At 41.7% G+C, this 72,089-nt stretch overlaps 1 pseudogene; it reads left to right on the plus strand.

Annotated features, from left to right (window-relative positions):
- The first annotated feature begins 34,118 nt into the window (after positions 1–34,118).
- On the plus strand, positions 34,119–49,224 carry LOC140711837 (pregnancy-specific beta-1-glycoprotein 7-like; annotated as a pseudogene).
- Positions 49,225–72,089: the final 22,865 nt, after the last annotated feature.

Genomic DNA, 72,089 nt, shown 5'->3' on the forward strand with positions numbered 1-72,089 from the left:
TTAACCAAAAGTATTAGTTCCCAAATGAAACTAATAAGCCTTAACCAAGATTATGGCTCAGTCAAGCATCTATGAGGCATCTCCAAAGAGGTGAAGGAGCACTTCAAAAACTCAAAAATCACACAAATATCAAAACAAATTAGGCTGCTTACTTCATCTGAAATTAAATCCAGGATACAGCAGTAAAAGCATAAAATGTTTAACTGTTCGATGATAAGGTAAAGTGGATTTTATTCTTATTTTCTCATAGGTTCTAAGGCAAGCAGTTTGACTTTACAAAAAAAATTAACTTTGTTTTAGGTCATATTTTTGCTCTGTAATTTCGTTAAAAGAAAATTTAAGGCTAGCCATAACCCTATTAGGTAGGTATCTCTCTTTGAAATTAAAGCCTCTGATCAACCGTTTGGAACGAGAGCTCTAAAATATTTTTTAACTTAGAAGTCCCAATTTAAAGAATCCATCTTCTGGCCATGGACAATTAGAATTTCCAGTGATGTATTGATTCTAAGTGACTCAATCCAAGAGCCTCTTTGGTGAAAAACCAACCCCAATGATCTGTTCCCCCACTCCAACAAAATAAAATATGTACTCTCAGGAACAGGCTTAGGAAAGCAAAAGACTCATGTTGCCACAGCTCTATCCAAGCAAAAAGACTTGGGATGACAAGAGTCCAAGATGGATGGGATTTCTTACGACAAGCCCTCCTGGGAGCTTAACACATATGGAAAACAAAATAAAAAACCTCAGGTTCTCAGCCATGTTAAGGCTGGTCACCTAATGTGACTCAAAAATGATTCCTCCCCCTGATGGTGGAGACCAAGAGTGAGTGCTCCGATTTGGTCACAAATCAAGTCCTCAAGGACATATGACCAGTAGAGCGTAATTGACATTACCGACCTCCCGAGTAGAGAGCAATCATACACCTGCAGATAATCAAATGTTTTCTTAAGATCACCTGAGTAAACTCCTCTACAATCCTTTGTATCTATACCTTTTAAGAGAATTCAGCTGCCTTCAGCCAAATGTTTTACTGAAGCTATGCAACCTCCCCGGCCTTCCAAGAAGATTTGTGACTATTTCCTATAACTATCTTTATAATTTTTCCTCTAAAATAGTTTCCACCACCCTGACTGAACTCCCAAATCTCCCCCTTTTCTGTTTCTTGTGTCTCTCTCAAAACAAAACAAAACAAAACAAAACAAAACAAAAAGATTTCTCTCCACTTGTTCCCAAAGCTCTATGTCTATCTTACCTTCTTTGGGGAACCATGGGTTAAGTGATACAATTTGCATTGGGTCCCTTAATTGAGCCTGCAAAACCGAGGCTCCAGTGACTTGAAGCAGGTGTTTGAATACTTTTAGATCCTGCTCCTGTTGTGCTGATAACTGTTGTCCCATGATAAAAGCCTACCCTGAACAATTCCCTCGAAATTGGAGATCCCAAGCGGGCACCAATGACCTACTACTGACTTACTGATTTATCGACTTACTGGCTTATCAACCGCACAGTCTTCTCCTTAGTTTTCAGGGGTTAGGTCACAATTATTTGCAGGTATACCTCAGACCTGGGCATCAACATGCCAGGACCTCACATGGAGCACCAACTGTCTGGGTCCGACCGGCAGACCCTGACCCAGCAATGGATGAACAAATACACTCAGACACTAATATCCAGTGAAAGAGCAGACTAGGTGGCCAAGTCACTCACGGATACCTAGAAGGGCCAGTTAAAGAGTTAACAGCAGTGGCCCTGATCTGCCAGTGAAATTCGCATTTATTTAGTACAGATTAAATAACAAAGGTCTTGAGTAAACACCACTAGAAGGTAATTGACATTGCCTACCTCCCCAAGAGTAGTTCCCCCAGCATAAGATTAAATGTTGGCTTTAGGACCGCCTGAGTAAACAAGCTATTTAGATAAACTCCTCTACATTCCTGTGTATCTATGCCCTAAGCTTTTAAGATAATTCAGCTGCCTTCAGCCAAACCTTTTACTGAAGCTATGCAAATCCCCAGGGTCCAAGAAGATTTGTGACTATTTCCTATAACTATCTTTATAATTTTTCTTCTAAAATATTTCCCACCACCTTGACTGAAGTCCCAAAGTTGAGAAGACAGGGAAGGGCATCAAACAAGTATGAAAAAATTAGAACAAGTTTGGCCATAAGAAAGTAAAAATGTTGGTCAGGTCTTTCAACAGAGATTTAAAAAAAGGGAGATTAGGGCCATGCTATGAGGACACTGAATGACAGCCTTCGTAATGGGAACTTCATCCCACAGATAAGAGAAGTCACCGGAAAGCTTTGAGAAGGTCACCAATATGACAAACAACATTTCCAGGAAGAATATTGTGACCACTATTAGGCAAGAGAAGTTGAGAAATGATCTTCAACTTTGGACACTTAATAGAAATATCTAAAAGATCTATATTTCTTTACTTTCCTTTTCATGTTTAATTTTGAAATGATTTCAGACTTTCTAAAATGTTCCAAAAATAGGCAAAGTCCTCATATGCTTTTCATTCAACTTCCCCAAATATTAACATTATAGATATGCACCTAATAATCAAAATCAATAAATGATTATTAACACTGTAAAATGAATGCCTGTAAAGACATTATCCAAATCCCCTCTATATTCTGACTAATGTCCTTTTTCTGGACCAGGATCCAATCTAGTATCACATATTGCTCTTCATTGTACTGTTCTTTCAGTCTCCTTTAATCTGGGAAAGTTAGGATTTACCTTTAAAAGCTTCACAATTTTGAAGAGTATTGGTTACTTATTTTGCAGCAGATCCTCATTTTGGACTTTTCTAATATTTTCTCACAATTTAATCCAGGTTGTACAGTTTGTAGAAGAATACCACAGGGATGATGCTGCACCTTCTCCATCCATTATATTAGAATGTCCTAATATGTCGTTATCTTTGACTGCTGGAGACGTTAACTTTGATCACTGGGTTAAAGTTCCTCCACTGCAAAATGACCCTTTTCCTTGAAAGCATTTTAAAACAACCAATCTCTGGGCTACACCACACATCAGCCAAATCAGATAGGCTTGAGGGATGGTACAGGCATTGGTAGGCTTTAAATGCTCTACAAGTGACTCTAATCAATATCTGGAAACACAAACATATGGCTTAGACAGTGAAGATTAGAATCCTGAAAATCAGCTAGGAGACCATTCCTAAGGCTTCTCTTAAAGAAAAAAAAATCTAATTCTAAAAAAAAGCAAATACATGTGGATTTTGGCATGGACATATGGTTGAGACATTGAGGAAAAATAGAAATCACCTGATGGGGAAAGAGATGTGTGAGTAGACTGCAGTCCAATTAAAAAAAGAAAAGGCAGAATCAGGTGTGGTGACACTTGCTTGTAATTCCAGCAATTTGTGAGTGAAAGTGGGCAGATCACTTGGGCCCAGAGGTTTGAGAAAAGCCTAGGATTTCACCAGCCTGGGTGAAACCCCATCTCTACAGAAACAAACACAAAATATTAGCTAAGCATGGGGGCTTGTGCCTGTGAGCTCACAAGGTTGAGGCTGCAGTCAATTATGATCTCGCCACTGCACTTCAGCCTGGGTGTCAGATGAGACACTCACTCTTTAAATTAAAAAAAAAACAAAACAAAACAGTAAAAGTGATGTTCTAAGGTGAGAGCTAGTACAAAAACTGCATCTTATTCTGTGATGATTAGATGCTATAATTAAAATAGAACATGGAGGTGTTTCCATATGAATAGCTGACAGATTCTATACTTTTTATGCAGCTGCTTCATATTCTATTGTGTAGATATAAGGTAATCTGTTGAATTAGCATCGTGCTGGTGAAAGTCTAAGTTGTTCCCAACATTTTGCTGTTAAACAAACAACACAGTGAATAACCCTGATTAGGTGTCATTTTTCATGAGTGGTAGTGTGATACATTTTTCCCAGTAAAGTTTGGGAGGCAAAAATATATATTTTTAAAATTTTGACATGCATTAAGAAATTTTACTCTCCAAGGTTTGTACATATTTTTATGTTCCAAGAAAAGTAGGGGAGGGTAATATCACCTCAGCTGCTCTCACACAAAAGTCCTGCGTGACAGGACCTTTAGAGACGCAGGCACATGGCCATATCTCTGGTGCCCACACAGGGCAGGGGCATCTGGATCCTGGGAAGCTCCAGGAAAGGTGGGGATCCCCTCTAGAGGACACCCTACTAAAGACCAGAAAGGGGGCAAGAAGTCGAGAGATTACAGCGCGTCTTAAGCTATGGGAAAGTTCAAGGGGAGGGCATTAAGGTTCAAGGAGCAAGCTGAGGTTAGAAAGTGGTACAGACTGATGGAAGGAGAAGGTAAAAAGCTCCAGGGAAGTTAGGGAAGGCACATCAGGGCTCTCCACTCCTCCTCAGCATTGAACTCTGTAGTGGTCATGCTGTTGGGGCTCTGTGAGCTCTAGAATGTTCAACACTATCTGGGGACTCTACCCACTCAAGGCCAGCAGGACTCCCTCCCCCAGCTCTGACAACCAGCAATGTCTCCAGACTTCGCCAAATGCTTTTCCCAATGAAAAATTTGCCCTGGTAGAAGCATTAAACTCCACTAATCTATAAAAGCAAATCACCACTAAAATCCATCACCACTTGGTAGAAGAATTACAAGTGTGAGAGGGGTAAAATGGAGGTCTTCAATATCTACTGAAATGACCTTTACTTAATCAGCAATTTGATGTCCCAGAAGGCATGTTTAGAGGTGATGCCACATGGCTGCCTGTACCTCACAGCAGAAAGGGTATGGGTTTTCCAAGGGTTTTAACCGTAAACTGGAAATGTTTGTAACTGTGAAAGGGAATGACACCCACTGGGTTACATTAAAAAATTGATGTAGGGAATTCTGTAGATATTGGGAGGAAAAAATACACAACGTAAACCCAAACCCTATTCTGATTCTCTCACCATCTTAGGGCCATCTTGTCTGTCTATGAATGGTAGCAAAGAGATTTTTGTATATTTTCAAAATGGTATACTGTTGGATCATTTTTAAAATAGGAATAATTCCCAAACTGGATTAGGTAGCTGGACACTGCTGGAGTCTCACTTTTGCCCAGGAGAGTTGACAACATCCTGCCCCCCCTGGCCTGGACGCTGTCTGACTCACTGGCATAAATGCTCTCTTATTATGGAGAAAGAAGATGTTTTGAACATTCTCATCATTCATCCATTCACCTCTCACACCGGTTGACCTCTCAAACCTTTTCCCCACTCCTGAATTTCATTCTCAATTTACTGAGCTCCATTTCTGTCCCTCATCCATTCCAACATGAGGTGGGTCCAGATGGTGGCTTCTGCCCATGGTTTTGTAAAAAACAAAAACACAAAACAACAAACAAACAAACAAAAACAATAAAAAAGACTTTCAAAATTGCTTTGCCTAAATCCTCCTTAATCTGACCTCCAGCTGCAGGACCATGATCATACCAGCAGAATTTGGACACTTTTTCTGGTAATCATATGCTTTCTATCTCTCATTAGGAAATTTGGCTCTGTCCACCCTGCATAAAGATTTCCCAGTAGAAATCAACACAGAGATATTGCCTGTGTGTTCCCAAGGGAAATGGATTCTATAAGAACATGTGAAAGCTGCAATTATAGAAAGACCATGTAAAACACACATTACGTAGATGATTCTCACCATTCCATTAAGAGATACATTGTAAAACATGACATTAATAATTATTCTAGAAGAATAAAGCATGCATACTGTTTTCTTAAATTAATTTTAATAAGGTGGTTCCTCCCATGTGCCCAGGCTGGGACTCTGAACAAATTTCTCCATCTTCAGTGGCAATGCCTGAGAGGATGACATGGACTTAGGCCTGATATGCAGCCATTTCTGTCCACCCTGCCCCTGCTGCAGGACAGTACCAGCCCAGGGCCTAAATCTCCTGCTGAAGAGCTGAGAGAGAAAATGGAATATCCAAAGCCTCTTACCTTTCTCCAGTCCACTTGAATGGGTGCCAGTGCAGTCCATTTTCCCCTGAGGACACCCACCTGCTGGTCTTTGGCTTTTAAGAGTCAGACCTCACTGTCTTCTCTGGGTCCCAGCTGCTTTCACTCTGCTCAGCCCTGCTCTTTCCCGTGGGGGTCACTCCCCTTCCAGGCATGTCCTCCAGCTCCAGCTGACAGGTCAGCCAAACCAGAACCAAGAGAATGATCAAGATTTCAATATCTAGTGTGTCCAGCAGAAATCTAAACTGCACAAAAAAATAAAGAAGTAGAGAGGCACACAGCTCCCCTGACAACATTGTGTCCCAAAGCAATGTCTTCTGTGCCCCTCATTAAGGAGCTCACTGTCTCTCACCACAGAAGCAAGTGCTTCCAGAGTATCTCAATTCCTCAACGGGAGGCAACACACATGTCAACCCAGTACTTCAGCAAAGGAAGTGGAGATAATTTACCTACTTGTGATAAAGTTCCTGAAAAGATCTCTAGACTGCAAAATTCCCCTCCGAAATACGACAGAAAAAGCTTTTCAATTGCAAAACATTGACCTCCTTGCTTTTAAAAAAGTACCCCTGAAAGAGCCAAAACAATTTTGCTAAAATAAATTGCAGAACTTGAACTTTCTTATTTGAAATCTCACATTACAAGTACTAAAAACAGAAGGTGCTGGCATGAGAATACAAATAGGGATCAAAGGGATAGAATTGAGAGTCCACAAATAAACCCTCACCCTTATAGTTCATTTCACTTGAATAAGGGTGTCAAGATAATTTAATGGAGGAACAATCATCCTCTCAAATAATGGTGCATAAACAACTAGATAACCACATGCAAAACAATAAACTTAGAGAACTATACTTCCAACCTTATCAATTATCTTAAAGTGGATGAGTGAGTTAATTATAAGATCTATAACCACAAAAACATCTTAGAAAAAGACATAGGGGTAAAACTTAAAGACCTCAAATGTGCAATGGATTCTCAGGTATGACCCAAATGCATGAGAAAGAAAAAGGAAAAATAGATAAATTGGTCTAAAGATGCAAGCCTTTTGTGCATCAAAGGATATTATCAAGAAAATAAAAAGACCAATCACCGAATGTGTGGGGAAAAGAAAGAGAGATTAGCCTGTTACTGTGTCTATACAGAAAGAAGTAGACATAAGAGACTCCATTTTGTTCTGTATTTGAGATGCTGTTAATCTGTGACCCTACCCCCAACCTTGTCCTTGCAAGAGACATGTGCTGAGGTGACTCAAGATTTAATGGATTTTGGGCTGTGCAGGATGTGTCTTTGTTAAACAAGTGCCTGAAGGCCGCTTGCTGGTTAAAAGTTATCACCATTCTCTTAATTTCAACTACCCAGGGACACGTACATGGCCAAAGGTCGCAGGGACCTCTGCCTAGGAAACCTAGGTATTGTCCAAGGTTTCTCCCCATGTGATAGGCTGAAATAATGCTAAAAGGTTTATGAAGATGTTTGCATATGCATCTCAAGGGACAGCATTTTCCTTTAAACTTATTCATGTCACAGAGGTTTTTGTTCATATGTCTTACTGCCGATTTCCTCCCTACAATGATCCTATTGTCCTGCCACTCCTTTGTCTTTAAGATGGTAAAGATAATTATCAATAAATACTAAGGGAACTCAGAGACCGGTGCCAGCGTGGGTCCTCTGTAAGCTGAGCGCTGGTCCCCTGGGCCCACTTTCTCTTTCTCTATACTTTGTCTCTGTGTCTCATTTCTTTTCTCAAGTCTCTCGTTCCACAGAGAAACACCCACAGGTGTGGAGGGGCAGGCCACCCCTTCAGAATGAGACATAACAGTTGCAAATCACATAGACAATGGTTTCACGCCCAGAATATATGAAGAACTGCTACAACTCAATAACAAAGAGACAAACCTCCCAATTTATATAAATGGGTAAAGGACGCAAATAGACATTTCTTCAAAGAAGATATGCAAATCCTCAAGAGCCACCTGAAAAGAAACTCAACATCATTAGTCATTAGGAAAATACAAAGTCAAAGCCACAATGGAATCCCACACTAAATCTACAAATATGGCTACCATTCTTTTAAAATGTTAAATAACAAGTGAAAGCCTTACATAGAATTTGGAATCCTCATACATTGCTGGTGAGATCATAAAAATGTGCAGCCACTAGGAGAAATAGTTGTGCTGTTCCTCAAGAAGCTAATCATAGAATTCTCATGTGGGCAGCATCCATTCCTAGGTATATACCCAAAGAATTGAATCCAGGCACTGAAACAGGTACTCGCATGGGAATGTTGATTGTAGCATTACTCACAAAAGATAAAATATGAAAACAATCCAAGTGTTCATCAGCACATGAATAAACAAATGTCACACATACAACAGAATGTTAATCTGCCATAAAGAGGAATGAAGCTCTGTCATCCACTGGAAGATGCATGGACTTTGAAAACATTATGCTAAGTGAAATATGTCAGAAACTAAATAACATAGATATATAATTCCATTTATATGAAACATCAAGAATAGGCAAATTCACAGAGAGAGTAGAGATGATCAAGGTCTAGGGTGGACAATACAGGGAGTTATTATAGATTCAAGGATACAAAGTTTCAGTTTAAAATGATAAAAATTTTCTAGGAAAAATAGTGGTGATGGTAACTTAACACTGTGTATGTGGTTAATTGCATTTGATTGCACATTTTAAAGTGGTTAAAATAGCACATTATTCACAGAGTTGTGAAGAATTGATTTCTATTATTTAATTCACCCAGGCTAAGGTGTTTGTTATGGCAGCTGAAGCCCATGAATACGCCATCTGACCCAGTGTTTTCCATGAAACGTATCACTTTTTCAATCAAGTTAGGTGGAAACTCCGGACCCCAGAAGAACTGCAGGTCCCAAAACAAGAGCTCCAGCAGGGGTTCAACCAGCACACGTCCCACAGGGCAGCCTCGATGTCAGGCCCTGGATGGCATGTGAGGCTATAAAGATACAACCACAACGTGAAAGTATAAGTATTTTTACTATTTACAGACACTGGGGAGCACTCGGCACACCTGGAAACCACAGATACAGAGGTCAGTGAGCCCAGGCAGGGAGGAGAGAAGAGACCGGTAAGCCAATGTCTTTAATAAGTCCAGGTGTTATCTGACAGGTTTCCAGCAGGGAGCTTTAATGAATGTGTTTAAAGCAAGCAGCAAACACTGGGACCAGGAGATCATGCTGTGATTGAGAAGTGGTCACTTTAAATGTAAGGGCAAATGTCAGAATATCAGTTTAAAGAAAGCAGATGGAGAGAAGAGGAGCCCAGCACACCAAGCAGGAGAGATGCCTCTTAGATTTTATCACTGGCCACCAACTGCAGTCACTTGAACCAGATACAGTATTGAAAAGTGCCATGGTGAGCAAGGCCTGCCTCTGATGTGAGGCAAATAAATTTACACCTTAAAAAGTGAATGCCAAGGCAACATGACACTACAAGTATTCATGACATCCAGGGACACCAGCAGGGTGTGGTACTGCACCCTGGAGTCAGAATCCTGGGTTCTGGTCCCTGGGAGTGAGAAAATGAAAATGACTTGTCCCTGCTCCCCTGGCATTGATCCTCCCACCCTGCTGCTCCATCTTCTGCTCCCAAGCCCATGTGGAGTTCTCAGCCCCAGACATCACTGCCCCCAGGGTATACACAGTGCCGCCTACTGCACACAAACACAAACTCACCGAAGGTGACAAAAATCTGCGTTTGGGACATCCGATCGTGAAAGAGGGAGCACAGTGAATGTAGAGCCACAGAGACTGGGACTCACAGGACTGGAAGGTGATGGAGCCGTAACATAACATATGTGTGACCTCGTTTGAAACCTGCAGAATCCTCCAGAATAAAACATGCACCCTGGCCTGGGACTTCGGCCACCCACACTTCCCTTCCAGTCCACCAGAGGGCGGCAGAGTCCCTCCAGCCTGGACCCTTCCCAGGGGATGCAGACCTCCCTCAGCAGAACCGGTAGCCAAACAGGGTCCACCCTCACCAGGGTCACCTGGGCCCAAGTTCTCAACTTCCTCCATGCTCCCCACAGGGACTCTGTCAGCTCCTCCCTGACGTGGTGGCCGCCAACCTAACACCACTCCCTCTGCAGGCAGCTCCTGCCCCACACACCTGCTCCTTCCCTGGGCTCAGTTAAAAAGACATCTCGCAGGGCAACTCTGGTGCACTTGACGCCACACTGTGCGCTTTCCCCTCGTGACCTCCCTCCATCCTCATCAACTCTTTCTGTCACTGCTCCATAAATGCCCGCCTCTGCTCCATCTGTCCTGTTCTGTGGGGCATCCTAGGCCAAGCCTAGCGCTGACACAGAACAGCAGCTGCCTGAGGGCCCACAGCCTCCCCGGGAATCAGTCAGGCACCCTGTGACCTGCCTGCCCGCTGCACCCCGTGGGGCTCAGAGCGCGTGTGATGGTCACACACAGGCACAACATAGGATGTGTCCACCTACCCCCGGCTGTCCCTTGGGAAGACAGACCTCTCCTGTGTGCCTGCCGGGAGAAGGGGGTATTATTGCTCTTTGCTCCCAGAATACAACTCACCCCCACCCGCCTTCTCAGGTGTGAGCGACGTCCCTCCAGAGAGGCTCTCTGGTGACTGCCTGTTCCTCCTCTACAGAGAGCATCTTGGCCAGGTCAAAACCCTCAGGACAGACCCCTGGGTATGTCAGCACATGGAGGGCTGAGCCCATCACGACAACGGCGTAAGTCGGGATGAATCTCTCCAGCTCTGAACCCCTGCTCTGTCCCAGGCTCCCCTTCCCGTATCTCAACAAGCCATGTGCCACGGGGTTCCTGGGTAACTCCCCACTTCCTCCTGCACCACCACGGGGAAGGTGTGGTGACCACAAGACAATCAGATGGCCAGGGAAGAGAGGACACCAAAGATGGTCAGGAAGAGATGAGAAACCCATCCACCAGTCCCCAGGGTGCAATAGAGTGACTGAGAACTGTCCCTTTCACCATGGGAGTCACAGTCCCCACTGAGCAACCAGCACATGCCTCTCCTCCCAGGAGGCATGAGAGATTCACCCTGCACACCTCCAGGAAGGACAGTTTCCTCTGGGACACCCAGGTCCTGGATGTCCATCCTTGGAAGTTGCAGCCAAGCTAGACACAATTAGAGAAAGGAAGGGTCCCTGTCACCAGGCAACACACAGCTCACCCAAAGCACAATGTGGTGTCCCTATAACAGGGACCTGATGCAGCTCTAGCCTCCTGCACTGAAGGGGAGAGCCAGATGGGGATGAAAAGAGGGCAAGGGGTGTGAATGTACACCCCGACCCAGAGCCACTGGGACAGCAGGAGGCTGAGGCCCAGAACTGTGCTTGCCCAACCTACAGGGTATGTGTGTGACTCTGTGTGTCTGTGCGCATCTCTTTTGTGTGTATGTTTGTGGTTTTGCACATAGTGTGTAGCGAGGTTTGGTGACAAAACCACTTCTGAAAAAGACAGAGGCCTCCACAATTCCCAGGGACCTGACACACAGACAAAAGCAAAAAGAGAAGGAAGGACAAAGAGGCAGGACTGAGAGGGGAGGGGATAGAGAGGTGTCCTGGGCACAGACCACACCCATAAGCCTGAGAAGTGCTCCTGACCCGGGAAGAGGCTCAGCACAGAAGGAGGATGGACAGCACAGCTGACAGTTGTGCTCGGAAAGATTCTGGATCCCAGGCTCATCTCCACAGAGGAGAACACACAGCAGAACAGGCCATGGGGCCACCCTCAGCACCTCCCTACACACTGTACATCACCTGGAAGGAAGTTCTACTCACAGTTGAGGAGAGAACTTCCTGGGAGAGGTCATGAGGAGGAAGCAGAATGACTGGATAGGGTCTCCTGGAGAGGATGGGGTTCTAAAAAATAAAATAAGCCAACACATTGGAAGGCTGACGTGGATGGATCATGAGTTCAGGAGTTGAAGACCAGTCTGGTCAACACAGTGAAGCCCCGTCTCTACTAAAAACAGAAAAAATTAACCAGGTGTGGTGGTGAGCTCCTGTAATCCTAGCTACTCAGGAGGCTGAGGCAGGAGAATTGCATGAATCTGGGAGGCAGAGGTTGCAGTGAGCCGAGATGGCGCCACTGCATGCCAGCCTGGGAGACAGTATGAGACTCTGTCTCAAAAATAAAAAAATAAAATAAAATAAAGGAAAGAAGGCTCTGTTGGAGCCTGGATTGGGGAAAATATACCAGAGAGGGACAGGGTCACAACAGGAAAACCACACTGAACTGGAATCGGTAATAGGTAGGAAAATCTCAAGGGTTCTGTTCTCCTGGTTAATCATCACTGGCCACCATATTTTGAAAAATGATAATAATAGCTATTATCGGATGACACTTCAAATGAAAATATAAGCAGGACATGAAACACTGTCCTCAGCAAAAAACTTCAATAATTGGGGGGAAAAAATAGCCCTGGCTGGGAGGTCCCTGGGAACCCACACATCTGCAGGAGTCTGCAGCCTGTCGCAGGCACTGGGGTGCAACCAAGATCACAAAAGTCTCTGTCCTCATGGAGCTCATGCTGTCATGCGAAGGAAGACAGACATGCAAAGAGATCTGGAATGTGAGGTCAGGTGTTGACAAGAGCTCCGGAGGGAGCAGAGCAGGGAAAGATCAGAAAGGGAAGATCCAGGGTCTCTGAAGGAGGTGTCAGGAAAGAAGTCTAAGGATGCCCTGATGTGAGCAGGACCTGAGGGTAGTGTGGAGGGAGCCATGCAAACCCCTAGGGAAGAGGATTTGAAAGAGAAAAATGCCGAGGTCAGAAGTGTTCAATGAATGGGGGTCGTGCTGCTGACCTTGACCCAGTAGGACAGTAGGACAAAAACACAACACACACACATACACACAAAGAGGGCTGTGTGTTTGTGTGTGTGTGTCTACAAGGCTGATGATTGAAGAGATCTTCTCAGGACCCAGGGCCCCATCTTTTTACCCCAATACATAGGTCTCAATATTAACTGATGCTCTCTCCACCTCCTAGCATCACTTTTAATCTTCTGGAACCCGCCCACCACTGCACAAGTCATGATTGAAGCCCAGCCAACCAAAGTTTCTAAGGGGAAGGATGTTCTTCTACTTGTCCACAATTTACCCCAGAATCTTACTGGCTACAGCTGGTACAAAGGGCAAATAATGGACCTCCACCATTACATTGCAGCATATACAATAGACACTGAAATGATTATATTTGGGCCTGCACACAGTGGACGAGAAACACTATATTCCAATGCATCCCTGCTGATCCAGAATGTCACATAGAATGACACAGGATCCTACACCATTCAAATCAGAAAGCGAGGTGATGGGACTAAAGGAGTAACTGGACATTTCACCTTATACCGTGAGTGATTCCACATGATCCCTGGGCGTTGGGGAGTGGGGGTCACTTCTACTTTGCACACAAAGGATGGTCAGGCCTGGACTGCCTGTGTCCCTCTCTTCATTATGTCCCATGTTGGGGTTTTGGCATTTAGTGCAGGACACACACAGAGGAGACAAACCTCAACAGATCAGAATTCCTTTCCTGCCTCCAGACCCTGCAGACACTTGTTGCACAGGAAGGACAGTCTGATGGGGGGGGGGGGAGGGGTGCTCAGCAGGAGGAGATCAGTCTCAGCCAAGCACTTCATGCCCTCTTCATAAACTTGACCCTGAGAAAGTCCCTGGAGAAGTGAGTAGGTCTTTACCTAAGAGGCCCCTTGAGATACTCTCAGAAAAGCTCAGCCCTAGAAACCTCAACCCCAGACCCCTGTCCCTAAATCCTTACTACAGATAAAGCTGAGGAGCCTGTGCCAGGCCTGGGTTGTGGCAGGGCTTACTGGGACCAAGGATTTACCAGCTGTCTGAGGACTGTGTCTCCTGGAGCTGCTCACTGCCAGGGCTCTGCCCTCAGAGCCTCATTAGCCAAGGACAGAGGTTTTTTCACCTGAGACTCAGAGTGGAGAGGACAGAAAGACAAGCTTTGTAGGCCATCAGCCAACTGCCTTGTGAGGCTTAGGACACTCCATAGAAAGTCTAATGTCCCCAGAAGCAGAAACAGAAGAGAGAAAATGTACTTGGCAGCAACTTATCCACAGGGATCTGACCTAAAGGTGCTCTCTCATGAGAGTGAATAATAACAAATGCTGTTTGTGTGAACACCTCCACTGTGCCAAGCATTAGGTCAGGTGACTGTGACGAATTTACAATTTATTCACAGATAGCATGAAAAGCCACAGTCCATTTGCCATTTAGCTTATTTGACTGAGAGAAAACTGAGGCACAGGAAGGCACAGTCACTGAACCAGAGTCACACAAACACAAAAGACAGATCAGGGTCACATGAGGTCTGTCTGCAGCCACAGGCCCATCCTCTCCTCCTGCAGAAGTGAGGAATTATCGGATTCCAAGGATCCCATAGTCATTTTTTGGCTCAAATTCTCTCTTCTTAGGCATCCAAACCTCAGAGGAGTGAGAGCAAAGTTCAGCTGATTAGTCTGCACTTCAGAACTAAATCACCTGCCTCAACTGGCAGAGTCAATGCAAAAAATGTCCAGGCCTCCCCCTCTGATCTTAACCCCTATCACTGAACCTGAAATCCTGTTTCCCAAAGTGTCCATGTCACTGGCATGACAGGATAAAGGAGAGGACCTTGTTTTCTTTCCCCACTCACACCCCGCACCAGCACAGGCCCAGTGAGAGACACACACTCAGGTGCTCTCCATAACAAATGAAGGAATTGAATGAAGAGATGAATAACCCATAACCTCTTTAGAGACTGGATCTCAGATGCAGAATCCTAGGAGGTCTAGGCCACACCTTTCCCTTGTCCTTCAGAGGCTGACACCCGTCTTTCATCCCCCCACTACCTCTTGCCCCTAAAGACACCCCACCTCATGTAAGTCGAAACCCTTTGGCCACTGGAAGCTTTTCAGGGCTCCCTGGTCCTGGACTGTGGAAATGGGGACACCTAGTCCCTGGTGTCTCTAAAGTCACTGTAGCCCCCACTATTCACTGCCATGCTGTCTCTGCCTCTCTCTGCTTCTCTGTGTCCCTCATCTACCTCCCACTTCATTCTAACTGGCAAGCCCTGTCCTGCACAGCTTCTTCCTCCACCCCTAGGCCTTCCCCAGATACTGCCTGTAACTAGGCTGACTTGTATTCCCTTCCTGCTAACACTGTGGAATGGTCCACCTCCCAGGCAATAGGAAAGGTATAGAAATGACCTGGAGTTTCCACTCCTGCCAGGCTTCATCTCGAGCCAATGTCCACAAGTCACTAAGAGAATGAGCTTCCACTGTATCCCCATCCAGGGCTCTTTCCTGTTGTGAGGCTGATCTGTGCACAAGACCGTGGGACAGGGATAGGCAGCTCCTCCATCCATTCTTATAATTCCCAGACATGTTTTTCTGGCCTCCTGCACAAACAAAACCAATTTATCCAGATGGTGATTTGCAGTAAAGAAAGATTTTATAGCAGCATGATTTATAATCCTTTGGGTATATACCCAGTAATGGGATGGCTGGGTCATATGGTACATCTAGTTCTAGATCCTTGAGGAATCGCCATACTGTTTTCCATAATGGTTGAACTAGTTTACAATCCCACCAACAGTGTAAAAGTGTTCCTATTTCTCCACATCCTCTCCAGCACCTGTTGTTTCCTTACTTTTTTTTTTTGAGACGGAGTCTCGCTTTGTCGCCCAGGCTGGAGTGCAGTGGCCAGATCTCAGCTCATGTTTCCTTACTTTTTAATGATCGCCATTCTAACTGGGGTGAGATGGTATCTCATTGTAGTTTTGATTTGCATTTCTCTGATGGCCAGTGATGATGAGCATTTGGCACTATTCACAATAGCAAAGACTTGGAATCAACCCAAATGTCCATCAGTGACAGACTGCATTAAGAAAATTTGGCACATATACGCCATGGAATACTATGCAGCCATTAAAAAGGATGAGTTCATGTCCTTTGTAGGAACATGGATGCAGCTGGAAACCATCATTCTCAGCAAACTATCAGAAGAACAGAAAACCAAATACCGTGTGTTCTCACTCATAGGTAGGAAGTGAACAATGAGATCACTTGGACTCGGGAAGGGGAACATCACATACCGGGGCCTATCATGGGGTGGGGGGAGGAGGGAGGGATTGCATTGGAAGTTATACCTGACGTAAATGACGAGTTGATGGGTGCTGACGAGTTGATGATTGCAGCACACCAATATGGCACAAGTATATATATGTAAAAAACCTGCACATTATGCACATGTACCCTAGAACTTAAAGTATAACAATAATAATAATAATAATAATAATAATAATAATAAAAGAGAGACACACTCTTGCTCTGTAACCTATACTAGAGAGCACTCACTGCAGTCTTGAACTCCTGGGCTGAAGCGGTCCTCCCACCTTAGCCTCCCAAGTATCTGAGACTATAAGCATGCACCACTGCACCTGGCTAATTTGATTTATTATGTTTAGTAAAGATGTGGTCTCCCTTTGTTGCTTAGGTTGGTCTTAAACTCCTGGTTTCAAGTGATCTTCCTGCCTTGGACTCTCAAAGAGCTGGGATTACAGGCCTGTGACAGCACACCTGGCACCCCAATTCTTCAAAAGCTCTCAGAGAATGCATTGTAGAAGACTTTTGTGGCTGTATGTTTCTTCTGATCCTACCTGACTAGGAAGGCTCATTCTGGAGACGTCACATCTCATGGAAAAGGGGATGAAGTCAAATCAGAAAAGGCAAAGGGAAATCAGAGCAAAAAGGGGACAGTATAATCCTGGAACCTTATTAAAGTCACACACTGCTGCTTCAGTTAGAGCAATTTGTTTGGCAAAAATCGCTCTAAACCTTTCAGTTGTATGTTGGCTCACCTGTAATGTCTGGAGCAGTCTATAGACTAGTTTTTCTAGAGTTTCTGAAGCATCTCCCAATTGCAATGGCAATCTGACACAATTCTCTGAATTGCAGTCTGAGTCCAGTGTTCATGTGTACCTTTTGTGCAGTCTACACATCAGCAGGCATAAAGGTTGTTTATATATAAGTTGCTATGATTTCTCCAGAAGTTTACATAAGTCATCTAGTTTCAGCTTGTAAGGTTTAATCTATCCATCTGATGAACACATATAAAATTTAATAACTGTTGTTCTGTTGTTTTCTTCTGCAAAACAATTTTCCCCCTCCTGTTTCCCATTTTTAATGAAATGGAAATCATATGGGACAAACTTATTTCCAAAATAAGTTTTATTCTCATACCTGGATTGTTTACAAAAAGTGCAGCAAGAGCGTAGATTCAAAGCCTCTATGAATACATATATGTTGTGTGTATATATACGTATAAATATAAGAATATACACATATTCTATCATGTAGAATGGCACTAAAGTTTATTAATGGCAGCAAACCTCTACAAGTCTGCAGCAGCCTCAATTCTTGTTTCCTCAGAAGAAAGGATTCAACTAACGGTCGTAAGGCAGAAGAAGAGACAGGCAAGTTTTACAGCAAAAGTGAAAGTTTATTTAAAAGCTTTAGAGCAGAAATTAAAGAAAGTAAAGTACACTGAAAACACGGCCAAACAGGTGATGAGATTTCAGGTGTGTGGTTTGACATTTGACTTAGGTTTTTGTATGATGGAATAATTCTGAGGTCTGCATCTCTTCTCCCCTGATTCTTCCCTTAAAGTGGGCTGTCTGCATGTGCAGTGGCCCACCAGCACTTGAGAAGGGAGCCTGTGTAGTGTGTTTCCTGGAGTACAGTTGGAAAACAGAGACCAAAATAAAAGCTATGTATGTAAATAAAATTGGTCTCCTAATAAAATCCTCTTATAAATTTCTATCATTGTTGTGTTACCTTGGCATCTATTTTTAATCTCCTTGAACACACCCAAATTCCTTCTCTCTCTTTCTCTCTCTGCTTTGAGATGTAAATTTACTACCTGCTTTCTCCAAAACTCAGCAAGGGCTTCCTCGGATAAATTGTAACTTTTTCTATTTACAAAAGCACAATACAAATCCAACAGTTTTTTTTTAAAGTGAGTTTTATGGGTTCCATGCATAAAGTTTTAAAATAAAAAATCTAAAGTATTTCTATCTCCCTCTATCTTTATGTGTACATGCATATATTCTATTTGGTATCACATATATGTATATGTCTGTACCTATGTTTATATATTGTTTGTACATGTTATCAAATTGATGTAAAAATAAATGAGTACTCATCAATTAAGTGAATAATCCCATACGCTTTTCAACACATGTGATTTTAGTAATCTTCAGTAACAGAAGAACACCTCAAATGAGCATGCATACCTACCTGCAGCCTCCTTAAAAAAATTATCAGCCGGCCGGGCGCGGTGGCTCAAGCCTGTAATCCCAGCACTTTGGGAGGCCGAGGCGGGTGGATCACGAGGTCAGGAGATCGAGACCATCCTGGCTAACATGGTGAAACCCCGTCTCTACTAAAAATACAAAAAACTAGCCGGGCGTGGTGGCGGGCGCCTGTAGTCCCAGCTACTCGCAGGCTGAGGCGGGAGAATGGCGTGAACCCGGGAGGCGGAGCTTGCAGTGAGCCGAGATCGCGCCACTGCACTCCAGCCTGGGCGACACAGCGAGACTCCGTCTAAAAAAAAAAAAAAAAAAAAAAAAAAAAAAATTATCAGCCATGAATTTTATATCCAACAAAACTAAAGTTCATAAATAAAAGAAAGATAACAGACCTTTTCAGACAAACAAATGCTGAGACAATTTGCCACTACCAAGCCAGCACTACAATAACTGCTCAAAGGAGCTCCAAACCTGGAAACAAATCCTGGAAACACATCAACCCAGAACCTCTAAAAGCATGAATCTCACAGAACCTATAAAACAAAAATACAATAAATAAATGAATAAAACCAAAGTATCCAGGCAACAAATAGCAGGATGAATGGAACAGTGCCTCACATCTCAATACTAACATTGAATGTAAGTGGTCTAAGTGCTCCACATAAAAGATATGGAATTTCAGAATTGATAATAATTCACCAAGCAAGTGTCTACTGCCCTCAAGAGATTCCCCTAACCATAAAGGGTCATATAAACTTAAGGTAAAACGATAGAAGAAGATACCCCATGGAAATGTGACAAACATGAGCAGGATTAGCTATTCCTATATGAGGAAAAACTAACTTTAAAGCAACAGCAGTTAAGAAAGACAAAGAGGGACATTATATAATAATAACCGGACTTGTCCCACAGGAAAATATCACAATCCTAAATATATATACACCTAACACTGGAATTCTCAAATTTATTTAACTATTACTACTAGACCTAAGAAATGAGATAGACAGTAACACAATAATAGTGAGGGACTTCAGTACTCCACTGACAGCACTAGACAGGTCATCAAGACAGAAAGTCAAGAAAGAAACAGTGGATTTAAACTATGCCCTAGAGCAAAGAGACTTAAGAAATATTTATAGAATATTCTACCCAACATACCAGAATATACATTCTATTCATCAGCACATGGAACTTTCTTCAAGATAGGCGATATGATAGTCCACAAAACAAGTCTCAATAAATTTAAGAAAACTGAAATTTTGTGAAGTACTCTCTCAGACAACAGCAGAATAAAACTGGAAATCAACTCCAAAAGAAACCTTCAAAACCATGCAAACACATGCATATTAAATAAGTTGATCCTGAATGATCATTGGGCCAAATACGAAACCAATATGGAAATTTGAAAATTCTTTGAACTGAACAATAGTGATGCATCCTATCAAAACCTCTGGAATTCTGCAGAGTGTGCTAAAAGTTCATAGCTTTAAATACCTACATCAAAAAGACTGAAAGAGCCCAAATAGATAATCTAAGGTTACATTTCTAGAAATTCAAGAAACAAGACCACACCAAAGCCAAACCCAGCAGAAGAAAGAAAATTACCAAGATCAGAGCAGAACTAAATGAAGTTGAAACAAAATAATACAAACTATAAATAAAATGTAAAGCTGACTTTTTGGAAAAATAATTGAAATTGATAGACCATTGGCAAGACTAACCAAGAAAAGAAGAGAGAAGAGTCAAATAAGCTCATTTAGAAATGAAATGGGAGCTATTACCACCAACGCCACAGAAATACAAAAGATCATTCAAAGGTAGTATGAACACATTTATGAGCATAAACTAGAAAACCTAGAGGGGATGAATAAATTCTTGGAAAAATAAAACCCTCCTAGATTAAATCAGAAAGAATTAGAAATCCTGAACAGACCAACAAAAAGCAGCAAGATTGAAAAGATAATTTAAAAATTAACAACAAAACAAATTTCAGGACCAGACTGTTTCACAGCTGAATTCTACTAGACATTCAAAGAAGAGTTGTTACCAATTCATTTGACACTATTCCACATGCTAGAAAAAAATGGAATTCTTCCTAAATCACTCTATGAAGTCAGTATCACCCTAATATCAAAACCAGAAAAAAACATAACAAAGAAAACTACAGACCAGTATCCCTGATGCACACAGATGCAGAAATTCTTAACAAAATATTAGCTAACTGAATCCAACAGCAAATCAAAAACATAATCCACCATGATGAAATAGGTTTCATAATAGGGATGCAGGAATGGTTCTATATACACAAGTCAATAAATGCGGTACAGCACATAAACAGAATTTTAAAATCACATGATCCTCTCAATAGACACTGAAAAGGTACTTGACAACATCCAGCATCGTTTTATGCTTAAAACGCTCATCAAAATTGGCACACAAACCCACAGCCAACATAATACTGAATGAGAAAAAGTTGAAACATTCATTCTCAGCAGGGGAACAACACAAGGATGGCCGCTCACTCTCACCACTTTTATTCAACAGCGTACTGAAAGTCCTAACCAAATCAATCAAACAAGGAAGATAATAAAGGGCATACAAATTGATAAAGAGGAAGTAAAACTGATTCTGTTTGCTGATGATATAATTGTATACCTAGAAGACCCTAAAGACTCCTCTAGAAAGCTGCTAAAACTGATAACTGAATTCAGCAAAGTTTCAGTATACAAAATTAATGTACACAAATCAGTAGCTCTGCTACACACCAACAGTGACCAAGCAGAGAATCAAATCAAGAACTGAACCCCTTTTAGGATAGTAGTTATAAAGAAATAATAACTAGGAATATATTTAACAAGGCGGTGAAAGACCTCAAGAAAAACTACAAAACACTGCTGAAAGAAATCATAGATGATGCAAAAAAGGAAAATGGACCCCATCCTCATGGATGAATAGAATCGTTATTGTGAAAATGACCACACTGACAGAAGCAATCTACAAATTCAATGCAATTCCCATTAAAATGCCACCATCATTTTTCACAGAACTAGAAAAAACAATTCTAAAATTCATATGGAACCAAACAAGAGCCAACATACCCAAAGTGAGACTAAGCAAAAGAACAAATCTGGTGGTGTCACATCACCTGACTTCAAACAATACTCTAAGTCCAAAGTCACCAAAACAGCTTGGTGCTGGTATAAAAATAGGCGCATAGACCAATGGAACAGAATACCGATCCCAGAAATAAACCTAAATACTTACAGCCAATTTACCATTGACAAAGAAAACCAAAACATAAAATAGGTAACGGACCCCTTATTCAACAAATGGTGCTGAAATAATTGGCAAGCCAAAGTAGGAGAATATAACTGGATCCTCAACTCTCACCTTATACAAAAATCAATTCAAAATGAATCAATGACTTAAAAACTAAGAACTGAAACTATAAAAATTCTAGAAGATGACATTGGAAAAATCCTTCTGGACATTGGCTTAGACGAAAAGTTAATGACCAAGAACCCAAAAGCAAATGCAACAGAAGCAAAAATAAATAGGTGAGAATTAAACTAAAGAGCTTCTGCACAGCAAAGCAACAGTCAGCGGACTAAACATATAACCCACAGAGTGAAGGAAAATCTTCACAATCTGTACATCTGAAAGATAACCAATATCCAGAATCTACAAGAAACTCAAACAAATTAGTAAACAAACAATCCCATGAAAAAGTGGGCTAAGTACGCGAATAAAGAATTCTCAAAAGAAGATACACAAATGGTTAACAAACATATGAAAAAATTCTCAATATCACTAATGATCAGGGAAATGCAAATGAAAACCACAATGTGATACCACCTTACTCCTGCAAGAATGTTCATAATCAAAAAAAGAAAAAATAACAGTTGTTGGGCAGGCACAGTGGCTGACACCTGTAATACCAACACTTTGGGAGTCCAAGATGGGCGGATCACTTAAGGTCAGGGGTTTGACACCGGTGTGCATGGCATGGTGAAACCCTGTCTCTACTAAAAATACAAGAAAAGTACCCGGATGAGGTGGCACATGCCTGTAATCCCAGCTACTCCAGAGGCTGAGGCAGAAGAATGGCTTGAACCTGGGAGGCAGAGGTTACAGTGAGACAAGGCCATGCCACTGCACTCCAATCTGGGTGAAAGAGCAAGAATCCATCCATCTCAAAAATAAATAAATAAAAGTAATAGATGTTGATGTGGAAGCGGTGAAAAGGGAACACGTCTACACTGCTGGTGGGAACGTAAACTATAAATGAGTGGGTAAAGAAATTGTCATATATACATGATTGAATACTACTCAGCCATAAAAGGAATGAATTAATGGCATTCCTAGCAACCTGGAAGAAACTGGAGATTCTTATTCTAAGTGAAGTAACTCAGGAATGGAAAACCAAACACTGTATGTTCTCACTCATAAGTGGGTGCTAAGCTATGAGGATGCACAGGCATAAGAATGGTACAATAGATTTATGGAAAAGGGTGGGAAGTGGGTGAACGACAAAAGACTACAAATTGATTTGAGTGTATACTGCTCTGGTGATGGGTGCACCAAAATCTCACAAATCACCACTAGAGAACTTATTTAATTAAATACCAAATACCCAAAAACCTATGGAAAAAGAGATTTAAAAATAAAATAAAATGACAAAAAATTTAAAAACAGGGTTCCTAAAAAATTCTAAAATTTAAAAAGAAAAAGAAAAGAAAGGCCCTGAAGGTCACATACCAGAAAACTCTATTATGTTGCCTCTTAGTGCATATGTTTGAGCCCACTGGCTCAACTTCTGAGAACTTATCAGAAAGCTACTTATCACCTGTTTCCGCTCTTTTCCATCTATTGTGAGACTGTATCTCCCTGGCACTATCTGCAGCCAATTATTACTTTATAGATACAGTTAACAAGCAACTGACCTGACCATCACCTGGTGATGATCACTTGCCATTTCTAATATGGGGGTGGTGGAACGATCTGTCCTGCCCTGCTCATATCTGACCAGCTACCTACTGTAACACTTTCAGATGTTTTTTTGTTGTTGTTGAAGACAGAGTCTCACTCTATCACCTAGGCTGGAGTGCAGTGGCATGGTCTCAGCTCACTGCAACCTCTGCCCCTCGGGTTCACACCATTCTCCTGCCTCAGCCTCCCGAGTAACTGGGACTACAGGCGCACGCCACCATGCCCGGTTAATTTTTTGTATTTTTAGAAGAGTCGGGGTTTCACCGTGTTAGCTGGATGGTCTCGATCTCCTGACCTCGCGATCCACCCGCCTCGGCCTCCCAAAGTGCTGGGATTACAGGCGTGAGCCACAGCATCCGGCCAACTGTGTATTCTTTATGACACAGGCATATAAACTTAAACGTGCTGGCTCTCTTGGGGCTGCCAGTAATATATCATCCATAAAATGAATAATCTTGCTATTACAAAATTCTTTTCCACTGGGGAGCAAGGCTGATCTACATGTTACTGATACATGGTAGGACTATTCAGCAATCCCTGAGGTAGCACTTTCCAATAAAATCGGCAAGCTGGCCTTTCATTATTAATAGCTGGTAATGTAAATGCAAATTTTTCTCTCTTCTGTTCTGCAAGAGGAAGAGTATAAAAACAATCTTTTAAGTCAATCACAATTATAGGTCAGTCTTGATGAATTGCCATGCGGGAAGGTGTTCCATAGGCTGTAGATTAGCATTAATAGCACATAAGTTATGCAAAAGTTTCCATTTGCCAGACTTTTGGGAATGAGGAAATGGGTGAATTCCAAGGACTGTTAGATGGTTCTGTATGGCCAGCTTTTAATTGTTCCTCAACTAATTCATGGGCTCTTTGTAATTTCTCTCCCTTCAGAGTTCCCTGTTCTACCCAATTAAAATTTTGAGAGAGACACATCAGGGGTAGCAGAGGAAAAACAGTGGCCATAATTATAATTTAAATTTAGCTTAAATTTTAACAGAGAATTATAATTTGAGATGTTCCTTATATACAAGGAACACATGAAACTTTACTGTGGGCCACCCATGGAGCTGGAGGGCAGTGAAACAGGTCCTGGGAAGTGGTCGCACTGTGCTTGCATAGGCGCCACTTTTTGTCTGTGCTGCTTTTTGTCTGCCCCGCACAGTCTTGGCTTACCAACCGCACAGTCTTCACCTTCATTTTTGAGGGTTCTGTCGCAATTATTTGCAGCCCTATCTCAGACCTGGGAACCAACATGCAAGGTTCTCACACCGGGCACCAACTGTCTGGGTCCAACTGGCAGACCCTGACCCAGCAATGGATGAACAAATACACTCAGACACAAATATCCAGTGAAAGAGCAGGCTAGCTGGCCAAGTCACTCACCAATACCAAGAGGGGTCTGGTAAAGAGTTAACAGCCTTGGCCCTGATCAGCCAGGGAAGTGCACATTTATTTAGTACAGATTAAATGACAAAGGTCTTGAGTAAACACCACTACAAGGTAATTGACACTGCCGACCTCCCCGAGAGTAGTTCCCCCAGCCTAAGATTAAATGTTGGTTTTAGGACTGCCTGAGTAAACAAACTATTTAGATAAACTCCTCTACATTCCTATGTACCCAAGCCCTAAGCTTTTAAGATAATTCAGCTGCCTTCAGCCAAACCTTTTACTGAAGCTATGCAACCCCCCAGACTTCCAAGAAGGTTTGTGACTATTTCCTATAACTATCTTTACAATTTTTCTTCTAAAATATTTCCCACCGCCTTGACTGCAGTCCCACAGTTGTTGAGAAGACAGGGAAGGGCATTATACAAGCAAGAAAGAACTAGAATAAGTTTGGCCATAAGAAAGTAAAATGTTGGTCAGGTCTTTCAACACAGATAAAAAAAAAAAAAAGAAAAAAAGGGAGATTGGGGCCATGTTATGAGGACACTGCTTGGCAGCCTACATAATGGGAACTTCATCCTACAGATAAGAGAAGTCACTGGAAAGCTTTGAGAAGGTCACAAACATGACAAACAGCATTTCCAGGAAGATTACTCTGACCAGTATTAGGCAAGATAAGTTGGGAAATGATCTTCAACTTTGGCAACTTAATCGAAATATCTAAAAGATCTATATTTCTTTTCTTTTCTTCTCATGTTTAATTTTGAAATGATTTCAGACTTTCTAAAATGTTCCAAAGATAGGCAAAGTCCTCACATGCTTTTCATTCAACTTCCCTAAATATTAACATTGTAGATATGCACCAGTCAAAATCAATAAATGTTTATTAACACTGTAAAATGAATGCCTGTACAGACCTTATCCAAATCCCCTCTATCTTCTGACGAATGTCCTTTTTCTGGGCCAGGATCCAATCTAGTATCACATATTGCTCTTCATCGTACTGTTCTCTCAGTCTCCTTTAATCTGGGAAAGTTAGGATTTACCTTTAAGAGCTTCACATTTTTGAAGCGTATTGATTAATTATTTTGTAGCATGACCCTCAGTTTGGACTTTTCTAATATTTTCTCATGATTAAACTCAGGTTATACACTTTGTACAAGAATATCACAGGGATGATTCTGCACCTTCTCCATCAATTATATTAGAATGCCCTAAGGTGTCGTTATCTCTTATTACTGGGGATGTTAACTTTGATCACTGGGTTAAAGTTCCTCCACTGCAAAATGACCCTTTTCCTTCAAAGCATTTTTAAGCAACCAATCCGTGGGCTACACCACACATCAGACAAATCAGATATGCTTGAAGGATGGTACAGGCATTGGTAGGCTTTAAATGCTCTACAAGTGACTCTAATCAGTATCCGGAGTTGAAAACCTATGGCTTAGACAGTGAAGATTAGAATCCTGAAAATCAGCTATGAGACCATTCCTAAGGTTTCTCTTTAAAAAAAAAAAATCTAATTTTAAACAAAAGCAAATACATCTAGCTTTGGCATGGACATATGGTAGAGAAATAGAGGAAAAATAGAAATTACCCGATGGGGAAAGAGATGTGTGAGTAGACTGCAGTCTAATTTAAAAAAAAAAAAAAAAAAGGCAGAATCAGGTGTGGTGATACTTGTAATTCCAGCATTTTGGGAGTGAAAGTGGGCAGATAACTTGAGCCCAGAAGTTTGAGATCAGCCTGGGGTTTCAGCAGCCTGGGTGAAACCCCATCTCTACAGCAACAAACACAAAAAATTGGCTAGGCATGGTGACACGTGCCTGTGATTCCAGCTTATCAGGAGGCTGAGACAGGAGGATCTTTTGAGCTCAGAAGTTTGAGGCTGGAGTCAATTATGATCTTGCCACTGCACTTCAGCCTGCCTATGAGAGTGAGACCCTCTCTCTTTAAATTAAAAAAAAACACACACACACATTAAAAATAGTGTTGTAAGGTCAGACCTAGTACAAAAACTGCATCTTATTCTGTGATGTTTACATGCTATAATTAAAACGGAACATGGAGCTGTTTCCATAGAAATAGCTGAAAGAGTCTTTACTTTTTATGCAGCTGCGTCATATTCTATTGTGTAGATATAAGGTAATCTGTTGAATTAGCATTGTGCTGGTGAAAGTCTAGGTTGTTCCCAATATTTTGCTGTTAAACAAATAATACAGTGAATAACCCAGATTAGGTGTCATTTTTTATGACTGGGACTGTGATAAATTTTTCCCAGTATAGTTTGAGAGGCAAAAATATATATATTTTAAATTTTGACAAGCATTAAGAAATTTTACTCTACAAGGTTTGTACATATTTTTATGTTCCAAGAAAAGTAGGGGAGGGTAGTATCACCTCAGTTGCTCTCACACAAAGGTCCTGAATGACAGCACCTTTAGGGACACAAGTACGCCACCATACCCTTGGTGCCCACACAGAGCAGGGGCATCTGAATCCTGGGAAACTCCAGGAAAGGTGAGGGGGTCCTCTAGAGGACACCCTGCTAAGGATCAGAAAGCGGCCAAGGAAGTCCAGAGATTACAGCAGGTCTTAAACTAAGGGCAAGTTCAAGTGGAGGACATTAAAGTTCAAAGAGCAAGCTGAGGTAAGAAAGTGGTAGAGACTGATGGAAGGAGAAGGTAAAAAAGCTCCAGGGAAGTTAGGGGAGGCACATCAGGGCTCTCCACTCCTCCTCAGCGTTGAACTCTGTAGTGGTCATGCTGGTGGGGCTCTGTGAGCTCTAGAATGTTCAGCACTCTCTGGGGACTCTACCCATTCAAGGCCAGCAGGACTTTAACCCCAGCTCTGTCAACCAGCAATGTCTCCAGACTTTGCCAAATGCTTTTCCCAATGAAAAAATTGCCCCTGGCAGAAGCGTTAATCTACACTAATCTATAAAAGCAAATCACCACTAAAATCCATCACCTCTTGGTAGAAGAATTTCAAGTGTGAGAGGGGTAAAATGGAGGTCTTCAGTATCTACTGAAATGACTTTCACTTATTCAGAAATTTGATGTCCCAGAAGGCATGTTTAGAGGTGATGCCACATGGCTGCCTGTACCTCACAGCAGAAAGGGTATGGGTTTTCCAAGGGTCTGTAACCGTGAATCAGAAAGGTCTGGAACTACGAAAGGGAATGACACTCACTGGGTTACATTAAAAAGTGAGATGTAGGGAATTCTGTAGATATTGGGAGAAAAAAATACACAACATAAACCCAAACCCCATTCTGATTCTCTCAGCATCTTAGGGCCATCTTGGCTATCTAAGAATGGTAGCATAGGGATTTTTGTAAATTTTCCAAATTGTATACTGTTGGATCATTTTTCAAATAGGAATAAATCCCAAACTGGACCAAGTAATTAGACACTCTGGAGTCTCACTTTTGCCCAGGAGAGCTGACAACATCCTGCTCCCCTTGGCCTGGACACTGTCTGGCTTAGGGACCTAAATGCACTCTTTTTATGGAGAAAGGAGATGTTTTGAAAATTCTCACCATTCACCCATTCACCTCTCACACCCATCGACCTCTCAAACCTCTTCCCCACTCCTGAATTTCATTCTCAATTTACTGAGCTCCATTTCTGTCCCTCATCCATTCCAACATGTGGTGGGTCCAGCTGGTGGCTTCTGCCATTGATTTTGTAAAAAAAAAAAAGAAGAAGAAAAAAAGACTTTCAAAATTACTTTCCGTGACACCTCCTTAAACTGAGCTCTACCTGCAGCACCATGATCATTACCAGCAGCGTTTGGACACTTTATCTGGTAGTCAGATGCTTTCCATCTCTCATTAGGAAATGTGACTCTTTCTACCCTGCATAAAGATTTCCCAGTAGAAATCAACACAGAGATACTGCCTTTGTGTTCCCAAAGAAAATGGTTTCTATCAGAACATGTGAAAGCTGCAATTATAGAAAGGACAACCTAAAACATACATTATGTAGATGATTCTCACCATTCCTTTAAGAGATACATTGTAAAACATGACATTAATAATTTTTCTAGAAGAATAAAGCATGCATACTGTTTTCTTAAATTAATTTTAATAAGGTGGTTCCTCCCATGTGCCCAGGCTGGGCCTCTGAACAAAATTCTCTGTCTTCAGTGGCAATGCCTGGGAGGATGATATGGACTTAGGCCTGATATGCAGCCATTCCTGTTTATCCTGCCCCTGATGCAGGACAGTACCAGCCCAGGGCCCAAATCTCCTGCTGAAGAGTTGAGAAAGAAAATGGACTATCCAAAGCCTCTTACCTTTTTCCAATCCACTGCAATGGGTACCATTGTAGTCCATTTGCCCCTGAGGACACCCACCTGCTGGTCTTTGGCTTTTAAGAGTCAGACCTCCCTGGCTTCTCTGGGTCCCAGTTGCTTTTACTCTGCTGAGTCCTGCTCTTTCCCATGGGGGTCACTCCCCTTCCAGGCATGTCCTCCAGCTCCAACTGACATGTCAGCCAACCCAGAACCAAGAGAATGAAGAAAGATTTCAATATCTAGTGTGTCCAGCAGAGATGCAACCTGTACAAAAAATAAAGAAGCAGAGATGCACACACAGCTCCCCTGACAACATTGTGTCCCAAAGCAATGTCTTCTGTGTCCCTCATTAAAGAGCTCACTGTCCCTCACCACATGGGCAAGTGCTTTCAGGGTCTCTCAATTCCTCAATGGGAGGCAACACACATTTTAACCCAGTACCCTCAGCAAAGGAAGTGGTGATAATTTACCTACTTGTGATAGAGTTCCTGAAAATATCCCTAGACTGCAAAATTCCCCTCCAAAATACGACAGAAAAAGCTTTCCAATTGCAAAACATTGGCCTCCTTGCTTTTCAGAAAAGTGCCCTTGAAAGAGCCAAAACAATTTTGCCAAAAAAAATTGCAGAACTTGAACTTTCTTATTTGAAATCTCACAAGACATTACAACTATTAAAAACAGAAGCTTCTGGCATAAGAATACAAATAGGGATCAAAGGGATAGAATTGAGAGTCCAGAAATAAATCTTCACCCTTATAGTTCATTGCTCTTGCGTAAGGGTGTCAATATAATTTAATGGAGGAACAATCATCCTCTCAAATAATGGTGCAGAAACCACTAGATAACCACATGCAAAACAATAAACTTAGACAAATAAACTTCCAACCATATCAAACAATTATCTAAAAATGGATCAGTGAGCTAATTATAAGATCCATAACCATAAAAACATCTTAGAAAAAGACATAGGGGTAAAACTTAATGACCTCAAATATGCCACAGATTCTCCGGTATGACCCAAATGCATGAGAAACAAAAAGGAAAAATAGATAAATTCAACTAAAGATGCAAGCCTTTTGTGCATCAAAGGATATTATCAAGAAAATGAAAATACCAAACACAGAATGAGACATGAAAGTTGCAAATCACATAGACAATGGTTTCATGCCCAGAATATATAAAGAACGGCTACAACTCAATAACAAAAAGATAAACCACCCAATTTATATAAATGGGCAAAGGACTCAAATAGAAATTTCTTCAAAGAAGATATGCAAATCATCAAGAGGCTCCTGAAAAGAAACTTAACATCATTAGTCATTAGGAAAATACAAAGTCAAAGCCACAATGAGATCCCACACTACACCTATAAATATGGCTACGATTCTTTTAAAAAGTTATATAACAAGTGAAAGCCTTATGTAGAATTTGGAATCCTCACACATTGCTGGTGAGATTATGAAAAGGTACAGCCACTAGGAGAAACAGTTGTGCTGTTCCTCAAGAAGATAATCACAGAATTCTCATATGAAACAGCATCCATTCTTAGGTATGTACCCAAAGAATTGAATCCAGGGACTCAAACAGGTACTTTCATGGTAATGTTGATTGCAGCATTACTCACAAAAGATAAAATATGAAAACAATCCAAATGTTCATCAACACATGAATAAACAAATGTGGTCACACATACAACAGAATGTCAATCTGCCATAAAGAGGAAGGAAGCTCTGACATCCGCTGTTACATTCAAGGACTTTGGAAACATTATGCTAAGTGAAATATGTCAGAAACAAAATAATATATTTGTATAATTCATATATGTATAATTCAAAATAACACATATGTATAATAATTTATATGAAACATCAAGAATAGGCAAATTCATAGAGACAGAGTAGAGATGATCAAAGTCTAGGGTGGAAACTACAGGGAGTTATTATTGTTTCAAAGATACAAAGTTTCAGTTTAAAATGAAAAAAAAATTTTCTAGGAAAAATAGTGGTGATGGCAAGTAAACACTGTGTATGTGGTTAATTCCACTTGATTGCACATTTGAAAGTGGTTAAAATAGCACATTATTCACAGAACTGTGAAAAATCGATTTCTATTATTTACTTCACCCAGGCTAAGATGTCTGTTATGGCAGCTGAAGCCCATGAATACATCATCTGACCCAGTGTTTTCAATGAAATGTATCAGTTTTTCAATCAAGCTAGCTGGAAGCTCCTGTCCCCAGAAGATCCAGAGATCCCAAAACAAGAGCTAAAGCAGGAGTTCAATCAGCACAGGTGCCATAGGGCAGCCTCGATGTCAGGCCCTGGATGGCATGTGGGGTTATACTGATGTAACCACAACATGAAAGTGTAAGTGTTTTTACTACTTACAGACACTGGGGAGCACTCGGCACACCTGGAAACCACAGATACAGAGGTCAGTGAGCCCGGGCAGGGAGGTGAGAAGACACTGGTAAGCCAGTGGCTTTAGTAAGTCCAGATGTTATCTGACAGGTTTCCAGCAGGGAGATTTAATGGATGTGTGTAAAGCAAGCAGCAAACACTGGGACCAGGAGATCATGCTGTGACTGAGAAGTGGTCACTTTAAATGTAATGGCAAATGTCAGAATTATCAGTTTAAAGAAAGCAGCTGGAGAGAAAGGAGCCCAGCACACCAAGCAGGAGAGATGCCTCTAAGATTTTATCTCTAGCAACCAACTGGAGAAACTTGAACCAGATACAATATTGAAAAGTGCCATGGTGAGCAAGGCCTGCCTCTGATGTGAGGCAAATAAACTTACACCTTAAAAAATGAATGCCAAGGCAGCATGACACTATAAGCACTCATGACACCCAGGGACAGCAGCAGGGTGTGGTACTGCACCCTGGACTCAGAATCCTGGGTTCTGGTCCCTTGGCTTGAGAAAATGAAAATGACTTGTCCCTGCTCCCCTGGAATTGATTCTCCCACGTTGTTGCTCCGTCTTCTGCTCCCAAACCCATGTGCAGTGCACAGCCCTGGACATCAGTGTCCCCAGGGTATACACAGTGACCTCTACTACACACAAACACAAACTCACAGAAAGTGACAAAAATCTGCATTTGGGACAATCTGCGATTGTGAAAGAGGGAGAACAGTGAAAGTAGAGCCACAGAGACTGGGACTCACGGGGCTGTAAGGTGATGGACCTGTAACATAACATATGTGTGACCTCGTGTGAAATGTGCAGATCCTTGTGGAATAAAACACGCAGCCTAGCCTGGGACTTCGGCCACCCACACTTCCCCTCCAGTCCACCAGAGGGCAGCAGAGTCCCTCACAGCCTGGAGCCTTCCCAGGGGATGCAGACCACCATCCGCAGACCTCATAGCCAAGAAAGGTCCACCCTCACCAGGATCACCTGGGTCCAAGTCCTAGCACCCTCCATGCCCCCACATGGACTCTGTCAGCTCCTCCCTGACCTGGCGGCCGCCAACCTAACACCACTCCCTCTGCAGGCAGCTCCTGCCCCACACACCTGCTCCTTCCCTGGGATCAGCTAAACACATATCTCCCAGGGCAGTGCTGGTGTAGGTGACACCGCACTGGGCGCTTTCCCCTCATGACCTCTCTCCATCCTCATCAACTCTTTCTGTCACTACTCCCTGAATGTCCGCCCCTGCTCCATGTGTCCTGTTCTCTGGGGCATCCTAGGCCAAGCCTAGCGCTGACACAGAACAGCAGTTGCCTAAGGGCCCACAGACTCCCTGGGAATCAGTCTGGCACCCTGTGACCTGTCTGCCCACTGCACCCCGTGGGGCGAAGAGCGCGTGTGATCGTCACACACAGGCACCATCTAGGATGTGGTCACCTACCCGCGGTTATCTCTTGGGCAGACAGACCTCTCTTGTGTCCCTGCCGGGAGAAGGGGGTATAATTGTTCTTTGCTTCCAGAACACAACTCACCCCCACCCGCTTTTTCAGGAGTGAGCAATGTCCCTCCAGAAAGGTTCTCTGGCAACTGCTTGTTCCTCCTCTACAGAGAGCAACTTGGCCAGGTCAAAACCCTCAGGACAGACCCCTGGGTATGTCAGCACATGGAGGGCTGAGCCCATCATGACCACGGAGTAAGTCAGGATGAATCTTTCCAGCTCTGAACCCCTGCTCTGTCCCAGGCTCCCCTTCCTGCATCTCAACGAGCCATGTTCTAAGGAATTCTTGGGTAACTCCCCACTTCCTCCTGCACGACTACGGGGAAGGTGTGGTAATCATAGGACAATCAGCTGGACAGAAAAAGAGGACACCAAAGATGGTCAGGAAGAAATAGGAAACCCTGAGCTCAGCCACTAGAGAGCAATAAAGTGACTGAGAACTGTCCCTTTGACCATGAGACTCACAGCCCCCACTGAACAACCACCACAGGCCTCTCCTCCTAAGAGGCATGAGAGATTCACTCTGCACAGCTCCAGGAAGCATAGTTTCCTCTAGGACACCCAGGTCCTGAATGTCCAACCTTGGAAGCTGCAACCAAGCTAGACACAATTAGAGAAAGGAAGGGTCCCTGTCACCAGACAACACACAGCTCACCCACAGAACAATGGGGTGTCCCTGTGACAGGGATCTGGTGCAGCTCTAGCCTCCTGCACTGAAGGGGAGAGCCAGATGGGGATGAAAGAGGGCAAAGGACACGAATGTGCACCCAAACCCAGAGCCATGGGGACAGCAGGAGGCTGAGGCCCAGAACTGTGTTTTCCCAACCTACAGGGTATGTGTGTGACTGTGTGTGTCTGTGCGTGTCTCTTTTGTGTATGTGTTTGTGTTTCTGCACATAGTGTGCATCGAGATGTGGTGACAGAATCACTGCTGAAAAAGACAGAGGCCTCCACAATTCCCAGGGACTTGACATACAGACAAAAGGAAAAAGACAAGGAGGGACAAGGAGGCAAGACTGAGAGGGGAGGGGACAGAGAGGTGTCCTGGGCACAGACCCCGCCCATGAGCCTGAGAAGTGCTCCTGCCCCGGGAAGAGGCTCAGCACAGAAGGAGGAAGGACAGCACAGCTGACAGCTGTGCTCAGAAAGTTTCTGGATCCCAGGCTTATCTCCACAGAGGAGAACACGCAGGCAGCAAAGGACATGGGGCCCCTCTCAGCCCCTCCCTGCACACTGCACATCACCTGGAAGGAGCTCCTGCTCACAGGTGAGGAGAGAACTCCCTGGGAGAGGACAGGAGGAGGAAGCAGAGTGATTGGATGGGGTTTCCTGGACAGGATGGCGTTCTAAGAAATAAAAGAAGCCAGCACTTTGGGAGGGTGAGGTGGGTGGATTGTGAGTTCAGGAGTTCAACACCAGTCTGGTCAACACAGTGAAGCCCAGTCTCTACTAAAAATACAAAAAATTAGCCAGGTGTGGTGGTGTGCTCCTGTAATCCTAGCTACTTGGGAGACTGAGGCAGGAAATTTACATGAACCTGGGAGGCAGAAGTTGCAGTGAGCCGAGATCGCACCACTGCACGCCAGCCAGGGCGACAGTACGAGATTCCGTCTCAAAAAAAAAAAAAAGAAAGAAAGAAAGAAAGAAGGAAGAAACAAAAAACAGGAAAGAAGGCTCTGTTGTAGCCTGGATAGGGGAAAATACACCAAAGAGGGACAGGGGTTAAAACAGGAGAATCACATTGAACCGGAATTGGTAAGAGGTAGGAAAATCTCAAGTGTTCTGTTTTCCTGGTTAATCAGCACTGGACATCACATTTTGTAAAATGATAATAATAACTATTATGAGATGACACTTCAAATGAAAATATAAGCAGGGCATGAAACACTGTCCTCAGCAAAAAACCTCAACAATTGAGGAAAGAAAAAAAGAAACAACCCAGGCATGGAGGGCCCTGGGAGCTCTCACATCTACAGAAGTCTGCAGCCTGTTCCAGGCACTGGGATGCAACCAAGATCACAAAAGTCACTGTCCTCATGGAGCGCACACGGTCATGGGGAGGAAGACAGACATGCAAAGAGATCTAGAATGTGAGGTCAGGTGTTGACAAGTGCTCTGGAGGGAGCAGAGCAGGGAAAGGTCAGAAAAGGAAGACCCAGGGTCTCTGACGGAAGTATCAGGAAAGAAGTCTAAGGATGCCCTGATGTAAGCAGGACCTGAGGGTGTTGTGGAGGGAGCCATGAAGATCCCTGGGGAAGAGGATTCCAAACAAAAATGCCAAGGTCAGAGGGTTGAAGGAATGGGGGTCATGCTGCTGACCTTCACCCAGTAGGACAGTAGGACACACACACACACAAACACACACACACAAAGCAGTGTGTGTGTGTCCTAATGTCCTAGTGGGGTGTGTGTGTAGTTTCAAGGCTGATGATTGAAGAGATCTTCTCAGGACCCAGGGCCCAAAGCTTTCACCCCCATACATAGGTCTCAATATTGACCGATGCTCTCTCCACCTCCTAGCATCACTTTTAATCTTCTGGAACCCACCCACCACTGCTCAAGTCACAGTTGAAGCCCAGCCAACCAAAGTTTCCGAGGGGAAGGATGTTCTTCTACTTGTCCACAATTTGCCCCAGAATCTTACTGGCTACATCTGGTACAAAGGGCAAATAACGGACCACTACCATTACATTACATCATATGTGATAGACACTGAAACAATTATATTTGGGTCTGCATACAGTGGACGAGAAACAGTATATTCCAATGCATCCTTGTTGATCCAGAATGTCACCCGGAACGACACAGGATCCTACACCATACAAATCATAAAGCGAGGTGATAGGACTGAAGGAATAACTGGACATTACACCTTATACCGTGAGTGATTCCACACGATCCCTGGGTGTCGGGGTGAGGGTCACTTCTACTTTGCACACACAGGATTGTCAGACCTAGACTGTGCCTGTGTCCCTCTCTGCATTATGTCCCATGTTGGGGTTTTGGCATTTAGTGCAGGACACACACAGAGGAGACAAACTTCAACAGATCAGAATTCCTTTCCTGCCTCCAGACCCTGCAGACACTTGCTGCACAGGAAGGACAGTCTGATGGGGGGTGGGGGGTTGCTCAGCAGGAGGAGATCAGTCTCAGCCAAGCACCTCATGTCCTCTTCATAAACTTGACCCTGAGAAAGACCCTGGAGAACTGAGTAGGGCTTTGCCTAAGAGGCCTCATGAGATACTCTCAGAGAAGCTCAGTCCTAGAAGCCTCAACCCCAGATCCCTGTCCCTAAATCCTTACTCCAGATAAAGCTGAGGAGCCTGTGCCAGGGCTGGGTTGTGGCAGGGCTTACTGGGACCAAGCATTTACCAGCTGTCTGAGGACTGTGTCTCCTGGAGCTGCTCACTGCCAGGGCTCTGCCCTCAGAGCCTCATCTGGGCAAGGACAGAGCTTTCTTCACCTGAGACTCAGAGCGGAGAGGACAGAAAGACAAGCTTTCTAGGCCATCAGTCAACTGCCTTGTGAGGCTTAGAACACTCCATAGAAAGCCTAATGTCCCCAGAAGCAGAAACAGAAGAGAGAAAAGTACCTGGCAGCAGCTTGTCCACAGGGGTCTGACCTAAAGGTGCTCTCTCATGGGAGTGAATAATAATAAATGCTGTTTGTGTGAACACCTCCACTGTGCCAAGCGTTAGGTCTGGTGACTGTGAAGAATTTACAATGTATTCACAGATAGCATGAAAAGCCACAGTCCATTTGCCATTTCGCTTTTATGACTGAGAGAAAACTGAGGCACAGGAAGGCACAGTCACTGAACCAGAGTCACACAAACACAAAAGGCAGATCAGGGTCACATGAGGTCTGTCTGCAGCCACAGACCCATCCTCTCCTCCACCAGAAGTGAGGAATCATTGGGTTCCAAGGACCCCATAGTCATTTATTGGCTCAAATCCTCTCTTCTGAGGCATCCAAACCTCAGAGGAGTGAGAGCAAATGGTCAGCTGATTAGTCTGCACTCCAGAACTAAATCACCTGCCTCAACTGTCAGAGTCAGTGCAAAAAATGTTCAGGCCTCCCTCTCAGATCTTAACCCCTATCACTGAACCTGAAATCCTGTTTCCCAAAGTGTCCATGTCATTGGCATGACAAGATAAAGGAAGGGAGCTTGTGTTCTTTCCCCACTCACGCCCTGCACCAGCACAGGCCCAGTGAGAGACACACACTCAGGTGCTCTCACATAACAAATGAAGGAATCGAATGAAGAAAAGAGTGATCCATAACCTCTTTAGAGACTGGATCTCAGATATAGAATCCTAGGAGGTTCTAGCCACACCTGTCCCTTCTCCTTCAGAGGCTGACACCCATGTTTCATCCCCCGACAACCTCTTGCCATTAAAGACACCCCACCTCATGTAACTCTGCAGCTCCTTGGGCACCGGAGAGTTTTCAGGGTTGCCTGGTCCTGGACTGTGGAAATGGGGACACCTAGTCCTTGGGGTCTCTGAAGTCACTGTAGGCCCCACTGTTCGCTGCCATGCTGTCTCTGCCTCTCTCTGCTTCTCTGTGTCACTCATCTTCCTCCCACTTCATTCTAACTGGCAAGCCCTGTCCTGCACAGCTTCTTCCTCCACCCCTAGGCCTTCCCCAGACACTCCCTCTAACTAGGCTGACTGTTCTATTCCCTTCCTGCTAACACTGTGGAATGGCCCACGTCCCAGGAAATGGGAAAGGCACAGAAATCATCCGGAGTTGCCACTACTGCCAGGCTTCATCTTGAGCCAGTGTCCCCAGGTCACTAAAAGAATGAGCTCCCACTGTATCCCCATCCAAGGCTCTTTCCTTTGTGAGGCTGTTCTGTGGACAAGACCATGGAACATGGATAGACAACTCCTCCATCCACTCTTATAATTCCCAGACAAGTTCTTCTGGCCTCCTGCACAAACAAAACCAATTTATCCAGATGGTGATTTGCAGTAAATGAAGATTTTAATGACTCCAAGTCTGCCAAACAGGAGGATGGAGGTTTAGTATTACTCAAATCAGCCTCCCTAGTGGATTAGGGGTTAGAGATTTTCAAGGATAGTTTCAGGGGCACATGAGTAAAAATGGGTACTGCTGATTTTTTGAGGATGGAGTCATGCGGGCGGAGGGAAATGATCTGTTTGTGCTTGAATCTGACTCTAGGTGGGGACCACGTGACTGGCTGAGTCATTGGTCATGGGTATGGATGAGGTCAGTGGGTTGACAGAATGCAAAGAATGAGAAACATCTCAAAAGACCAATCTCAGGTTCTACAATAGTGATGTTATCTCGAGCAGCAATTAGTTACAAATTTTGTAAACTCTAGCCAAATGACATTTAAGCAGTAAGAGATTATAGAAACTGTGCCTACATTTGAGCAGAATTCAGTTCCCTCCTATAATCTTACTCTCATGGTGCTTCACCAGTTTTACAAAGGCAATCCCTGGGCCAAGTAAGGGTATTAGTTTTATGGAGGAAACATTATTCTTCCTTCAAAATTAAACCATAAACTAAATTCCTCCCATGGTTATCCTGCCCTATGTCCAGGAATGAGTGAGGACAGCCAGCCTGAGACTAGATGCCAGATGGAGTCAGCCATACCTGTTTGCTGTCACTGTTGTAATCTTTGCACTGACTCACCAGGGTGTCAGAGGCTGGACAGGCCTGCTGTTTCCCAAGCCCATGGACTGATTTCACCCATTTCATTTGTGACTCCATCCTCCACCTTCTATGGAGCTCACATTCTCCAGTCACTTCCTAGAGACTTCTGGTTTCTTGTCAGGCATATAACAAGCTTCAAATTTGTCACTCACTTTTAAGAGTAAGTAAAAAGCTGAACAAACTCAAAAGTCAAAAACTCGTTAAAATCCCGCGGAGATGGCCAGTCACAGTGGCTCAGGCCTGTAATCCCAGCACTTTGGGAGGCCGAGGTGGGTGGATCACGATGTCCGGAGATCACAACCATCCTGGCCAACATGGTGAAACCCCGTCTGTATTAAAAATACAAACAAATTAGCCTGGTGTGTTTCCGGGCACCTGTAGTTCAGCTCCTCTGGAGGCTGAGGCAGGAGAATGGCATGAACCCGGGATGCGGAGCTTGCAGTGAGCCAAGGTCGTGCCACTGCACTCCAGCCTGGGCAACACAGCGAGACTCCACCTCAGAAATAAAAAAAAAGAAAAGTTCTGTTAGAGAAATGAAGAATGCTTTTGATGCTTTCTGGTAGAGTGCACACAGCTGAGGAAAGAATTCCTAACTTGAGGATGTTTCAATAGAAACTCCCAAAACTGAAACAGGAAAGTTCAAAAAGAGTGATGGAAAAAAAAGTGGAACAACATTTTCAACTTCATATGTAACATTTTGTATTGACAATTGCAATTTTTAAATGTTGTAGTTGTGGGACAACTACCAAGTCTGTAACACACACGTAATAGGAATACTGGTGGTTTTGGGGACCTGTTGGAGGTGGCCAGGTGGCTGCTATCTAGTGGTTTTACTGCCTGTGGCACATATGATTGTTTCCTCATGATGATGCCATTTTCATAAGTTGGAGTTCTTCGTGTGGGAGGCACATGAGCCATTGGCGTCTCACTTGGACTCTTCCTAATTCACATAAACTGAAACTCGAGTTGTATTTCCTGAGGTTGAGAGAAAATGAAGAAAGCATTTCACATACCTGTTTTGGGCTCTTCCCCATTTTTCCTAACTCTGCACAGAAATTAGAAACAGGGAGCTCTTTCTATATTTACTAACATAACACTCATCACTTCTTTTAATTCAGCATCATTCCTCCCTTTAAGTAATTGACAAACTGACCAGTTCTGTCCTTTTAATGGGACTCTCTCTACTAAAGGACTTGCTAATTTCAAATCATCTTTGGCATCTTTCTTTGAGCATGTGATCCTGCTGGAATTCATGGCGCACCTAAAATTTAATTAGGTATCAAGACAAATACTACTACCAGCAATTGATCTTAGATGTTTGGACTATCAGTAAAACTTTCCACTTATGACAACATTTTAATGTTTCCCCCAAATCTTTTTTTGTTTTGTTACTAGAGTCAGAACATAACATGAGTTCTAAACTCCTGACAACATTTTATGGAAAAATTACAATATTACAAATTGAGCATCCCAAATCCAGAAATCCAAAATCTGAAATGCTCCAAAATCCAACACTTCCGACCACTGATGTGATGCTAGAAAGAAGTGCTCACTGGAGCATTTTGGATTTTAAATTTTTCAGAGGTAGGATGCTAAACCAGTAATATCTACTGCAAATATTCCAAAATAAAAAAAAGTTAGAAATCCAAAACACTTGGTTTTAAGCATTCTGCGTATGGAACACTTTATCTGTATGAACTATAGGCATGAAGCTGTACTGGCGATCTCCCGAACCTCCTCATCCTGCGTAACTGAAACCGCACACCCACGGAACAATGCCCTATTCCCCCAACCCCAGCTCCTGGAAACTATTATTCTACTCTCCGATTCATTCTGGAATCCACTGAGATGAGGTACATAAAGTAGTCAAACTTACAATATCAGAGAGTAGAATGTCTAATGAGAGAAAGTATCCGCAAGACTTCTTCCCAAACATTGGTCTAATAGCCACCAAACCCGTGTGGTCCATGAGGGCCAGATTTCCATCACCACTTCAAGTTCGGCCTTTCCACAATCAGTTCTGCATTTGCAAACATCCACATGTATTTCTAGAAAGATACACATGGTAATCACCTGCCCTCTACAGGGGGAAGGGAACATCATGCATACAGGACAGGGAACGTGGTCTTGGTCCAAAGCTATCAGCTCTTGCTTGTCGCCTTCACTTTTTGTAGGTCATCCCATGGACTCTGTTCTATCTTTAGAGATCACTGGCTCAAGTCAGTTCACTATGAGACAGCTGGGAATACTGCCCCAACTTGTAGCTCCACTGCCTGATGACTGAACTGACCTCCAGGCTTGACTCTGGTCTCCCCTGTGTTATTTCTGCTGAAGTACACAATCACAGGCCAGGCTTCCCAGTACCCAAAGTTTAAGGACAATGGGGAGTTCCATCATCCATCTCTAGGATGTCCTTGGAAAGGGAAGGTGCAGAGAAAGCATACCTTGGGGGACAAAGTAAGACTGAAACTAAGAAGATTCCAGCACTGCATGCTCCAGGTGAGGACCCCAAGGTGGGCCAGCCAGGCAGTTGGAGAGGGAGGGACTCAGAGAGGCACCAGGGGCTGTGACTGCTGGTCCCATATCTTTCCATGACCCAACGCTGCTGCTCAATTCACACTTGAGAAAGTCTGTGCTTCTCCCACATGAAGCAGGCAGCCTCACAATCTCTGAGCCCTCAGATTGCCATGCATCTGTCTTGTAACACACACATCTGCCATGGGCTTTTAAGGACTGGGGTAGGCTGAGAGGTGGGAAAGGCTATCTCTGATTGAAAAATGTCTTTGGGGGAATCAAAGGTGCCACACAGGGCAATCTTCTCTGTTATTTGCACAGTGGAGACTCCCAAGCCCTACATCTCCAGCAGCAACTTAAACCCCAGGGAGGCCGCGGAGACTGTGATCTTATCCTGTGATCCTGACACTCAGGACGTAAGCTTCTTGTGGTGGATAAATGGAAAGAGCCTCCGTAACAGTCGCACGTTGCAGTTGTCCGAAAACAACAGGATCCTCATTCTATTTGTTGTCACAAAGGATACTACAGGACCCTATGAATGTGAAATGAAGAACCCAGTGAGTTCCAGCCGCAGTGACCCAGTCACCCTGAATCTCCTCTGTGAGTATCTTCTGTTCCTCTGTGAGCCAGGCTGCCATCCCAAATATACATGGCCAGAGGCCAGGCCTCTCAGTCCCTCTCAGGTGCAAGTACAGAGACTTTTACCTCTGGACATCAAAGCTGGCCATGACTACTAAGAGTAGGCTTATACTTGATCAACAGTGGGAGAGAAATGCTGCTCCTGTCATGGGAGAATCAGTTTCCACAGCTTATGATAGGAAAAACAGGTTAGTGCCTCAGGTTCCAGACCAGTGAACACAGCAGGGATTTGGCTGGGACTTTAATGTGACTTAGCTCACAGGGTCACTGTGGCCCTTCCACAGACCAGGATTTTCCCTTTCCTTTGACAACATCACCTGTGACTTTATTCTCTTTGCTCCAGATGGCCTGGATGCCCCCACCATTTCTTCTGCATACACCTATTACCATACAGGGGAAGTCCTCAAGCTCTCCTGTCTCACAGACTCTCACCCACTGGCAGAGCATTCTTGGCTGATTGATGGGATGTTCCAGCAATCAGCACAAGTATTCTTTATGCCCCAAATCACTAAAACATATAGAGGGTGCTATATCTGGTTCATCCATAACTCAGCCACTGGTGGAACAAATCTCATAATCAAGAGGATCATAGTCCCTGGTAAGTGGATCCCTGGAGCATTGGCAATATGTTTTCCAGTGAAGCCTATCTGGCTATCAGGGAAGAGCCGTGTGTCCTCTGCAAAGGGAGAGAGAAAATCAAAATCCCAGGACAGGGAATATGTTTCTGCTTGAAAACCACCAGCTTTTGCCTGTACCCTTCACTCATTCTAGATCACTCTTTAGAGTTTGCACTAACAATGAACAATGTGAATGGAAATTCAGAAAGAATTTCCATTCACATTAACATCAAAAAGAATAAAATATTTTGGAATAAGTTTAACCAAAAAGGTCAAAGGGTTATACCCTGAAAACTACAAAATATTACTGAAAGAAATTAAAGACGACATCAATATATGGAAAGACATTTCATTTTCACGGATTGGAAGAATCAATATTTTTAGGAAAGCAATACTACCCAAAGTGAGCTCCAGATTCAACACAACTCCTACCAGAATCCCAGTAACATTTTTTGCAGAATTACAAAAATCTGTCCTAAATCTGACCTGACAGGCTCTTATTAATGATGGCCACAAGAGAGACACTGAGAAAAAGATGCAACCATGAAAAGGTGGAAACTTTTGATGACATAGAAAATAGCAATCAGCCTCTCTCACATCCCAAAGCCCTCAAAAATATACGAGTGCAGCATGGCCAGTATGGAATTGCCCAAAACCTAATCACCAAGCTAGAAATGTGGTGAAAGAAAAAAAAAAAAAAGAGCAAGAATATATTTGGCTTATCACCTCCCACTTTGGTGCACTAATCTGATGCTGAAAAGAAATGTTCACTGGAGCATTTCAGATTTTGAATCCTTCAGATTTGGAATGCTAAACCAGTAACTACACAACAAATATTTCTGAATCAAGAAATGTCAGAAATTCAAAACACTTTTTGCCCAAAGTCTTATGTATAAGTAATACTCAATTTGTGAGAATTGTAGGCATCAAGCTGTACAGCAGATCTCTAGAACCTCCCCGTCTTGCATAACTGAAACTGCTCACCCATGAACAACTTCTGATTCTCCCAACTCCCAGTTTCTGGCAACCAACAGTCTCTTCTCAGATTCACTCTGGAATCCACTTACATGATGTCCCTAGATTAGTCAAACCCATGGAATCAGAGAGTAGAGGCTCCAATGAAAGAAAATATTCAAAATTTCTCCCCAAATTTGTCTCATATCCATCAAACACACATGGTCCATGAGGACCATATTTCTGGCAGTTCATTCCCACCCTTTCCACCAGTCCGTTCTGCATCAGCAAATGTCAACATGTGTTTCTGGAAAGATCCATATGGTCTTCACCTGTCCTCTGCAGAAGGAGAGGAAACTTAAAGAACCCAAAACAGGGAACATGGTTCTGCTCCCAAGCCACCAGCTCCTGCCTGACCCCTTCACTCTTTCTAGATCACTCCTTGCACTCTGCTCTATCTTTGGAGGTCACTGGAACAAGTAAGTCATCATGAAATCCCTGTAGAAAACTACCCCACCTTGTGCCTCCACTGCCTGATGACTGAACTGACCTCCAGACTTGACTCTGGTCTCCCCTGTCTTCTTTCTGCTGAAACATCCAGTCCCAGGCCAGGCTGCTCAGTATCTTCAGGGTTTCAGGACAATGGGAAGTCCCATTATTACTCATCTCTAGAATGTCCTTGGCAATGGAAACTGCAGAGAAATCACCTCTAGGGGGGCAAAGTAGGATGGAATTTGGAAGGGGCCCAGCAGTTGCACATTCCAGGTAAGGAACCCAAGGTGAACCAGCCAGTCAGTTGATTAGAGAGGGACTGGGAGGGGTACCAGGGCCTGTGACTCCCACTGACGTGTCTGTCCATGACCCAACACTGCTGCTCAATTCACACTTGAGAAAGTCTGTGCTTCCCTAAGACAGAGCAGGCGGCCTCACAGTCTTTGAGCCCTTAGATCATCATCATGCATCTGTCTTGTGACACATGCACCAGCTATTGACTTTCAAGGACTCAGGAGGGCTGAGAGGTGGGAGATGCCAACTCTGATTGAAGGATGCCTGTGGAGGAATCAAAGGTGCCACACTGGACAATCTTCTCTCTGCTGTCCACACAGCAGAGCTGCCCAAGCCCTACATCACCAGCAACAACATCACCCCATTTAGAATAAGAATGCTGTAGCCTTAACTTGTGAACCTAAGACTCAGGACTATACCTACATGTGGTGGGTAAATGGTCAGAGCCTCCCAGTCTGTCCCAGGCTAAAGTAACCCGGTAAAACCAGGATCCTCATTCTACCCAATGTCACAGGAAATGATACAGGACCCTATGAATGTGAAATATGGGACCGAGTTGCTAGCATCTGCAGTGACCCAGTCACCCTGGATGTCCTCTGCATCTTTGTTTCCTCTGTGGGCCAGGCCACCAGCTTAAATCCAAACTACCAGAGACCAGACATCTCAGTCTGTCTCAGGTCCACTTACAGACAATTTTATTTCTGGACACCCGAGTGGGACATGACTCCCTGCCCTGGGAAAACCTGGTTAGGCGCAGCCTTAACCAAGAATATAAGGGGAAGGGATGCTCTTGTCATGGGAGACTTGGGGGCTACAGCCTGTGATGGGAGAAACAGGTGAATACCTCAGGCCTTGGCTCAGTGAACACAGAAGGGGTTTGGCTGGGACTTGAGGGTGTGTCTTGGCTCAGGGGGACACTGTGTCAATTTAAGAGACCAGGAGCGTCCCCTTCCCTTGGACGACATCATCTGTGGCTTTATTCTCTTTACTCCAGATGGTCCAGACATCCCTAGCATTTTCCCTTCATTGACCGACTACCGTTCAGGACAAAACCTCTACTTGTCATGCTTCGCGGACTCTAATCCACCGGCAGAGTATACTTGGACGATAAATGGGAAGTTTCTGCAAACAGGACCAAGGATCTATATCCCCCAAATTACTACAAACCATAGCGGGCTCTATCATTGCTCTGTTCGTAACTCAGCCACTGGCAGCGAACGTTCCACATTCAAGACGATCAGAGTCTCTGGTAAGTGGATCTCTGCATCATTGACAATAGGGTTTTAGGTGGAGTATATCTGGCTTTCAGAGAAGAGTCAGGAAAACATTTTTATTCCCAGTCTGTGTCCAATGGACATAAGCAAATCCTAAATTCTCCTTTTGAACCCTCCCAAATTGTCTCTACAGACTCTCTTCACCTTGTTTTCCTGTTTTCTCATGGCTGACATTCCGTCCAGTCTGACAAGGGTAGGGATGGGGCTTTCTCAGCCCTGAGCCCTATGTGGTGGAAGAGGCTTCACAGCGGGACAAGAAGGAGAGTCCTCAAGGTCATGTTGCTTCTCGCTGTCACCAACACGTCCCTTTCTGCCACGTCTTTGTTTCCTTTTACCTACTCCATGAGCTACAAGGAACATCTGAGGCTTTGAAACAAGCTCACAATTTTCCGTCAAATGAGAGGAGGAAGCCCCTTGGATGAGGGAGGAGCAGCTCAGACTGCTGCCTTCTCTGCTCCAGGCTTCTCTGGTGACTGGCCCTGCCTGACTCCACCTGGGGTGAGACCAGCATGTATGGAGAAAGAGCCCTGGTGGCCTGTCCTGAATTTGGCTAAATCGAGCTGCCAGTTGAAGTGAAGCCTAGGCTACAGGGAAATAAGAAGAGAGGGAGTCTCGGGGAAGACTCTTGAGCTGTGTCCTGGCTCTGAAGTCACCGGCTCTATGAGGCTGTGGACACTGCATGTGGGACACAGCACAGAGGACAGTGAGTGATGCACACTTGAATAAATAGGGAGATTCATCTCTGGGGCTCTGCATGGCAGGAAAGGGACAGTGAAAAAAGTGTGTATTTATAGAGTGTAAGACTACCAGGACACTTTATATGTATCTAATATAAGACTTATCATTAACTATTTCTAAATGTGCAATTTAGTGTTGTGTAACTGTCACACTATCCATTTCCAGAACTTTTTCCTTTTACCATATTAAACCTCTGTACCCTATAAACAGTAACTCTCACTTCTCCCCCTATCCCTTAGCACATACCATTCTACTTTCTGTCTCTATGTAACTGGCTATTCTATCTTTTATAAATGGAATTATAGAATAATTATCCTTTCATGTCTGGCTTATTTCAGTTAGCATGATGTCTTCAAGGTTCATCCACTTTGCACGATGTATTGGAATTTTACTCCTTGTTAAGGTTGAGTAACATTTCGATGTAGAGATATACCTCATTTGCCTACCCACTTATCTTTCAGTGGACTTTTCCGTTGTTTCCGTTTTTTGGCTATTGTGTGTAATGCTTCTCTGAACATCAATGTGCAAATATTTGTTCAAATTTTTTCCATTCTATAGGCAGTATGTCCAGAAGTGGAATTGCTGGATCGAATGGTAATTTGTTGTTTAATTTTTTGAGAAACAGCCACACCACTTTTTACAGTGGCTATAACATTTCCCATTCCCATCAGTAATGCACTAGAGCTCCAATTTTTCCATCTATTTGAAAACACTTGTTTTGTATTGCTGTCATTGTTGTTTATCAAAGCCATCCTAAAGTGTGTGAGGTGGTGTCACATTGTGGTTTTGATTTGTATATCTCTATGTATTCATGACGCTGAGGAACTCTGCATGGGCTTATTGGATATTTGCATATATTCCTTGGAGAAAACTCTATTTTAATCCTTTGTTCATTTTTTAATTGGATTGTTGGATGTTTGCTGTTGTTAACTTGTAGTTTTTCATGTATTCTGGAAATTAATTTCTTATCACACTTATAATTTGCAAATATTTTTCTCATTTCATAGGTTGCCTTTTTACTTTCTTGATAGTATTCTTCAATGTATAAAAGATTTTGATTTTTATGAAGTCCAATTTATCCATTTTATTTGTTGCCTATGCTTTTGTTGTTACAACCAAGAAATCGTTGTGAAATCCAGTATCATGAAGTTTTTCTCCTGTTTTCTTCTAAGAGTTGTGTAGATTTTGCTCTTACATTTAGATCTTTGATCTATTGTGCGTTTATTTTTGTATATGATGCTAGGTAAAGGTTCCACTCATTCTTGCCCTGGGATATCCAGCTTTTCCAGTATCATTCGGTGAGAACACTGTCCTTTCCCCATTGAACGATCTTGGCACACTCGATGAAAATCATTTGGCCATATATGCAAGTATTTCTTTCTGGGCTCTCTGTTCTATCTTATTAATTTCTAAGTCCTCCTTTATGCAAGTACCACACTGTATTGGTTACTGGGGCTTTGGAGTAAATGCTGACATCAGGAAGTGTGAGTCCTCCAGCCTCATTGTTCCTCTTCAATGTTGTTTGTCTCTTAGAGTCATAAGATTCAATATATATTTTAGGACGGATTTTTCTTTTACTGCAAAAATGTCACTGAGATTCTGATAGGAATTGTATTGAATCTGCAGCTCATTTTGGGTGGCATTGTCTTCCTGACAATAGTGTGTCTTCTAATTCATGAAAACAAAATGTCTTTCATTTTATTGATGTCAACATTAAGCAATATTTTATGGATTTCAGGTATTATCATTTCACCTCTTTGGTTAAACTTATTCGTAAATATTTTAATCTTTTTGATGTTAATACAAATTAAAATTTTTCTCTTAATTGCCCTTCAGATTGTTCATGGTTAGTGTGTTGAAATACAAATGATGTTTGAATGTTGATTTTGTATTGTGGAACATTACTGAATTCATTTATTAATTCTAATAGGTTTGTTCCATCTTAGGATTTTCTACATATAAGTTCAAGTTATCTGCGAACAGAAATTATTTTACTCCTTTCTTCCAATTTGAACGTCTTTTTAAAAATTCTTGCCTAATTTTCCTGACCAGACAATTCAATACTACATTGAATAGAATTGTCAAAAGCAGCATCCTTGTTCCTGCTCATACAGAGAAAGCTTTCAGTCTTTCTCCATTGAGTATGATGTTAGCATTGGGTTTTTCACATATTACCTTTATGTTAAGATAGTTTCCTTCCATTCTTAGTTCGAATGCTTTTATTATGAAAAAATACTGAATTTCATCAAATACTTTTATTGATTCATCTTATTACTGATTATAGTTCTATTCATAGTTTTGTGTTTTTCTAGGAATTTATCTATTTCATCTAGGTTATCCAATTTATTGGCATACAATTATTTATAGTACTTTCATAATCATCATTTTATTAGAATTGGTAGTAATCACTTCACTTCATTTTCTTTTTTCTTTTTCTTTGCTTTTTTTTTTTTTTTTTTTTTTTTTTTTTTTTTTTTTTTTTTTTTTGAGAGAGAGAGACAGGCTCTCACTTTGTAGGCCAGCCCAGGCTGAAATACAGTGGTGTGATTATGGCTTACTGCAGCCTCAACCTCCTGGGCTCAAGCTTTTCTCCTTCTTCAGCCTCCCAAGATACTAGGATTACAGATGCATGCCACCATGCCCAGCTAATTGGTTTTTAATTTTTTTTGTAGAGGGAGGGTCTCCCCAGGTTACCTATGCTGGTCCAAACACCTGGCCTCAAGAAATCCTCCCATTGTGACCTTCCAAAGTGCTAGGATTAAAAGATGACCCACCACGCTTGGACTCCATTTTCATTTCCGATTTTAGTAATTTTAATCTTCCTTCTTTTTTTCTTAGTCAGTCTAGTTAATGGTCATCAATTTTGTTGATTTTACTTTGAAGAATCAACATTGGTTTTATTAATTTACTGTATTCTTTTTCCATTCTCCATTTTATTTTTATCCACTCTAATCTGTATTTTGTCCTTCAGTCACTGTGCTTGGTTTAGTTTGTTCTTCTTTCATATCCTGAAGTAGGAGAGAGCTTGCTTCATACCATTCTTTTAAAGGTTTCATGCAGTCAATGAAACAAGATGCCACACACAGACGAAGCAATGTCAGCTGCTATATTACTACCATCATCATTAACTTTGAGGTCAAATAGTCCTAGAATCAAATCTCAGATCCTCCTATTACTAGCCATATGACACCAGGAGAGATTTTACACTACTCTAAGCTTGTGTCTTTTCATTGGCAAAATGGAAATAATGTCTACCTGACAGGGTTACTGTGTGAATTAAATGAGGTACAGGTAACGTGTTTAGCACAGGACCTGACACAAAGGACGTGCCCCTCAACAGTACCTATTTCCATATATATATAGAAAAAGAGGTACCACGTAAAACACTAGGACATGACTACTGACTACTTGTGGTAGAGAAAGGAAAAAAGCTAAGTGCAAAGAATCAAGACTGGTATGTTACCTTTTACCAACTGAGATGCATCCAGGTTGGGATTGAGTATATGAGATAATTTATCATGGAAGATACCTGTGAGGGAATGTGGGGCAGACGTGAAGGTAGTATGGGAGAACCCATAGACCCCTATGCAAAGTTGACTTCTGTGTAAAAGAAAGAGAAAGAAGTTTTAGGTATCAATGCATTTCTAAGAGAGTTTTTGGAAGGCTGATGGGGAATCCTCCAACCAGTCACCCATTAACGTTAAAAAGAGCATGAGAGAACTAGGCTTGCTTTCACGCCCTTGCTGGGAGCCTGTGGGAAGGAAACTTTCTGTGCAAAGGAGGTGGTGAATTTGAAATGCACTGACCTGGGCCTTCTGTCAATCAGGTCCCTGCCATGGACACCTGGCAGGTTCTCATTCACAGCTGCCACCACAGAGACACTGAGAAAAAGATGCAACCATGAAAAGGTGGAAAAGTGGAAAATTGTAATGACATAGAAAATAGCAATCACCCTTTCTCACATCTGAAAATTTTCTGAAATATCTGAGTGCAGTAGAGAATTGACAGAGGATTGATAACCTAGAAACATGGTGAGAGGGGAAAAAACTGCAGGAATATAATCATCTCCCATCAACTTTCCAACAGAAATAATGTATTCCTTGAAGAAAGAGTTATAGAGTACCTCATGTTACATGCTTGCTCCTGAGGTTCCCCCCTGTAAAATAACATCACCTCCATTCCTTCTTTTCTTTTCTTTCCATGGCAGCTCATTCAGGAATAGGACCTCCATCCTAATCATAATCCGATATTGCAGCCGTGATGTCATTTCTGTACTTCAGGAAGACTGACAGGTATGATGGCCTTTTCTCTTGTCCTGTTTCCTGCAGAGTTGACTGTCATGCTTGGGAGAGGGAGAAGATTTATTTGCCTGTATCTGGGACTGGATCTCCTCCTTCTTCCACCAAACTCCTGCTTCTCAGCACTAATTCCTGCAGTTCCCTTTCTCCCTGGCCTTTATGCTCCCTGTCCTCCACTGTCTTTTATACGTAATTATCTCCAGCCTCTGCTCATTTGTTTCTCAGATTCAAATGAGAAACACAATTTCACGTTGTGAAACCCTCTTCATTATTTTTCACATCTCTCAATAGTGTACTTCTCTCCATTCCCATAAAGCTCAAACACTTCTCAAAGTGCTGCTTGACTTCTTGTCTCCAGACTTTGAAACCTTCCTTGCATAGGACTACTTATTACCTTTCTAAAATCTAGTTAATTCACTTAATCAGGAATCTCCAGGAATCTCCTTTAGCCTATTTGGTAAATTCACATTTCTTCTATTTACTAATCCTTCTCACTTCCTTTACCTCTACTTCCTAGTGTAATTTCTACATCCTAATTAGAACTGTCTTCCTATACATCCCTGCGCCTTCACCCACATAAACATAAAATTCTTAATTCCAATGCTATGCCCAAAAACAGGATGAACTTCCCTCCACCATCTGCACTACAGACTTAATCACAACCTTCATCACAAGTAATCTCTGACCTCGTGCAGAACAAAGACTTAAGGGTTAGCCTGTGAACCTGAGACTCAGAACACAATGTATGTGTGATTGAGACCTTTTCCTGATGACTAATTCACGTGTTCAAAAAAGATACAGAAACGAAGAAAGCAAGGTCCCTACCCCAGGAGACATAAAGCCTAAGACAGGAAATGAGACCTGAAAATAATCATGATACCAAAATAGAAAAAAGGTGAAGGCCACAAGAAACCAGAGAAATCTGATGTGAAATAGAGGTACACATTGGAATCACTGGAAAACATTTTAAAAGTGGATGCTCAAGCCCCATGCATTAGCAGGAAATGGTGAGAACCTGGGAGTCAGAGCTTGCAGTGAGGAGACATTGTGCCACTGCACTCCAGCCTGGGTGACAGGGCGAGACTCCATCTCAAAAAAATAAAAATAAAAATGAAAAATTTTAAAAAATTAGTTTTCTAAAAACTATATGAAATTTCTGGAAATCGAATATGTTATCAGTCATAGTGTCATATGCCACAGAAGTAACTAGATTTCTATGTGAGCTGTGTCTTTACCATAATCAACCTAATAAAAACCTCATTAGATTTTTAACCATAGTTATTTTAAATCTTTTTCATTCGCAGACAGTTGCTTTGATTCTTCCTTGAAGTATTTATAATCAGCTACAGTTTATAATTAGCTACAGCTAATGTTTTAATCTCCAGATTTGTGAACTTTCTCTTTTAAGCTATATTTTCCTTACAGCAGTTTGGTAAAGTATACTTTTGTAAACAAAAGTGGAAACATTTGCTTTTGCTCCGAATCTGAGTGCCCCAGAATTGGGAAACTATTCATGAGTATTCACATGTTTATGGTAATACAGTTTTTTGCACAAGTTCAGTAAGAATCTACTCTCTTTATAACAGGGCATATTTGAAAACATTGGTTATATTACTAAGGCTTTGACTGGGATGTTCTATTTGAGAATATACATAGAATAAACCCATAGGGAATGCAGGCAAAGTCTGACGTTGGCCTTGGTTTGGCTTTCTAGTCTCAAGAGGTTTTTGAAAGTTTAATCTGAGAGTCTTATAAAACTTCTAGCAAAACAAAGTTTAAAAGGATCCTCTATGGTCCCTTGCTACTCTTGCTGCACTTAAGTAAAAAATCTGGGCAAGTTCATTGAGACTCAACCTATTTTGCAAACAAATTCATCCTACTAAGATTATTCTTGATAAAAATAGAAACCCCTATATAGAGACAAATTATTTTGAAAAGAAAAACTGTAGTACACCTCTTACCATATTCAACCACTGTTCATTATCTTTGAGTATTTATAATCCATTGGTAGACTGGACTGGACCCTGAATTCTTTGATTTCTTCTAGTTCATTTTTCTCCAATGAAATCATTAAGAACAGGAACAGCTCTGTTCCTGAAGCCATATAAGTTAGAGGTGGACAACTCAATGTAAATTTCATGGGAAAACCCTCGTGTCTGAGGTGTGGGCCCTTCAGAGCTCACCAAATGTTCAACACCATAATTTAGAGACACTTAAATTACAAACCATGACAGTAAGTTGATGACTACACTGTGGACTGCTTTTCTCAAGATGTCAGAACAAGACTATCAATCATGATGAGACTCTTACCTCTCTTAATTTATCCTTGCTTATGCCTGTCTCCTTTGCTTTCCAGAATAATGCTGTACTTAGGATTTCACAAGAAGTAGCTTCTGAGAGTAAGTTAACAGTGTCAGATATACCATGTCAAAAACACTTTTTTAAAGATAGAGTTCCTCTCTTGTTGCCCACACTGGAGTGCAATGGCACAATCTTGGCTCACCATAAACTCCACCCCCTGGATTCAAGTGATTCTCCTGCTTCAGCCTTCCTAGTAGCTGGGACTATAGGCATGCGCCATGACACCAGGCTAATTGTGTATTTTTGGTAGAGACGGGGTTTCTACATGTTGGTCAGGCTGCTCTTGAGCTCCCGACCTCAGGTGATTCACATGCCTTGGCTTCCCAAAGTGCTGGGATTGGAGTATAGTTTAGGCTTCTACTTCTATACTTGCCTATTCTTCTCACTCCCTGTTTTAATTTAACATAGACATGCCATGCTAGAAAATAGAATTGCTCTCTACCAGCTAACAAGTGGGAACCTGTGCAATTTCTGACACTTCTTGTTGCACATGGATAAATACATCGGGCATTACAGAGACTCAGTTGTAAAAATCAACAAATGTGCTGCCTGGTTAAAATGACTAGAATTTTCTGGCTTCTTCTTTGATCTATTCTATTGTAGTTGGTTTGCATCTTGCCTAAGGTGCATATTCCAAACTCTTGATATTTTCATCCTGATAGTCATACTGGTAGTCTCCTTCATGTGGTGCAATCTACAAAGATTTTTATTTGCGTGCAAATATTTGTGTGCAGCCTTTCTTCAAATATCAAATAGTTTCTCTTGGGTTGGAATTCAAAAACTCAAGGAAATGTGTGGTATATGGGCCGGGTGCAGTGGCTCACATCTGTAATCCCAGCACTTTGCGAGGAAAAGGCAGGCGGATCACAAGGTCAAGAGGTGGAGACCAGCCGCGTCAATATGGTGAAACCCTGTCTCTACTAAAAATACAAAAATTATCCGGGTGTGGTGGCGCGCACCTGTAGTCCTGTAGGGAGACCGCCTGAAAGCATTGCTATGGAAAAAAGATGAAATGCTCCTGATTATTGTAAATACAAAATTGCATGCAGGATTGTGTAAAGACAATGCCAGGATGGGCTGCTCATAGCTCTTGGAATGGAATGCAAACCTTGTGGAGAGCCTATTAATGGATACATGAGGGGCACCTGTTCATATGGATAAGATAGGATTGTAAACGCACTTATCTTGCCATGGCTCTTGTAGGTCTCTTTAGAGTTTAGGCATACTCCCTTCTGAGAATTTTTTGGTTTAACCGGTTGTCTAGCTACACGTCCTGTTTCTATTGATTGTTTGCAACCAGCTTTTCCTGCAACTGTTACTGCTGATTAATACCTTGCTAATCATAGGATATAGATAGACTGTGTTTCTGTTTTACAGCTGTGTTAGAAAATGCTGATGCCCACACTATGTTGTAAATTCTTAATTCTGTGTACTGTATTTCTGCATACCGATGTTATGTTAAGGAATTACTTCATCCCCATGTGACCAACTCACCTCATAATCAAATGACCCTGAATCCCTCACTAACCTAACCCTGCCCTCACTAAACTTAATAATAAATGCTGGTATATATAGTGTATTGGTGGCATCACAGGACCAGAAGGCAATGACCCCCCTGGACCCAGCTTTCACTATCATGTGTGCGTGATTTATTTCTGGACCAGCCAATCCACCTGGAAATAAAGAAACAGGCCTGTTGCATTGTGGGCTGCTGGCCAGATCCCACAATTTATCCCAGCTACTTTGGATGCTGAGGTGGGAGTATCACTTGAACCCAGAAGACAGAGGCTGCAGTGAGCCGAGATTGTGCCACTGCAATGCAGCTTGTGCCTCAAAGGGAGACTCCATTTAAAAAAAAGAAAAGGGGGGTGGTGCCAACATGGCCAAATAGGAACAGCACCAGCCTCCAGATCCCAGCGTGAGCAACACAGAAAACGGGCGATTTCTGCATTTCCAGCAGAGGTACTAGGTTCATCTCACTGGGGCATCTTGGACAGTGGGTGCAAGACAGTGGGTGCCGCCCAACAAATGAGAGTGGAAGCAGGGTGAGGCATCGCCTCACTTGGGAAGTACAAGGGGGAAGGGAATTCCCTTTCCTAGCCAAGGGAAATCATGACACACAACACCTGGAAAATCAGGTCACTCCCATCCTAGTACTGTACTTTACCAAGGGTCTTAGCAAATGGCACACCAGGCTCATATCCCGCACCTGGCTCAGAGGGTCCCATGCCCATGGACTCTCCCTCATTGCTAGCACAGCATTCTGAGATCTAACTGCAAGGTAGCAGCAAGGCTGGGGAAGGGGCACGTGCCATTGCTGAGGTTTAAGTAAGTAAACAAAGTGGCCAGGAGGCTTGAACTAGGTGGATGGAGCCCACCGCAGCTCAAGGAGGCCTTTCTGCCTCTATAGAATCCACCTCTGGGGACAGGGAATAGCCAAACAAAAGGCAGCAGAAACCTCTGTCCTTGCAAATGTCCCTGTCTGACCGCTTTGAAGAGAGTAGTGGTTCTCCCAACATGGAGTTTGGGATCTGAGAATGGACAGACTGCCTGCTCAAGTGGGTCCCTGACTCCTGAGTAGCCTAATTGGGAGACATCTCCACTAGGGCAGACTGACACCCCACATCTCACATGGCCAGGTAGACCTCTGAGATGAAGCTTCCAGAGGAATGATCAGACAGCAACATTGGCTGTTCAGCAATATTCACTCTTCTGCAGCTTCCACTGCTGATACACAGGCAAAAAGGTTCTGGAGTGGACCTCATGCAGATTCCAACAGACCTGTAGCTGAGGGTCCTGACTGTTAGGAGGGAAACTAACAAAAACAGAAAGGACATCACACCAAAATCCCATCTGTACGTCACCATCATCAAAGACCAACAGTAGATAAAACCACAAAGATGGGGAAAAAGCAGTGCAGAAATGCTGAAAATTCTAAAACTTGGAGCACCTCTCCTCCTCCGAAGGAACGCAGCTCCTTGCCAGCAATGGAACAAAGCTGGACAGAGAATAACTTTGATGAATTGAGAGAAGAAGGCTTCAGACAATCAAACTTCTCCAACCTAAAGGAGGAAGTATAAACCCAGCGCACAGAAACTAGAAACCTTGAAAAAATATTTGATGAACGGCTAACTAGAATAACCAATGTAGAGAAGTCCTTAAACAACCTGATAGAAGTGAAAATCATGAAACGAGAACTAGGTGACAAATGCACAAGCTTCAATAACCAACTCGATCCACTGGTAGAAAGGGTATCAGTTATTGAAGGTCAAATGAATGAAATGAAGCTAGAAGAGAACTTTAGAGAAAAAAGAGTAAAAAGAAATGAACAAAGCCTCCAGAAAATTTGGGAGTATGTGAAAAGACCAAATCTACCTCAGACTCCTGTACCTGAAAGTGACTAGTAAAATGGAACAAGTTGGAAAATACTCTGTAGGATATTATCCAGGAGAACTTCCCCAATCTAGCAAGGCAGACCAACGTTCAAATTCAGGAAATACAGAGAATGCCAAAGATACTCTTCGAGAAGAGCAACTCCAAGACACATAATTATCAGATTCACCAAAGTTGAAATGAAGGAAAAAATGTTAAGGGCAGCCAGAGAGAAAGTTCGGGTTACCCACAAGAGAAGCCATCAGACTAACAGCAGATCTCTTGGCAGAAACTCTACAAGCCAGAAGAGAGTGGGGTCTAATATTCGACATTCTTAAAGAAAAGAATTTTCATCCCAGAATTTCTTATCCAGCCAAACTAAGCTTCATAAGTGAAGGAGAAATAAAATCCTTTACAGACAAGCAAATGCTGAGAGATTTTGTCACTAACAGGCCTGCCTTACAAGAGCTCCTGAAGGAAGCCCTAAACATGGAAAGGAACAACCAGTACCAGTCACTGCAAAAACATGTCAAAATGTAAAGACCATCGACGCTAGGAGAAAGCTGCATCAACTAATGAGCAAAATAACCAGCTAACATCACAATGAAAGGATCAAGTTCACACATAACAATATTAATCTTAAATGTAGATGAGCTAAATGGTCCAATAAAAAGACACAGACTGGAAAACTGGATATAGAGTTAAGACCCATCAGCGTGCTTAAATCATGCTGCTACAAAGACACATGAACACATATGTTTATTACGGCACTATTCACAATAGCAAAGACTTGGAACCCACCAAATGTGTATCGATGACAGACTGGATTAAGAAAATGTGGCACATATATACCATGGAATACTATGCAGCCATAAAACAGCATGAGTTGGTGTCCTTTGTAGGGACATGGATGCAGTTGGAAACCATCATTCTCAGCAAACCATCATAGGAATAGAAAACCAAATACCGCATGTTCTTACTCATAGGTGGGAATTGAACAATGAGAACACTTGGACACACGACAGGGAACATCATACACTGGGGTCTGTTGTGGGGTGGGTGGAGGGGAAGGGATAGCATTAGTAGATATACCTATGTAAATGATGAGTTAACAGGTGCAGCACATCAACATGACACATGTATACATATGTAACAAATCTGCACGTTGTGCACATGTACCCTAGAACATACAGTATAAAAAAATTTTAAAAAGCCAAAGAAAATGAAAAAGAAAAAAAAAAGACATGATCATGATGGAAGCCCAAAATTACGGTTATTGAGACTAATGATAATTCTTTAAGTTTTCATCATATTCTCACCTAAGTGAGAGTACAGACACTCCGAAATAGAACCACACATGCTAGATGTTATACACTCCCTCTGAAAATTTAAGGAAGCAGAGAGCTCTCAAAACAGATCATATTTTTCTGCAAAAAAAGATTCCAGTCTACCTGAGTGAGCATAATCAGGAAGTCCCCTCTGCTTTAACTTTTACCAAACAAAGTGGCCTGAAGTACTCTGATGTTAACCAATCAATTTTTTTCTATGGCTTTGTTTACTGATCCGTATTCGAAAAACCCACTGTTATGTTATTGTATTGCCCAGGGGGAGTCATCACTGTATCTGTAGATGGAGAGCTGACCCAAATCATAAATGACAAGTAAAAGCCAATTCCATATATAACTAAATTAGTTGTAATTTTGTCTTGTCACACATGTTCACAGCAAGCAATGGCCAGTGGAGTCTCTCAGGCGGTATCATTCTCACCCTGACCTTCCTGCTTCTGTCTTTCACTTACGAGGACCTTTATGATGACACTGAGCTCTACCCAGATAATCGAAAATAAGCTTTCCATCTGAAGATAATCAACTGTATCACCGTTGAACAGTGCTTTTTCCAAGAAAATAAATGCATGTGTTCCAAGTCTTAGGATGTGGAATTTTTTTTTTTTTTTTGAAACAGAGTTTCACTCATGTTTCCCCAGCTGGAGTGCAGTGGGGTGATCTCAGCTCACTGTAACCGCCACCTCCCAGGTTCAAATGATTCTCCTGCCTCAGCCTCCCATGTAGCTGGGATTACAGGTGCCCGCCACCATGCCCAGCTAATTTTTGCATTTTTAGTAGAAACAGGGTTTCACCATGTTGGCAAGGTTGGTATCGAATTCCTGACCTTGTGATTTGCCCATCTCATCTTCCCAAAGTGCTGGGATTACAAGCGTGAGCCACCACACCCTGCCCGGATGTGAACATTTTTAAGAGGCCATTATTCTGTCTCATACAGGTCACTTTCATAAACATTACCCACAACAAAAATATGTTTTGCCTTCCTTCCATGTCTCACTTTTCTGTCTGCACAAACCACAGTGAAACATACTAGCTCTGCTATGAAGTGGCTGGAGGACCCTAGGCCACTCGTTTCACCTCCCTCAGCCTTTTTCCTCATCTGCAGTGTAAGGTTGACTCTTACTGCATCAGAAAATGACAGTGGAAGAGTAAATTAACATGTGTAAGACATTAGTCACAGAGCCCGGTACCTGATACACCCTCGGTAAACATTCCTTTCAGTCCTTTCCTTTCACCATCCCATTTTTCTTGCCCTCACCTATCTTCTCCTTCAACTCCTTTCTCTTCAGTAACTTTCTCAGTCTAACCTGCCAATTAAAGAAGTCATACTATCCATTCTCTCATGACTCTGATGGTGTGTTCTTGTGATAGAGTCTGCTATCCACTCAAGGCAATGAGTATTATTTTTATGGAGAGGTCTGCTTGCAACAAGAAATCCTTTTTATGTTCGCACAAAATGTATACACGATTTCTCTTAACTTACGCATACCAACTCAATTAAACCTGTTATTTCATACATGAACTTCATTAGTTTATTCTTCAGTCTTTCTCCTTATGCCTTAAAAATTAGCATAGTACAAAAACAAAAATAATGGCCTGGGCCGGAAGAGGGTATTTCTTTAGCAAGATGAATGTTTTGTTTTTCAAGATGAATGTTATCTGCAAGGCAACCCTGAAGCCCATTTCTGGGTTTGGCTTACATCAAAGCCAGTCAACTCTAGGACACATTCTTAGATTCCCAGGAGATAGTGATTGTCACGGAAGCCACACCCACTCTGAGCATTCCTACTGTTGGGTAAAGGAATGTTTAGGGAATGTAGTGCATGAGTTACTCCTCCTAAATCTACTCCTGGAAGTTAAGCTTCCCCACTAACCAGCTTTATCTCCAGCTGGCCTGCCTGGACCCTGACTGGAAAGTACCTCCACACTCTGGACGGCCAGGGTGGCACTTTTGCCTATTCTCATAATTATAATAGCTCACACTGATGCAGCACTCACTATGCACCAGGCACTATCCTAAGAGCTTTTCATGTACCTACAGTCCTGACAAAAAAATTCTAAGAGCCACCGTCTCCATTTTTACAGATTGAAAAAAAAAAACAAAAACTGTGGCAGAGAAGTATGTGCCCACTGTCACCTAACTCCATAATTTAACCTCATTCTCCACTTAATCTGGTAAGAAGGCACTCTAAAATTTACAAGGTTTCCTGAATGACACCCACCTTCAAAAATGATTTTTGTCCCATTTACTTTCAGGATTTGACAGCCAGCATTTTGTTTTCTGTCTCATCCTTCACTTACGCACTTGTTTCCTAACACTACACTACAGGTTCTGCACATGTATCCCAGAACTTAAAAGCGTAATTTAAAAAAAGGATACAAATTTTAAAAGCACAGTTTTAATTTATAATATACCAAAATGGAAGAAAAATGGAAGAAAATTCTGAAACCATTAGTTTTGAAACTTGTAGCCAGGAGAAAATTTAGGATTCAGTCCAAATTGTAGGGAAATAACAAAATTCAAAAAATAAATGAACACGTCTAAAATTTAATAACTTTGTCCTGTTGTTTTCTTCTGAAAAATAATGTTCCCCCTCCTGTTTCCCATTTTTATGAAATAGAAATCATATGGGACCAATGTATTTCCAAAGTAAGTTTTAGTCTTATACCTGGATTGTTTACATAAAGTGCAGCAAGAATGTAGATTCAAAGTCTCTATGAATACATATATGTTTTATATATTTATATGCATAAATATAAGAATATATATATTCTATCATGTAGAATGGCACTAAAGTATATTAGCAAATCTGTACAAGTCTGCAGTAGCCTCAATTCTTGTTTCTTCAGAAGAAAGAATTCAACTAAGGGTCATAAAGCAGAAGAAGAGACTGAGGCAAGTTTTACAGGAAAAGTGAAAGTTTATTTAAAAGCCTTAGAACAGAAATTAAAGAAAGTAAAGTACACTTAAAACAGGGTCAAACTGGTGATGAGATTTTCTGTGTGTGGTTTGACTTTTGACTTAGGCTTTTCTATGTTGGCACAATTCTGGGGTCTGCATCTCTTCTCTCCTGATCTTCCCTTAAAGTGGGCTGTCTGCATGTGCAGCGGCCCACCAGCACTTAAGAAGGGAGCCTGTGTTGTATGTTCCCTGGAGTACAATTGGAAAACACAGACCAAAATAAAAGCCATGTATGTCAGTGAAATCGGTCTCCTTATAAAATTCCGTTACAAATTTCTATCATTATTGTGTTACCTTGGCATCTGTTTTTAATTTTCTTTCAACATACCCAAATTCCTTCTCTCTCTCTCTCTCTGTCTCTCTCTCTCTCTCTCTCTGCTTTAAGATGTAAATTTACTACCTACTTTCTCTAAAATTCAGCAAGGGCTTCCTCAGATAAATGTTACCTTTTTCTATTTACAACAAAACAATTTAATACAACTTTTTTTAAAAATAATGAGTTTTATAGGTTCCATGCATAAAGATTTAAAATCAAAAATCAAAGTATTTCCGTCTCCCTCATCTTTATGTGTACATGCATATATTCTATGTGGTATCATATATATGTATATGTCGGTACCTATGTTTATATATTGTTCATACATGGTATCTAATGAATGTAAAAATAAATGAGTACTCATCAGTTAAGTGAAGAATCCCAAACGCATTTCAACACATGTGATATTAGTAATGTTCAATAACGGAAGAACACCTCAAATAAGCATGCATACCTATCTGCAGACTCCTTAAAAGAAATTATCAGCCAAGAATTTTATATCCAGCAAAACTAAAGTTCATAAATAAAGGAAAGATGACAGTCTTTTTTAGACAAATGCTGAGACAATTTGCCACCACCAAACCAGCACTACAATAACTGCTCAAAGGAGCTCCAAATCTGGAAACAAATCCTGAAAACACATCAACACAGAACCTCTTTCAGCATGAATCTCACAGGACCTGTAAAAAAAATACAATAAATAAATGAATAAAGTCAAGGTATTCAGGCAACAAATAGCAAGATGAATGGAACAGTACCTCACATCTATTCTGATATCACAAAAAACTAACTTTAATGCAACAGCAGTTAAAAAAGACAAAGAGGGACATTATATAATAATAAAAGGACTTGTTCCACAGGAAGATATCACAATCCTAAATACACATGCACCTAACACTGGAGCTCCCAAATTTATGTAACTATTACTACTGGAACTAAGAAATGAGATAGACAGTAACACAATAATAGTGAGGGACTTCAGTACTCCACTGACAGCACTAGACAGGTCATGAAGGCAGAAAGTCAACAAAGAAACAAGGGATTGAAACTATGCCCTATAGTAAAGAGACTTAAGACATATTTATAGAATATTCTACCCAACAACCCAGAATGTACATTCTATTCATCAGCACATGGAACTTTCTTCTAGATAGGCCATATGATAGGCCACAAAACAAGTCTCAAAAAATTTAAGAAAATTGAAATTATATGAAGTACTCTCTTAGACAACAGTAGAATTAAACTGGAAATCAACTAAAAAAGGAACCTTCAAAACCATGCAAACACATGGAAATTAAATAACTTGCTCCTGAATGATCACTGAGTCAAATGTGAAATCAAGATGGAAATTTAAATACTCTTTGAACTGAACAATAGCGACACATCCTATCAAAACCTCTGGAATTCTGCCAAGAGTGTTCTAAAAGTTCATAACTTTAAATGCCTACATCAAAATGACTGAAAGAGCACAAATAGTCTAAGGTTACATTTCTAGAAATTCAAGAAACAAGAACACATCAAAGCCAAACCTAGCAGAAGAAAGAAAATAACCAAGATCAGAGCAGAACTAAATGAAGTTGAAACAAAATAATACAAACTATAAATAAAATGTAAAGCTGGCTTTTTGGAAAAGTAAATAAAATTCATAGACCATTGGCAAGATTAACCAAGAAGAGAGAAGAGCCAAATAAGCTCATTTAGAAATGAAAAGGGAGCTATTACCACACAAAAGATCCTTCAAAGGTACTATGAACACATGTATGTGCATAAATTAGAAAACCTAGAGGGAATGAATAAATTCCTGGAAATATAAAACCCTCCTAAATTAAATCAGAAAGAATTCAAAACCCTGAACGGACCGACAAAAAGCAGCAAGATGGAAAAGATAATTTAAAAATTAACAACAAAACAAATTCCAGGACCAGACAGATTCACAGCTGAATTCTACCAGACATTCAAGGAAGAGTTGGTACCAATTCATTTGACACTATTCCACATGCTAGAAAAAGATGGAATTCTCCCTAAATCATTCTATGAAGCCAGTATCACCCTAACACCAAACCCAGAAAAGGATGTAACAAAGAAAACTACAGACCGAAATTTGTGATGCACACAGATGCAGAAATTCTTAACAAAAGACTAGCTAACTGAATCAAAAACATAACCCACTATGATCAAGTAGGTTTCACCTTAGGGATGCAGGAATGGTTCCACATACACAAGTCAATAAATGTGGTACACCACATAAACAGAATTTAAAAATCACATGGTCCTCTCAGTAGACACTGAAAAAGTACTTGACAACATCCAGCATCATTTTATGATTAAAACGCTCAGCAAAATTGGCACACAAACCCACAGCCAACATAATACTGAATGATAAAAAGTTGAAAGCATTCACTCTCAGCAGGGGAACAAAACAAGGATGACCGCTGGCTCTCACCACTTTTATTCAACAGAGTACTGAAAGTCCTAGCCAAATCAATCAAACAAGGGAAATAAATAAAGGGCATCCAAATTGATAAGGAGGAAGTAAAGCTGTCACTGTCTGTTAATGATATAATCATATACCTAGAAGACCCTAAAGACTCCTCCAGAAAGCTGCTAGAACAGATAAATGAATTCAGCAAAGTTTCAGTGTACAAAATTAATGTACACAAATCAGTAGCTCTGCTACACACCAACAGTGACCAAGCAGAGAATCAAATCAAGAACTGAACCCCTTTTATGACAGCAGTTATAAAGAAATAATAACTCAGAATATATCTAAACAAGGAGGTGAAAGACATCAAGAAAAACTAGAAAACACTGCTGAAAAAATCACAGATGACATAAAAAATGAAAATGTACCCCATGCTCATTCATGAATAGAAACATTATTGTGAAAATGACCACACTGACAAAAGCAATCTACAAATTCAATGCAATTCCCATTAAAATGCCACCATCATTTTTCACAGACTAGAAAAAACAATACTAAAATTCATATGGAACCAAACAAGAGCCAACATACCCAAAGCCAGACTAAGCAGAAAGAACAAATCTGGTGGTGTCACATCACCTGACTTCAAGCAATACTCTAAGTCCATAGTCACCAAATAGCGTGGTACTGGTATAAAAATAGGCACATAGACCAATGGAACAGAATACAGATCCCAGAAATAAACCTAAATACTTACAGCCAACTTATCTTTGACAAAGCAAACCAAAACATAAAATGGGGAAAGGACACCTTATTCAACACATGGTGCTGAAATAATTGGCAAACCGAATGTAGGAGAATAAAACTAGATCCCCATCTCTCACCTTATACAAAAATCAACTCATGAATCAAGGACTTAAATCTAAGACCTGAAACTATAAAAATTCTAGAAGATATCATTGGAAAATCCCTTGTAGACATTGACCTAGGTGAAAACTTCACGACCGAGAACCCAAAAGCAAATGCAACAAAAGCAAAAATAAATAGTTGAGACTTCGTTAAACTAAAGAGCTTCTGCACAGCAAAGCAACAGTCAGCAGACTAAGCATATAACCCACAGAGTGAAAGAAAATCTTCACAATCTATACATCTGAAAGATAACCAATATCCAGAATCTACAAGAAACTCAAACAAATTAGCAAACAAACAATCCCATGAAAAGTGGGCTATGTACGTGAATAAACAATTCTCAAAAGAGGATATTCAAATGGCTAACAAACATATGAAAAAATGCTCAATATCACTAATGATCAGGCGAATGCAAATGAAAACCACAATGTGATACTACCTTACTCCTGCAAGAATGTTCATAATCAAAAAATGAAAAAATAATAGTTGTTGGACAGCACGGTGGCTTACACCTATAATCCAAGGTGGTCAAGATGGGTGAATCACTTAAGGTCAGGGATTTGACACCAGCGTGTACAACATGGCGAAACACTGTCTCTACTAAAAATACAAAAAAATTACCTGGGAGAGGTGGCACATGCCTGTAATCCCAGCTACTCCGGAGGCTGAGGCAGAAGAATGGCTTGAACCTGGGAGGCAGAAGTTACAGTGAGCCAAGTTCATGCCACTGCACTCCAACCTGGGTGAAAGAGCAAGACCCCATCCATCTCAAAAATAAATAAATAAAAATAATAGATGTTGATGTGGAAGCGGTGAAAAGGGAACACATCTACACCGCTGGTGGGAATGTAAACTATAAATGAGTGGATAAAGAAGTTGTGGTATATATACGATTGAATACTACTCAGCCATAAGAGGAATGAATTAATGGCATTCGCAGCAACGTGGAAGAAGCTGGAGACTCTTATTCTAAGTGAAGTAACTCAGGAATGGCAAACCAAACACTGTATGTTCTCACTCATAAGTGGCAGCTAAGCTACGAGGATGCAAAGGCATAGGAATGATAAAATAGACTTGGGGAAAAGGGTGGGAAGAGTGTGAGGGATAAAAGAGTACAAATTGAGTTCAGTGTATACTGCTCTGGTGATGGGTGCACCAAAAATCTCACAAATCACCACTAGAGAATTTAGGTAATTAAATGCCAAATCCCCAAAAACCTATGGAAATAAAATAATTAAAAATAAAATAAAATAATAAAAAAATTAAAAACATAGTTACTAAAAAATTCTTCTAAAATGTAAAAAAAAATAAAAAAAGTTCCTGAAGATCATATACCAGAAACTCCATTATGTTGCCTCCCACTTCCTCGACTTTTGAGAACTTACCAGGAAGCGGCTGATCACCTGTTTCAGGTGTTTTCTATCTATTGTTAGCCTGTATCTCCCTGTACCTAACTGAAACCAATATTACTTTAGAATTCACAGTCACTTGACTTGACCATCACCTGGTGATGAACACTTGACATTTCTTTTTTTTTTTAAATTTATTTATTATTATTATACTTTAAGTTGTAGGGTACATGTGCATACGTGCAGGTTTGTTACATATGTATACTTGTGCCATGTTGGTGTGCTGCACCCATCAACTCATCATTTACATCAGGTATAACTCCCAATGCAATCCCTCCCCCCTCCCCCCTCCCCACGATAGGCCCCGGTGTGTGATGTTCCCCTTCCCGAGTCCAAGTGATCTCATTGTTCAGTTCCCACCTATGAGTGAGAACATGGGGTGTTTGATTTTCTGTTCTTGTGATAGTTTGCTAAGAATGATGGTTTCCAGCTGCATCCATGTCCCTACAAAGGACACAAACTCATCCTTTTTTATGGCTGCATAGTATTCCATGGTGTATATGTGCCACATTTTCTTAATCCAATCTGTCACTGATGGACATTTGGGTTGATTCCAAGTCTTTGCTATTGTGAATAGTGCTGCGATAAACATACATGTGCATGTGTCTTTATAGCAGCATAATTTATAATCCTTTGGGTATATACCCAGTAATGGGATGGCTGGGTCATATGGTACATCTAGTTCTAGGTCCTTGAGGAATCGCCATACTTTTTTCCATAATGGTTGAACTAGTTTACAATCCCACCAACAGTGTAAAAGTGTTCCTATTTCTCCACATCCTCTCCAGCACCTGTTGTTTCCTGACTTTTTAATGATCGCCATTCTAACTGGTGTGAGATGGTATCTCATTGTGGTTTTGATTTGCATTTCTCTGATGGCCAGTGATGATGAGCATTTTTTCATGTGTCTGTGGCTGTATGAATATCTTCTTTTGAGAAATATCTGTTCATATCCTTTGCCCACTTTTTGATGGGGTTGTTTGTTTTTTTCTTGTAAATTTGTTTGAGTTCTTTGTAGGTTCTGGATATTAGCCCTTTGTCAGATGAGTAGATTGCAAAAATTTTCTCCCATTCTGTAGGTTGCCTGTTCACTCTGATGGTAGTTTCTTTTGCTGTGCAGAAGCTCTTTAGTTTAATGAGATCCCATTTGTCAATTTTGGCTTTTGCTGCTGTTGCTTTCGGTGTTTTAGACATGAAGTCTTTGCCCATGCCTATGTCCTGAATGCTACTACCTAGGTTTTCCTCTAGGATTTTTATGGTATTAGGTCTAACATTTAAGTCTCTAATCCATCTTGAATTAATTTTCATATAAGGAGTAAGGAAAGGATCCAGTTTCAGCTTTCAACTTATGGCTAGCCAATTATCCCAGCACCATTTATTAAATAGGGAATCCTTTCCCCATTTCTTGTTTCTCTCAGGTTTGTCAAAGATCAGATGGCTGTAGATGTGTGGTATGATTTCTGAGGACTCTGTTCTGTTCCATTGGTCTATATCTCTGTTTTGGTACCAGTACCATGCTGTTTTGGTTACTGTAGCCTTGTAGTATAGTTTGAAGTCAGGTAGCGCAATGCCTCCAGCTTTGTTCTTTTGACTTAGGATTGTCTTGGAGATGTGGGCTCTTTTTTGGTTCCATATGAACTTTAAAGCAGTTTTTTTCCAATTCTGTGAAGAAGCTCATTGGTAGCTTGATGGGAATGGCATTGAATCTATAAATTACCTTGGGCAGTATGGCCATTTTCACGATATTGATTCTTCCTATCCATGAGCATGGTATGTTCTTCCATTTGTTTGTGTCCTCTTTTATTTCACTGAGCAGTGGTTTGTAGTTCTCCTTGAAGAGGTCCTTTACATCCCTTGTAAGTTGGATTCCTAGGTATTTTATTCTCTTTGAAGCAATTGTGAATGGAAGTTCATTCCTGATTTGGCTCTCTGTTTGTCTGTTACTGGTGTATAAGAATGTTTGTGATTTTTGCACATTAATTTTGTATCCTGAGACTTTGCTGAAGTTGCTTATCAGCTTAAGGAGGTTTTGGGCTGAGACAATGGGGTTTTCTAAATAAACAATCATGTCATCTGCAAAGAGGGACAATTTGACTTCTTCTTTTCCTAACTGAATCCCCTTGATTTCTTTCTCTTGCCTGATTGCCCTAGCCAGAACTTCCAACACTATGTTGAATAGGAGTGGTGAGAGAGGGCATCCCTGTCTTGTGCCAGTTTTCAAAGGGAATTTTTCCAGTTTTTGCCCATTCAGTATGATATTGGCTGTGGGTTTGTCATAAATAGCTCTTATTATTTTGAGGTACGTTACATCAATACCGAATTTATTGAGAGTTTTTAGCATGAAGGGCTGTTGAATTTTGTCAAAAGCCTTTTCTGCATCTATTGAGATAATCATGTGGTTCTTGTATTTGGTTCTGTTTATATGCTGGATTATGTTAATTGATTTGCGAATGTCGAACCAGCCTTGCATCCCAGGGATGAAGCCCACTTGATTATGGTGGATAAGCTTTTTGATGTGTTGCTGAATCCGGTTTGCCAGTATTTTATTGAGGATTTTTGCATCGATGTTCACCAGGGATATTGGTCTAAAATTCTCTTTTTTTGTTGTGTCTCTGCCAGGCTTTGGTATCAGGATGATGTTGGTCTCATAAAATGAGTTAGGGAGGATTCCCTCTTTTTCTATTGATTGGAATAGTTTCAGAAGGAATGGTACCAGCTCCTCCTTGTACCTCTGGTAGAATTCAGCTGTGAATCCATCTGGTCCTGGACTTTTTTTGGTTGGTAGGCTATTAATTATTGCCTCAATTTCAGAGCCTGCTATTGGTCTATTCAGGGATTCAACTTCTTCCTGGTTTAGTCTTGGAAGAGTGTAAGTGTCCAGGAAATTATCCATTTCTTCTAGATTTTCCAGTTTATTTGCGTAGAGGTGTTTATAGTATTCTCTGATGGTAGTTTGTATTTCTGTGGGGTCGGTGGTGATATCCCCTTTATCATTTTTAATTGCATCGATTTGATTCTTCTCTCTTTTCTTCTTTATTAGTCTTGCTAGTGGTCTGTCAATTTTGTTGATCTTTTCAAAAAGCCAACTCCTGGATTCATTGATTTTTTGGAGGGTTTTTTGTGTCTCTGTCTCCTTCAGTTCTGCTCTGATCTTAGTTATTTCTTGCCTTCTGCTAGCTTTCGAATGTGTTTGCTCTTGCTTCTCTAGTTCTTTTAATTGCGATGTTAGAGTGTCAATTTTAGATCTTTCCTGCTTTCCCTTGTGGGCATTTAGTGCTATAAATTTCCCTCTATACACTGCTCTAAATGTGTCCCAGAGATTCTGGTATGTTGTATCTTTGTTCTCATTGGTTTCAAAGAACATCTTTATTTCTGCCTTCATTTCGTTATGTACCCAGTAGTCATTCAGGAGCAGGTTGTTCAGTTTCCATGTAGTTGAGCGGTTTTGATTGAATTTCTTAGTCCTGAGTTCTAGTTTGATTGCACTGTGGTCTGAGAGACAGTTTGTTATAATTTCTGTTCTTGTACATTTGCTGAGGAGTGCTTTACTTCCAATTACGTGGTCAATTTTGGAGTAAGTACGATGTGGTGCTGAGAAGAATGTATATTCTGTTGATTTGGGGTGGAGGGTTCTATAGATGTCTATTAGATCTGCTTGCTGCAGAGATGAGTTCAATTCCTGGATATCCTTGTTAACTTTCTGTCTCGTTGATCTGTCTAATGTTGACAGTGGAGTGTTGAAGTCTCCCATTATTATTGTATGGGAGTCTAAGTCTCTTTGTAAGTCTCTAAGGACTTGCTTTATGAATCTGGGTGCTCCTGTATTGGGTCCATATATATTTAGGATAGTTAGCTCTTCCTGTTGAATTGATCCCTTTACCATTATGTAATGGCCTTCTTTGTCTCTTTTGATCTTTGATGGTTTAAAGTCTGTTTTATCAGAGACTAGTATTGCAACCCCAGCTTTTTTTTGTTCTCCATTTGCTTGGTAAATCTTCCTCCATCCCTTTATTTTGAGCCTATGTATGTCTCTACGTGTGAGATGGGTCTCCTGAATACAGCAGACTGATGGGTCTTGACTCTTTATCCAGCTTGCCAGTCTGTGTCTTTTAATTGGAGCATTTAGTCCATTTACAATTAAGGTTAAGATTGTTATGTGTGAACTTGATCCTGCCATTATGATATTAACTGGTTATTTTGCTCGTTAGTTGATGCAGTTTCTTCCTAGCCTTGATAGTCTTTACATTTTGGCATGTTTTTGCAATGGCTGGTACCGGTTGTTCCTTTCCATGTTTAGTGCTTCCTTCAGGGTCTCTTGTAAGGCAGGCCTGGTGGTGACAAAATCTCTAAGCATTTGCTTATCTGTAAAGGATTTTATTTCTCCTTCACTTATGAAACTTAGTTTGGCTGGATATAAAATTCTGGGTCTAAAATTCTTTTCTTTAAGAATGTTGAATATTGGCCCCCACTCTCTTCTGGCTTGAAGAGTTTCTGCCGAGAGATCTGCTGTTAGTCTGATGCGCTTCCCTTTGTGGGTAACCCGACCTTTCTCTCTGGCTGCCCTTAAGATTTTTTCCTTAATTTCAACTTTGGTGACTGGAGCTGTTCCTATTCGGCCATCTTGCTCCACCCCCAACAACACTTGACATATCTAATGTGTGTAGGTGGAAGGATCTCTCCTGACTTGCTCATGTCTGATCAGCTACCTACTGCAACACTTTTAGATTTTTTTTTTTTTTTGAAGGTGGAATCTCGCTCTCTCACCCAGGCTGGAATGTAATGGCGCAATCTCAACTCAAAGCAACCTCTTCCTCCCGGATTCACACCATTTTCCTGCTCAGCCTCCCCTTTAGCTGGGACTACAGGTGCATGCCACCATGTCCGGCTAATTTTTTGTATTTTTAACAGAGACGGCATTTCACTATGTTAACCAGGATGGTCTCGATCTCCAGACCTAGTGATCCACCCACCTCGGCCTCCCAAAGTGCTGGGATTACAGGCATGAGCTACTGCCCCTGGCCTCAGATTTCTTATTATCAGATTTTAGGTAGGACAAACAGCTGATATTTCTGGCTTTTCAATTTTTTTTTAACCAAAAATATTACTTCCCAAATGAAACTAATAAGCCTCAACCAAGATTATGGCTTAGCCAAGCATCTATACGGCATCTCCAAAGAGGTGAAGGAACACCTCAAAAACTCAAAAATCACACAAATATCAAAGCAAATAAGGCTTGTTCCTTCATCCAAAATTAAATCCAGGATACAACAGTATAAGCATAAAATTTTTAACTATTCGATGACAAGGTAAAGTGGATTTTATTGTAATTTTCTCATAGGTTCTAAGTCAAGCAGTTTGAGTTTACAAAAAAAATTAACTTTGTTTAGGTCAGATTTTTGCTCTGTAATTTCGTTAAAAGAAATTTTAAGGCTAGCCATAACACTATTAGGTAGGTATCTTTCTTTGAAATTAAACCCTCTGATCATCCATTTGGAATAAGGGAGCTCTAAAATATTTTTTAACTTAGAAGTCCCAATGTAAAGAATCCATCTTCTGGTCATGGAAAATTAGAATTTCCAGTGATGTATTGATTCTAAGTGACTCAATCCAACAGCCTCTTTGGTGAAAAACCAACCCCAATGATCTTTTCCTCCACCCCAACAAAATAAAATATGTACTCTCAGGAACAGGCTTAGGAAAGCAAAAGACTCGTGTTGCTACTGCTCTATCCAAGCAAAAAGACTTGGGATGACCAAAGTCCAAGATGGATGGGATTTCTTGTGACAAGTCCTCCTGGGAGTTTAACACATTTGGAAAACAAAAGAAAAAATAAAAAACCTCAGGTTCTCAACCATGTTAAGGCTGGTCACCTAATATGACTCAAAAATGATTCCTCCCACTGATGGTGGACCAAGAGTGAGTGATCCGACTTGGTCACAAATCAAGTCCTCAAGGACATATGACCACTAGAGCATAATTGACATTACCGACCTCCTGAGTAGAGAGCAATCATACACCTGCAGATAATCAAAGGTTGTTCTTAAGACCACCTGAGTAAACTCCTCTACAATCCTTTGTAGCTGTACCTTTTAAGAGAATTCAGCTGCCTTCAGCCAAATGTTTTACTGAAGCTATGCAACCTCCCCGGCCTTCCAAGAAGGTTTGTGACTATTTCCTATAACTATCTTTATAATTTTTCCTCTAAAATCGTTTCCACCACCCTGACTGAACTCCCACATCTCCCCCTTTTCTGTTTCTTGTATCTCTCTCTCTCTCAAAAAAAAAAAAAAAAAAAAAAAAAGATTTCTTCCCCCTTGTTCCCAAAGCTCTACGTCTAGCTTACCTTCTTTCGTGAACCATGGGTTTAGTGATACAATTTGCATTAGGTCCCTGAATTGAGTCTGCAAAACCGAGGCTCCAGTGGCTTTAAGCAGCTATTGAAACACTTTTATATACTACTCCTGTTGTGTTGGTAACTGTTGTCCCGTGATAAAAGCCTACCCTGAACAATTCCCTCAAAATTGGAGATCCCAAGCGGGCATTGATGACCTACTACTGACTTACTGACTTATCGA

Source organism: Chlorocebus sabaeus, chromosome 6, assembly GCF_047675955.1.
Source record: "Chlorocebus sabaeus isolate Y175 chromosome 6, mChlSab1.0.hap1, whole genome shotgun sequence".
Classification (NCBI taxonomy): Eukaryota; Metazoa; Chordata; class Mammalia; order Primates; family Cercopithecidae; genus Chlorocebus; species Chlorocebus sabaeus.